Raw genomic sequence first — 72089 nt, forward strand, 5'->3', positions numbered from 1 at the left:
ATGCGAAGGTAATTATTGTCCCAGAGTCGCCGTCTTTTACGGAGAAACCAAGCGAAGACGCACGTTAGTCGACTGAATGACATCCGTGCTGTTGGACGGCAGCACAACATGTCGTTCTATCCGCTGCAGCGATTCACAGATACAAGTATTTGAACTGGGCCTTCAGGGGACATTGTGATGATAATAAAGATAGTGATAAAGAAAGACAGAGTGACAGAACCCCCCACTAAACACATAACACCCATGTGTGCTTAATGCTCTAGCGTGTGTATGTGTGTGTGTGTGTGTGTGTGTGTGTGTGTGTGTTTGAATGCTCCGCAGTAATGGTCCACAGCGTGCGAAAGGATCAAGTGTGTTCATAGCTGGACAAAGCCATTACAGTAATCGGTCTGCACTGAGTGGATTTGAAATACTCAGCTATGCAGGCTTTCACGTGAGTGTTCCACCAGGATTTAGGAGTTGATTGTGTGATTACGTCTGGCCAAATGATGCCTTTTGCACCAGTTATATTTGCCAATTTTATCCATTACTCCCGTTTAAATTTTTCCGACAAATTGTGACGTAAAAAGGACAACAACATTTAGGGGAAACATTAACACCTCACAAAAGCACATTTGGTATCGGCTGGAACATTTCTGCTTCGCAAACAGTCAAAAGAAGATTAATGGGGGAGGGGAATCACGAGTAAACAAAGCCGATGACAGATAATATCAGAGAACTATTAGGATATGGTCACACTGCAGGGGAAAGTGGTCATAATTCAGATCTCAGTGACGAGTCTGACGTCTGTGGGCAACTATGTCCGCAGTCGTATACTGTGACCTCTCCACTTCAGAGTGATGGACAGCGAGGTGTTGGTCTGCCATCATTGTTATAGCGTTTACCAGCAGAACTCAAAAACATGTCATCAGCGTGTGTTTGAAAGAGGAAATAATAATTCCGGCCACAGTAAAATGAAAACTCTATGTTACGAATTTTTCATCGCAGAGTATCAACTTCAACTTTCTCCTATTAATTTGTAGCCTACCATTGTTGTCGCTGACTGCTTTATAGTGGATCAAAGTATTTAGTTTAACTTATGATGTTGGTAATAAATCAGTTATTGCATGCCAGGCCATGGAGACCCAGATGACTCAGTAAACGCCGCCAACACGGTTCCCTCCTCAGTCTTAAAGTTTTGTCTTCCTGCTCCAAAAAACACATCACCATCACTTGTTTGACTTTTTCTGGACAAGTAGGGTCCAGTTTCTTTGGTTCACATTTTTGTTTTTTTCAAAGCGAAAAGAAAAATCACAATTTTAATATTTTCTGTAGCTGTTTCCTCTACGAATTGGTTGTTATTTGTCCAAGTAAAACAATCGCATCGCTTGACAGTGACGCATCTACGTGTAGCCATGCTGGAGACCGGCTGTAGGGGTGTTGCTTGTTCACTTGTCTTTTAATATCAAATGGATTTCCATGACATTTGGTCCAGATATCCATGCTACCCAGAGGATGGAACCTACTGGCTTATTCTTCAAGTTATTCTTCAGCTTGCCAAGGTCAGCGCACACAATATGAGATCAACGACTTAGCCTACTTCAGCCCGTCGGCTTGTTTTTCAAGCTCACTATTTCACATGACTGCATATGACCGCCTTAACACTCTAACATGTATTACATCAACACGTTACTCTATGAGTCACAATGCGAAACACGTTCACACATATGTTCATGTGAACTTGTTACATTTGTGCGCCGTGCTCAGCATATCTCTCGTAAACAGGCGAGGAGGTTCACAGCTTGCAGCAGGATTTAACTGTCGAGAAGGCTCCTTATAACCTCGAGCCGACTCTTAATAAACACATGCGCATCAGCGTCGCATTCTACACACACACACACACACACACGAACATGGCTTTTGCTCAGAAACAGTCTCTTTGTGTGTGTGTGTGTGTGTGTGTGTGTGGCAGCTGGCAACTGAATTTACACTTGACACGTCCCCAGTTGGAGCTCCCGGTATGAATAAGTTCAGCTGTATACAGTCTGTGTTTCGGGTGGCCACGCCTTCTTTTCAATGCGACTTTTATCAATCAATCTGTAATCATTAGCCTGATTGATCAGGAACGACCAGGAACGTATTTAAAATAAGATGGATGTTCAGATGAGTGTGTCTGGAGTTAGATAAAAAGTAGTATAGGATTGCAAACTGGTGTGACTACAATTTTAATTTAGCAAAAATGTCTCTAAGGATACATCTGGAAACCAGCATTTGACAAACAGCTGTCGTCGCTGCCATCCCATAATAATGATTGTAATAAATCACAACGATGTAGCTTCTCCAGAGGAACACTAATGTCCTCCAGAATCATACTTTATTTACTTCTTCAAGTGGGTTACTGCACTGAAGGGGTCCAATCTGACCCAGATACAGCACAGTTAGTTGGTTTATTAGGTTATGTTGAGACATTCAAAGTCTTCCATGACGCTCGGCTTTCTGGTGTTCCGGTTCTGTGTTAAATTATTTGACATGTACATCGGATCAAAAGCCTCAATGCATCTTATCACCCCGTGTGCTATGTGTTTTAATGAAGGAGCGATGCATAATTCAGGAGTTGTGGTCCACGAGAAATGCACCGCAGGAACTAATTCATAGAAAAAGAATATAAAATAAAAATGGACATTATAGTGTTTCTCCCCTCTGTTGATATCCAGAGACGCTCATCACTTGCTCATTAACAAACATCCGCAAACTGAAACCACCCATTTGATTAGTTTGTGAAGCACAGGCGATGCACCCAGCCTGAGTCCACTTCCCTCTCTTGCCGTCAGCCGTTTGTACTTTAATAAGAATACAACTGAATCTCCGCGTATGGTTCCAAACTCAGTTTGTCTTTTCTTGGGGGGGTTGGTTCTGTACAACCGGATTCTGATTACTGACTACAAAGAAAAAGAATGACAGGAACACTCTCTGCAGCTATTGGTCCTCTGCCTTACTTTTTTTAAACAGACCAATTGAAAGATTATTAACAAGGCTTTTGACGCTCTGCGGTTGAGCAGGTGTGATGTTCAAATGTGAACAAATAGGAAAGTCATTTTTGATCATGCTCCTTTAGCTGCGAGCAAGTTAAAGATGGCATTTTGTCGCCGGGACTTTGAGCTGACTTACATATTGTGGCTTGTGCCAAGTTGTGGTTTTGTCAGCCGCGGGCTAAGAAAGGAAGATGAGATTTATTCACCGCCCACACAACACTAACAAGTCTCTTATCTAATCCTCCGGCAATATGAAATCCTTTACTGTCTCAAACTGAGCACATGTTGACCCAAAAGGGCCCAGACTGCGTTCCTTAATGACACCTTAATTGTGTCAAATCAGCATTAATCACACGACATTTAGCTGATGTAAGTGTTGTCATTATCTGAATGACATCATAACTGTGGGAGCATCTTCTTCCCCGTCTGCAGTCGCTGCCACTCACTCACAGCTCGAGTGATGTCATGCATCCCGGTGTCCACTTTATCCCGGGGAGACGTCTCCGAGGCGTCCACCTGATGTCCGACAGTCAGGCTGACTATGAGATCATATCACCGACGCATGTCTCATTAGTTTCTGCCGTGGCTGATCACCTCATATCCCATGACCCATACCAATTGCTGGCTGGCCTTTGAGTTTGTCTGGGCTTGCATCTAAAGCAGTTTACCAGGGATATAAATAGCCCTCTGAAAGGGTTCTCTGTATGCAGAGTCATCCCATTGCATTTACATCCTAGTGGGACAAATTCATTCCGAGCAGAAGACCTAGACCTGGAATATAAGGGGCCTTCTCCTCGGTGTTTCTGTGTCTCGGGGAACTATTATTTCAGATACTGATGCATTTAGATGTATTCTAGATTTGTTCAAAGTGAATGAATAGAAAGTTACAGGATAGGAAGATTTAGTGGAAGAGGCCAACCATATTTGAACCTTTTCCAATAGCAGCTTCTTGAATGCTCTGATGTCTCACTCAAAGGCTTTCTGGTCTCTTTTTTGCTGGTTTGCTTTGGCCTTCAGTAAAAAATTAAGCCGGCCGTTCATTCCATAGCCATTTTAAAAAATGCAGACAAAGAGTGAAGGTTGTTGGAGGAATATGCATTCTAAAATACTGCCACTCTGATTGTGAGTCAAGGTCACGAGTCGCCTTTCTGAGCTGCTTTTCTTTATCTGAAATGATGCTGAAGCAGCTTTCAATTAGGAGGTCGCAGTCAACTCCTCTTCTCTCTCCCCACCCTTAACCCCTTTCTCAGATTAAGTGCTCAACGCCTCATCCTTGAGAGCGTTTGCGTTTGTTGCTCTGAATCGGCCCGGATGGCTGTTTGTCCCTTTGAGAAAAGGGGAGCCGTGACATCGGTTTAACTCCGGATGCGGGTTTCTCTTTAGATGCTTTAACGGCATTTCTTCACAAAACCAGCAAAGAGAAGCCGGTCTTCTGACGGAGCATCTCCACAAACACCTGTCTCAGTTCCCCTTTCTGTGAACCTCGGCGTTGTTCATGATTAATGAAATCTTTATGGCCATCGAGCTACCTTTTTCTCCACCGAGTAGTTACAGCATTAATTCAGTATCGAGCTCCTTGACAACCCCCCCCATCCTGTGCGCCAACGTTTTTTTGTTGTGTGCAGTTCTCCGGCCTTCTGCGGCGGCGTCAGTCGGTTGGAGGTTGATGCAACGCTGAGTGGCTCCGGTCTGTTGTTCCTGGCCTGCACTCACAGCGTGTGTCCGTATTCTATTGATTTACTCCCACCAGGCAATTTCCAGGGTACTTAGCTTAAATATCAGCTCTGATCAAACTGACTGAAAGGGAGTGATCCGCCTTGAGCTCGAGTCTGAGTGTATGTGTGTGAGTGTGCAGCAACACCATGAGCAAAACACCACGCAACAAACATTTAACACTGATCCAAGTGATGTAAACATCCCCAACGTTACTTGTTCCAAAACAGCGCTGTATAGTGATTTTTATGAAAGGGTCAACTGTATATGTCCTCCAAATAGATTTAGCTGCTTGTGTGACACTCAAGGGGGTTCTGACTAGAGTAATCTTTTGTTGTTGTTGAGGTTTTAGCGTTCCATGGAGAAAGCAATTTTAAAACGGAGGAGGGCGTAATCCCCGGCAATACAGGGATTATCTCTTTAAATGACCTTCATCTTGCCAGGAGGCATGGAGTGCTTTTCAACTCCAATATCCCAAGTCTGGTTTGATTACGGCTAAAATGCCCATTTATAATCACCAGGCGACAGACACACCGTGCAGCTGCACGGAGGCGCTGTGCTCCACAGTAGAGCGATCTCAGATATGTAAGAAGTGACAGAAGCGAGAGGATTTAAACAAGGGAAGGCTGAAAAAATAGGGATCAAAGCCGTGTTTTTTTTATGGTATGTGCTTTTATAAAAGCTCAGACTGTGACTGAGGATATTCTGGAAATATGTGCATCTTCCTGCCTTTGAACATGCATGATACATTCAAATGTTTTGTTTGTCACAGTTGTTCACTAATGGTTTCTTTTAGAATTTGGGGACAAACAAATAAGGAAAGTAAAACTTCCTTCTGAACCTCTGAGCTTTTTTTAAATTGAAAGGCTCAATAGCAATGCAGTGCATCAGAGGGGGAGTCGGGCTGTTTGGCTCCCTCCTGAAGATGGATGAGTCGATCAACTTTCTGCCTCATCAAACGTGTTATATTTTACACTCTACACAAAACACTGCTTTGGTTCAGATAATTGGAGCCATGGGACCTGGCACCAATTATCTGAACCAAGTCATGGGAAAGATATTGACTTAAATGTTGACTAAATTTCACAGGCAAACTTTCTTCCATATGACCTGTTTTGTAATTTGGGTTTGAAGTGAAAACTCTCTTCGTTGTTAACTATTGTGTTCTCGTGTTTACTGAGTGGGAGGATTTGTATACATCTTCAATGGAACTCGAACAACACTTACTTCAGTTGTTTAAGTTTTGCATTTCTATTGATTACATTTCCCCTTTCTACATATGAAATACAGTCTGCTGTGATTTTACAAAGTGAAATACATCTCACTGTATCACTTTGGTTTTCAAGAATCTTCTGTTTCTGAAGACTTATTTTTATCCTCAAAGATCCCAGTGGAGAATCTTGAAGTTAAAAAAGAAGCCTCCAGCCCATAAACCATTTCAGACTTTGTAGCTGGCTCCACTGCTGCGTCGTGTTTTATTACATCTATTTAAGTCATATTGTTAAATAGGACAAATCTCATCTTTAATGACATCCTTGATGAATTGTTCAGCTGCATGATTGTGAGGATTGACTGTATGCATTTCAGAGATACGAGAACAAATTTACCTTTGAGAATGTCAAGTTTAATTGTTAAATGTTTGTATTATTACAATATTGCTTTGCGCTTAGTTTGTGAACCTATTTTGATGTATAATTATGCAAATAGCTAAGCACCGAGGAAGGAATTAATTTTCTTAAAAAGTATTCACATTTTATGTTGAGTGGAAGGACATATTAGCATAAAAGAGGGCGCTTTTTAAAGTAGAGAAAAGGAACAGCAAATAGAAACCGATGAATCATTGCACCACATTTAAATAAAAACTAGGAAGGTTTATTGATAATAAATAGCCCCGCTGCCTGATAACTCTAAAGGAATGTGGAGTGATTCATATATGCCATCCAGCAGAATAATGTCACATGATTCAAAAAAGTCCAAAACAAACAGGAGTATGATGAACAGCTTTAGTTTCAAAACTTCATCTTAATACGGCCTTAAGGTGGAAGCTCACCAATTCGAGTCTGGATGAGTCAAATAAATGTTTTCATGATTCCACTCGATATATAAACACACTTTTCCCTTTAACCTCTTTCTAAACAACATATATGTCTTTTCCATAATTCCCCAACCAACCAGGGGCGTATAGTTGGGAGAATGTGATGCTTGAATTGGTTCTTACGTTAATGTTGTTTTTCTTCTATTTTTCATGTTTGATGTAAAAAGCGATCCAACATTTCCAAAATATGTTTGACATAATGATATAAAAAGGTATCAATAGCAAACTTTCACACATTTGTCTAATAACCAAAGTCAGAAACACACATACAATACAGTAATGGACAGTGAAGCATTTATGACTATATTGATCCAACCGTCATCGAACACAGGCTGGAGATGAATTTCTACTTGTGTCATTTCATTCACTTGTTAAGGAAAAACACATTTTGGTGACTGTCAGTAATGTTTGTATTGTGGGAAATAATGTTAATCTTCATCCTTTTGTGAAAGAAGGGAATTGACAAACTCAGCTGAAGATAACAGCCTATGAGGTACAAAAACAACCTTTATTATAATTAATAAAATCTTGAAAAACTCAAATGAAACGGGTCATTCTCTTCCAGTATGTACAAAGACTTACATGTGTTCCCACCGCCGCGCGTGGTGGGGGTGTTCTCTCTTTTCCAGTCCCTGGGCAAAACGTCTGCACATTTGAGTCATTTTAACCCCCCACATTTGTCTATTCACGCTATATGTGATCCCAGGGAAGCTGAATATTAAAAAAGTATCTTGAAAAACATTTGCTGTCGACCGTTCAGACTGCAGCCCGGCTTCATACAGGGACTGGTCTGGGTCCACCGGGCGCGCTAACAGCCTCGGCGAGTGCGTGCGGAATATTCCCCGATAAATGAACCGTCCTCGTTGAATTCTCCTTCGCTGTCGGTGTAGTCGCCCGGGCTGTCTCTGCTGTCTCTGCTGACGCTGTCCCCCAACGCGTCGTCTCCAGCCAGGGACCGCAAGCTGCTGCCCTTTAGTGGCTTCTCTTCACTGTCACCAACAACAACAGCAGAGGAGGAGGAGGAGGAGAATGGTCAGGGTCAGTGGTACAGTGCATATGTTCAGAAGCAACACTAATGGCACCAAGAGGCCCAAAACACACGCACACAGAAACACCAGCACACACAGTACATATAGACTACCGGTAACTAGAATGTGCACTCGGTAGAGCGCATACCTTCGCATATCACAAGATTGGGCATTGAATTATGAACATTTTGGCATTAGTTGCATACCAATTGGATACAAATTTACCGTGCTATGGTAAAAAGAAGATTTTGACCTTTTCATGACCTTGACCTTGACCTTTGACCCGATCAATCCCAAAATCTAATCAAATGGTTCCCGGATAATAACCAATCATCCCACCAAATTTCATGCGATTCGGTTTACAACTTTTTTTGTTACGCGAATAACACGCATACAAATAAATAAATACATAAATACACGGCGATCAAAACATTACCTTCCGCATTTTCAATGCGAAGGTAACAAGTGCTCAGCTGCACTAACACACCAACAGGCTCACAATCACAAAGCCAGAGCTTATGGTTCTTATACGTCACGGCGGAGAGGAAGGCAGGGGAGGAGGCAGCAGCTGCACGTCAGGACGGGGAGCGCGGGGGAGGGGGCTACAATCACTTCACTAATTGCTAATTGCCAAGGCTTCAAGACCAAAGGCAATTTCAAATCTCTTTAGAACCAGCGATGGAAATTGCCCGAGCGCAGTGAGAAAAGAAAGAAGACGAGTGGGGATTGTGTGTGTGTGTGTGTGTGTGTGTCGGGGGAGGTGGGGCGCTGCGATTGAGAAAGGGAAAAGGGGGTAGAGGTGGGGCATATGCAATCCCAGACAAACAGCCTGTCATTCCTGGTATTCCCGAAGGCCCGCACGCAGGCCGAGGAGATTAGATGCCAATTTAAGGGCGGGCAGCGGGCCAACTCGCAGGTGTCCCACGCCGACATGCGGGGTCACCTCCAAACACTGACGATATTTCTCCTCCCTGTCCTCTTTTCTAATTCTCTAAACCCTCCATGTTTGGTAACACCTCTCTCTCCCTCCTCCTCCTCCACCCACCCCGCCCTCCCTTCGGTTTGGTATTCAGAAGGCGTCCAGAGACGACGCTCTGGTGGCTGCCGTCCATACGGTCGTGCCGTCTGAGGCGGACTGTCGTTGACGCCCGTGTCAAATACAACATCGACATTTAGATTTAGAGCAGAGACGTACTCGAGGCTAAGATGACCAATCGTGTCACCTTCACAGGGACTTTTTAATCACCAATGTTATCGGCACTATTCCATGAGACCGTTTACCATGCAGGCCACATTTCAACTCTTATCAAACCCTCTTTCTCCGACGACGACGGAGCGCTGGAGATAAGTGGCTGTTGTCTGAGAGCAGTGGAATGCAATGGCCGCCCACAGTGACTTTGAATGCAGTGATGAAATGGGTCCGAGTGCTTCTGAGCCCCGGCTCCCATTCAGGCAGTCGGTTTGGATCCCGCTCAGCCTCTCAGCTGTTGCTGTGAAAAGGCTTAAGCCTATCAAACAGGTGAGGCGTGGGGGCACATCACCTGGCAGAAGAGAATCAGATTGGTCTCGCCATTGACCCGTGCCGACTTGGTTTGGGGGCAGCGCAGAAACATCAAGGCGGATTCTCTTTTCTCTTTGCACCTGCAGCTGTATTTATTTTTCCGTTGAAAAGTGTCTGAAGGAGAACTTCTCCACTTGTGCCGCTTTCTTCCTAATTTCATATGAAAGGGAAGGTGGGAGCGACGATGAGAAAAAAGGTGCAGGGGGTTAAACACAAAGAGAAAACGGAGAACCTATAGCTGTGGAAAGAATTGCATCACACTGCTGTCTCTCAGCCGGCTGCAGCGATGACACCTGCTGTTCTCGCTGAGGACAGAGGGGCCAGACGGCAGAGGGCCGTCTCCAAACAGGAATTGTCTGAAGCATAATCGCCACTTGCCAGCTCCCCAGACGCGTGGCACACCAGCGGGTGGTCTGTTGCCGTCAGAGATCCAACGCGCACCAGAGAGCCCCGGATCCAGCTCCGACGCCGGGAAAACAACACCGCAGTGAAGCGAAGGGCACTCTGGGGGACAGTCGTCAGAGCCGCCTCACGGAACCAACCGTGAGGCATTCCGAGTTGCAGCCAAACATTTGCATCGACTTCTGCCTCATGAGAGCCAACCTGGCTTCAGAGATAAAAAAACCAGCGGCACACGATTTATTCATTCGGAACGACGGAATTCTGGAACGCAACACAAAATAATCACATCATTATGAAGCCACTTCACGGAGAGTTGATGTGTGATCATATTGAATCATCTTCCAGCACGGCTTGGGAATTAAAACCTCACAGAAAACTAGACTTGAAGTGTGTCTGAAAGCCATCTCAGTATCTGCAGCAATCACCGGGTCAATATTATGGGTTAGCGATAAAGGCATCACTTGAAGCTATGGGAACGTCAGATTAGAGTTATTACATCTTATTGCGATATAATCTATAAACAGGGCTGTGTAGACGGTGCATTGTGTCTTGTTCAACATAATTATTGTCTTGGCAAGAATCACAGGAATGTAATTGGCAACATCCACACGGTTGTGAGTAATCATGTTCTGAATAATATGACGCCGAGCAGACAGAAGAGGCCAGAAGAGGTGATTTCTGTTATGTGTGCACAAACAAACACGCCATCGTCATACAGCTGGGCTGTCAAGCACAATAGGATTCAGTTGATTTCCCTAAACTGTCACTCTGGTGGGTAAACAATGCAGACAATGGACACTCAACAGCTATTATAAAGTACAACAGACGACTGCTTTGGGCTTAAAGGCTCCGCCCCCCTCCCCATTAGTCATGCTTAGTTTATGCCGGTTCCAATAAGTGCAAGATATTTTGCATCAGGGTTGACATCTAGAATCAACCAGCGTGTCTGCAGTGAAAGATTCTGAGAAGATTAAAAGATCTTCCACAGCGTTCACCTTAAGATCACAAGGTGAATCAGGATTTAAAGGATTTAAAGGTAAAACACCCGATAAGCAGAGGCACTCTGCCTCATGTGTGTCACATGTATACAGCTCAATGTATGGGCTTGCTTTGTGTGTATAGATATTCATACACACAGCCACACACAGACATACACACATATACATATACAGGACTGTCTCAGAAAATTAGAATATTGTGATAAAGTTCTTTATTTTCTGTAATGCAATTAAAAAAACAAAAATGTCATGCATTCTGGATTCATTACAAATCAACTGAAATATTGCAAGCCTTTTATTCTTTTAATATTGCTGATTATGGCTTACAGCTTAAGAAAACTCTAAAATCCTATCTCATAAAATTTTAATATTTCCTCAGACCAAGTAAAAAAAAAGATTTATAACAGCTGAGTGTTTGTCAAGGCTCAGGAAACCCTTGCAGGTGTTTCGAGTTAATTAGACAATTCAAGTGATTTGTTTAATACCCTACTAGTATACTTTTTCATGATATTCTAATATTTAGAGATAGGATATTTGAGTTTTCTTAAGCTGTAAGCCATAATCAGCAATAAATCAGAATAAAAGGCTTGCAATATTTCAGTTGATTTGTAATGAATCCAGAATGCATGACATTTTTGTTTTTTTAATTGCATTACAGAAAATAAAGAACTTCATCACAATATTCTAATTTTCTGAGACAGTCCTGTATATATATATACATATAAACACACATATATATACACACATAGATACATATACACACAATATACAGTATATATATACACAAAGAAACACACATATACATATATATATACATATACTCTATGTGTGTATATGTATGTGTGTGTATATATATATATATAAACACACTTACATATATAAATACATACAAACACACACACATATATATAATATATATACACACACACACACATTGTATATACACACATATATACACACATCTACTGCCTACTGGACCAAGCTGAATCACACACTGGGGTCATAATCTGAAAAAGCACATCATTCCAACTAAAGGGTAAAACTCCAGTTGTTGTTCCCCTCTTCGTCCCCGAGCCCGTGCCTTAGGAGAACAATGGCTTCCTGGCTGATCCTGGTAAAGCTCATGAATGCATGGTTTTCTTTCGGGATGGGAGAGAAAACATTACTGTGACACATGACAAATGAGTTTCTCCGCCACATTAACATATGGTTGTTGGGTTAATATTGCTCCAGCACAATGCATTTGAAGCAGATACAAAAACGTAATTTCCTCAGCGCCCTAGCCCCCCCCCCCGCAGAGGCAAGAGTACAGCTCACCTGTATTCACAGAAGGTGTCATCATTCATTCCTTGTGACTCCACATCAGGGTGGAGGTCCTCCTTCTCTTTCACTGCAGGGGGGGGGGGGGAGACAGACATTTCAGGTAAAAAACAGAACTTTTATCCACAGATGCGGTTACATATTACTTGTACTGTTCAAGATTCAAGATTCAAGATGTTTTATTTGTCACATACACACACAGGGTGTGCAGTGAAAAGTAATAATGCTCAGATGTGCTGCAGGCAACAACAACACACACAACATTTACAAAAAAAAAACAACAATAAGTGTGTTGTGTGTGTGTGTGTGTGTGTGTGTGGTGCCTAAGAGGGCAGTTGTGGTGGGGGTCTGGGGGGCTGGTGAGGTCACAATCCTCACATGGCCTGCCTGAAGAAAAGAAACTCTCTCTCTCTCTCTCTGTTCTTGCAGCGTGACTACGGAGGCCGCCCTCTGACCGCCGCAGCAGAAATTTTTGTGTGTTTTCTTTACCTGTGAGGCTACTTGGCTCCTGCTAAGTATCTTCTCCTAACTAGTCTTCTTCTAAGTTTTTGTTGTTTGTAGTTGTTGATGTTTAGTCTGTTTGTTTTTAGTGTTTGTTTTTAGGTCCTGGTTGAGGGAGAGTTGTGTTGTGTTGGTACACTGTCCTGTTGACTGATTGAATCTTGATCTTTTCATCGAGACCTGGTTTGAATATTGTGCCAGAAAAGCCAAAACGCTGGAAGTAATCGCAACGGCGGTGTCAACTGGAACTGCGGTTTAATTCTCCGGTGGGTTTTTTAACTTCAAGGGTTTTTGTACCCAGCAGCGTGACTCAACGGTGGAACATGAAGGAAGACTCGAGGACAGTCTTCCAGAGGAGTCAAGACTAGGAGACTAGAGAGAAGACAGAGTCTGGAGAAGACAGTCAAGAGTAGGAGTCTTACCGGTAGGAGTCTTCCGCTGGAGAGTTATATATGTCTTTTTTTTTTTCCATGTCTTTTCCATACTACTATCCTATCTACTGTCATACTAGCTCTCACTCATGATCTAACTCCTTCTACCTCCTTTCCCTTCCTACCTACTCTCACCAGCACCCTCACGCAGGAGGCCACAGGAGGCCTGTGTCAGTCAGCATTTTCTGCGCATATCTCTTTGATTGCTGGCTTTGCTGCTCTGGACACCTGGCTCTCTGGCTCTGCACTGCCTCAACACACCTAGACACCACGCTGCTCTCTCCTCTGCTCCTTCTCTCCTCTGCCACACACCCAGACCACACCCCCACCTCTGGTACATGTTATCCCTGTGACTTCTCACCCCTCACCCACATGGTGTTTCTGTCCATCCCACTTATCCCACTTGACTTTTGAGTTCATGGTTCACCAGTCTTTCTTGTACTCATTTCTTCTTCTGTTCGGTTTGTTCTCACTGGCTCTTTGGGATCCTTGGGAGATTTCTTGACCTGGCCCGTTAACCCGCATAATCCTTCTGGTGACTTTCTTGGTGACTTAATTCTTTAACTTTTAACATCCAGACAGAGACACAATGCCCTTTCTTACTCCTTCCTTTAACCTCCTCCAACTCACTCTACTCCTCACATGCTTCTCTCCTGTCTCTGACTACTTTTCATCTCTACTCTCTCTCTCTCTCTGACTCTCCTCTCTCCACATCTCTCCTCTCTCTCTCTTTCTCTCTTTCTGCACCTCTCTCTCCTCTCTCTGCTCTCACACCCACCACCATTCGCTCATCTGCCCTGCCTCCCTCCTTCCTCTCTGCATGCTCCCTCTCTCCTCTCTGGCCTCCTCCTCTCCCTCTTTCTCATCCTAAGATGCTTCTCACTCCCAGACACCTCTCCGCTCAGACACCTCTCTCTCCTCTGTCGTCATCTCTCGCATCGTGAGGTTGTCGGAGAAAACCTCCGAGCGGGACCCAAAGTGTAGCCGGCTCTATCAGCGGAGAAACTTAAAGCGCGAAAGAAGAGCATCAAAATCTCCTCCTTCTCTTCTTGCCTTCTCCTTCTCTCAATCTCCTTCTTCCTCCCTCTCTCTCCTCCCCTCTTCCTCCTCTCCAGCTTCCTCCTTTTCCCCAAAACTCTGACCTCTCTAATCCCTCCTTCTCTCTCCAACCTCCCACTCTTCCCTCTCTTTCCCCCCTCCCCCCTCCCCTTCTCTCTTCCCCCTTTTCCTTTTTGCCTCTTTGCCACCCACTTTCATTATCTTCTTCCACCCTCTTTTCACCTCCATCTTTTCCCCTTCCATCCCTCCTTCTTCACACCTTTCTCTCTCTTCTCACTTTCATCCTCTCTGACCCCTCTTTTCTTCAACCTTCTTCATGCACTCTGACTCTCTTCGCATCTCACCCTCCGGGCAACCTTCTCTTCAACCGCCTCTTCTTCTGCCAGCTCCTAGCAAGTCAGCCTCCTTCCTTCCTCTTGTTTCCCTTCTGTCTCCATCTCTCTAGAGTCAACCTCTCTTGAATTCATTTCACTCCCTGAGCTCACTGAGTCAGCTGTTCTGATCTCCTGTCTCCACCTTTCTGAGAAACTCTGGCTGCGGTTCTCTCTGCTATTCTGTCCTCCCTTCTCTCCACAGTAACTCTCTCCTCTCTGGCAGTGGAGTCTGCCCAGGGCCAGACCACTCTCTCCCAGATCCTTCTGATTCTCTCTTCACACTGCCTGATCTTGCTCTCTCTCCTCTCTCTCCTTTCTCTTCTTCTACTTTCTGCTCTCTTTGGGCTGTGAACCACGAGACCTCTCTCTTCTCTCTTCTCGGACACGGGGGACTCTTCTTCTGTCCTTCTTTTCTCTTCTTCTCTCCCTCTTTTAAAGACCGGGTAACTTGGTTATTCCTATTGTCTCCCTGATGTCACCAGTTGTCCTCCTCGCCCTGGGTTCCTCCTCAGTCACGGCTCCTGGGTTCCTCCTCTCGTCACAAATCCTCTCGGCTCTGTCTGTCGCACGGCTTCCTCATTCGCTGGCGCTTCTCTGACTCCCAACTGATGATGACTTCCACACACCGTTCCACCATGACGTGGCTCACCGACACTGTCTGTGTGACATCTCTCACCCTCTGCGTCCTCACCAGGAACCTGGGAGTGACTCCAACATCAACCCTGACTGGCCAGGAAAGGCAGGAAAGGCTCCCCACCCACGACCTGACTACAGCCATCAACAGGCTGTGTTTGACTGCCACCCAGGAACTGGGCATTTCGCCGGCAACGGCAGTGACTCATTCTCCAACGCTCAACGGCGCCAGTTCCTTTCAGCACTCATCATCCATAAACATCAGGAGATGTCCCCTTCTTACTCACTCCACTCCGAGGTTCCAGACTCACACTCTGGTTTCCTCCGCGACTCACTGCACGCTCTCCCTGGCTGGTCTGCGCGGCGCTCTGACACCCCTGCAGCTCCCGAGAATGCAGCAGCTCCACGGTTTCTCTAGCAAACCACCCACACCAACTCTCCCTCCGCCCCGCCTGCCCTGGCGCGCCCGGGCGCTCCGCTTCAAACTGGTGGGTCCCGGCTGCCCGCTTGTGATGGTTCGGGATGGCGTACATCGGATCCTCCCACTTGAGTTGAACCCTGCCACACATCATGTGTGTACAGAGGCAGGGGGGGGGGGCTGACGCCTGGGGGGGGGGGATCCTGTGGGTGTGGGATTTGGATTTGTGTCTGCCACCCTGACACCACTGTGCCTGTGGCAGGGAAGTTGTTGGCACATAATATAGAATATGTAATGCCTCAAATTCAAATAGCTGAAAAGGATTGTGTATTTAACATTTACAAAAAGGAAATAACTCAAACAGCAGCATCTGCCTTTTGTTAGTTTTAATCATCCAGTGGTTTTCTGTCAGACGACTCTGGGAAAGCAGATGTCCAAGAAGAAATGATGTGAACTTTTCCCATCACTTGAGTATATATACACTGTGTATAAAAAGTAGAATTTAAAAGTCAGAACTGTGAGAACAACTAAATCGGACTGTGTAAACATTATACAGAGTCTGCACACTGAAAGCCTCTCTTCTGTTTATCCGCCCCAAAAGGTCGACACAGACGCTCTTTGTGTAAATATGCTTTAAAATAATACGAGTTGCTTTCAAGAGAGACAAAAGAGGGGTTTCATGAGACAAGCTGGACGGGCAAAGGGGGAATCCAAAGGAGCTGATGAAATATTCAGTGTTTCATGTCAAAATCTACTGCAGGCAAAGAGGTGGAGTGCGGGGGGGGGCAAAGCAGGTTGAGAGGAGAGAGAGCGAGCGAGCGAGGAGACACTTCTGCAGGTACCAGAGTGAGTTTGAATTTGGCTCTGATACAAGACGGCACAAAGGTGCAGGGGGGAGAGCCAGGAAGGTCTGCACAGGTGTGTGTGTGAGGGGGGGGGGGGAGGTGTAAAACAAAGCCAGCTGGTTCCCACTCATCTGGCTTGACGAGGTCTGCAATCAGACGCAGCGGGCAGAACTAACGGGGCCACACAAATGATTTCATAACGCAGAAAAGCATCTCGTGGACAGTTCGTTTGAGAGGAATTATATTTGGCACGGCAACAGCAGCAGAGTCGGCCAACATGCATTTCCAAATGTGTGTGTGGGTCAGGGTTGAGACTGATTGCCCATTATCATTCTTTCAGGAGGTCAACCACAATCACGTTGAAGTCAAATGGAAGGGTCACCCTGTAAACATGTTGATTATTTAAAGATTTTAAGTTGCTTATCATCGAGTCCTTTACTGAGCTTAATTTGGGTTCACTTTGTGAAGCAAGACAACCAGGGGGAACCAACTGGCCCAAGGCTAACTGACCTTTTCCCATGAAGAACACGTCTTGTCGCTGGGTTGGCGGCGGCGTACCTGCATACTTGCCACCTCTCTTTCTCTGCACAAAGCAGGCCATGAGCGTGACAAGGGTGAGGAACGCCAGAGCGCACACGGTCCCGATGAACCAGCCCTCGGTCGAGAACTTGCTCCGCTGACTTTTCGCACCTGCGGACAAAACCAGCAAAGAGACACGGAGCTCAGAACTGGACAGTCCTCGGCGGTCCGTTGGGGAAGGACCGTTCCCTGAAGCGCTCCTCACACAAGTTTATCTTTTTTTTTTTAATCAAATCTTTTATTGGTTTTCGAGATATTAACATGCAAAAGAAAAGATGTACACACTGTACGTATACAAAGGTACTCACACAAAAAACATACAAAAAATAAAATACAAAATTAAATAAATAATACATATATAACTAGAATGGGCACTCGGTAGAGCGCATACCTTCGCATATCACAAGATTGGGCATTGAATTATGAACATTTTGGCATTAGTTGCATGCCAATTGGACACAAATGTATCGTGCTATGGTAAAAAAAAGATTTTGATCTTTCCATGACCTTGACCTTTGAGCCGATTGATCCCAAAATCTAATCAAATGGTCCCCGGATAATAACCAATCATCCCACCAAATGTCATGCCATTCAAGAAGATTTGACCTGTTCATGACCTTTGACCTTGACCTTTGACCCGATTGATCCCAAAATCTAATCAACTGGTCCCCGGATAATAACCAATCATCCCACCAAATTCCATGCGATTCGGTTCAATACTTTTTGAGTTCTGCGAATAACACACATACAAATAAATAAATACACGGCGATCAAAACATAACCTTCCGCATTTTCAATGCGAAGGTAAATATGGGTAGATATGAAAAAACCTCAGCACATATTAACATATATATGCACATACCTGCATACCTTAATACATACACACACATAATACTGTTAATTTACCCTCTTCCCACTGATGGCAACGCCCATCAACATAACTTCATCTTTGACGTATTTGACTCGCACTCCCTTCAACTATAAGACTTCATCTCTTATGAAAGAATATTAGAGAGGAAAAACAAAAGCACAGAGAGATGCAAGACAAGTGAATAGTATAGTCACCACAGTCGATATCCATTTGACGATGCTCTGCTAGTTTAGTTCGAGCAGGTTAGAACTCAAATCACTAAACTCTATTGAGTGCTGCTCTGTTTTCCTCCTCTCACCTTTGACTCGGGTCTGGATAACACCTTCAAAAATGCTAGCATTATCGAGCAGCCGCTTGGCCATGAGGCGCACGGTGTACGCGGTCCCCGCTTTGAGCCCATCAATAACGTGGAAACCTCGAGAAGCGTTTACAGCCTCTGATACCAGCCAGTTGCCGTCACCTACACAGCCAAGCACAAGAAGTGCACAAGCAGCAAGTCGGTATGAGCATTCGCACAAAAGAAAATGAAGATTGCAAGAGCTTGGACTTAATATACACTACCGTTCAAAAGTTTGCGGTCACTTAGAAATGTCTTTATTTTTCAAAGAAAAGCACTGTTTTTTCAATAAAGATAACATTAAATTAATCAAAAATACACTCTATACATTGTTAATGTGGTAAATTAATATTCAAGGTGGAAGCGTCTGGTTTCTAATTAAATATCTCCATAGGTGTATAGAGGCCCATTTCCATCAACGATCACTCCAGTGTTCTAATGGTACATTGTGTTTGCTAATCGCCTTAGAAGACTAATGTCTGATTAGAAAACCCTTGTGCAATTATGTTAGCACAGCTGAAAACAGTTATGCTGGTGATATAAGCTATACAACTGGCCTTCCTTTGAGCTTGAAGTTTGTAGAACAAAATTAATACTTCAAATATTAATCATTATTTCTAACCTTGTCAATGTATTGACTATTTTCTATGAAATGTTCAATTCATTTGATAAATAAAAGTGTGAGTTTTCATGGAAGACACGAAATTGTCTGGGTGATCCCTTTTGAATGGTAGTGTAACTCTAAATACATTTTAACACATGTTGAGGCAATCATTGAGAAGATGGAAGTAGCCATGCAGACGCAAGGCTTGAAATATATTTGTGGGTGTTTGTATAAAACCTTTCCAGTTGCACCTACACATGATGCCACCTATAATTTCTATCAATATTTCGCAATGCGGGGATGGGAAAAGTAGCTTACGGTTATTCATATAAGCCACATAAAGCTCCGAGTCCTGCTGCTCTGCTCTGGCAGTCCAGCTGATTTTGGCAAAGGTGTCACTCACATAAGAGCTTATGTTCAACAGCGCTGGCACTGATAAAGAGAGAAGGAAAATAAGGAGGAAAGGAAGACAAGCACAGAGAAAGAGAGGAAAAGAGGATTAGCAGAGGCAAATGGGTTCCCCTGCAGCTTGAGAGCTCTGCAGCGAGAGACAGTTCAAAAGGCAACGCTGGGCCCCAGACTTAATTGAGCGGAGCTCTGGACTCATAAAAGGGTAGATATAGAGATCGTGGGCGGGAGTGACATCTCGTCTTCACTCCTTCTGAAGCAAAACTGGCATTTCCTGACACCTCCCTGCCATGAGTGAATATCAGAATAGATTGAAAAGTCACCCATTGTTAGTTGAAAGTTGAAGATAAATCATGGGGAGATCACAGCGGGATCACTGGCTCTACATGTGTGAGCTCTATGCCTCAAGAAGGATGAGTAGAATTGCCGGGGATAGAGCTGGGAAAGGAGAGAGAAGTTGTGGCCTGAAATGAGAGAGAAGCCTCAGATGTTAGATTGCAGCTGCACTGCTGTCAGATCTCATTCGCTATGTTGTGCAACAAGCCGGCTCTATCGACTACATGAAGGCACGACTGTTGAAGCAACCGGGAGAACTGGATTAATGGAAGCAACCTCAGCGCGCCCGATAGGAAACACACGGCTACCACAGTCGGGTTTGGGTCTGCAGAACAAATCAGAATTGTAAATTCAAAACTACAATTGTCACATTTTTAAGTTTTTCCTTTACTGTAAGTTAGGAATTACCCAAATATTATATCTCGACAAGTAAACAGGAAAAACCTTTCCACAAGCGTGTCTATCTCCACCACTACTTCTACGTCTCGAGCAGCGGCTGCAGGCAGCGATACATACTGCTCTGAACAGGGGCCACAGCTGGTGCCGGGGACAAATCTTTAGAGGGATGAAAAGAAAATGAAATACAGTAGAAGATTATAGACATGTATGGAAAGCCAGCTTTAAGGTTTATAGACCAGGCACAAACAAACACAGACCCACAGATGCATGTCCACCACCCCTCACAGACGCGTGGGCGGGGCATCCTCAGATACAACCACACAGATGGACGGCTGCATGTGTGAGCTGCTTTTTTTTTATACTGGTGCTTTTGGATTTGGTGACTTGTGGAGAGCTGCACCACCAGAGTGTTCTTCGTGCTTCCAATTATTTACCACTGCTATTTCTATTCCGAGCAGGAATTTAACCGTTTAGCTTTTGGCTTCCAAATTCGTAATTGTCAGATTCAAAAATCCACGTCCAATCCATCATTTCTATTTTTATAAACCTGCATCAACTGATTTGTTTCTTTTCCACTGGCATCCAGAGACGGTGTCCGCTCTCTAACTGAAAACAGCTGCCTAGAAAACAGTAAAGGAGTAGAACGGACATTCCCACTCTACGTATCACGATGGTCAGAGCAGTTTGTTTTTCTATGAAAGAACTACAACAGTAAAATTCGACGCCAGACATCTTAATAAATAGCTGATAACGTTTTTTTTAATTGCCCTTCTTGGCCAGATGCATGGTTCATTTTTACTTTATTTTTTATTATTATTATGCATTCTTACTGTTGATGGTTGTATTTCTATAAAATTACCGAAATAAAATATCAAGTATAAAAAATATATGAAGTTGAGCTCCAGATTCAGGTGATATTTTTCTGTAGTGTCATCAGTGAATACTGAATGAAGAGGATCTTATCATTCGTCTGATAAGCTGTGTTGGTCATTACAAACTGCTGTCGACTCTTCTGCTCGGATAGCCCAGTCCTCAAGTTGCTGCAGTGAAGATGAATCAGCTTTTGATCATCATGTTTCTCAACCTTTTCAAACATTAAGTATCAGCATTAAATATATCGGCGATGATAACACGGGTGTCCAAATTCTGTGCCGGGGAGCAGATCTCTGGAGGAGCTGGCTATCTCTTTCTGTCTTCAGAGGACCATTCCTCTCTGAGCTTTTGTCATGTTTGCAGCCCGCTCCAGCTCTGCTGCTCGGTTATCTCATGAGAGCTGATGGAGAAAAATAGATATTTCCCTCTGTCTGCCACACTCTTCTTTGACGGCCATTAGCTGTTCTCTCCCAGTCTTCTCTGCTCCTCTTCCTCACTGATGCCTCACCCTATGCTTCTGTGTGTTGTCTGCCACTCGCCTCAGACACTCTTTTCACAACGAGTCTTTCAAACAAAGACACATGAACACTCATCTGCCGATACCTCTGTGGCTGCTGTCTTTCGTTCTGTTGATGTCAGTCTGTTTGTCCAGACAATTTCTAAGCTACTTTTTATCCCGACTAAATGGGGATAAGCATTAAAAGCTCACTCGGTTACAAAAGGTGAAATATAAATGGAGACTTACAATGCCTGTAGGCTCACTAAATCTCATGCATTCATTTTTTCCACGTCAATCCATTACTCATCAACATCTCTACATTCATGGTGCCCCTGCTCCGTGCTATTGGCATCCATAAATCTGCACTGCTGCATTGGGACTGACGTGCCCTGAGGACAGCGCTGAGAAACAGAACTATTTAATCTCCCCACCGAGCCTCTACTCAGCCATATGTACAAACAATGCATCTAATGGCTCTCAGGCTGGACATCCACCTACAAGAGGAAACGCCTCTCAAAGGAAATATCAAAGAGAGGAATTAATCACTTTTATTAAACCAGCCAGAGATGGTGGAAACATATTTTCTCATGCGCTCATGTCTTTTTGGCTTCACCTGTAATAGTAGGAGGAGTTTTCCGGGAACTTTGAACTGTTTGGAAAACTAATTGTCCCTGTTCACTGTGTATTATGAAGTATCACATGAACAAGTGTTAATGAAAAGCTCATACTCAGTGTGTTTACATGATGGTATCATTCGAATCTTGCTTTAGTCGGACTATGCTCTCTTTTGGGGGATCTGCTGTTATCCCAATATACATGGCAGAGAGTAATTCGAATCATTGGCCGAAAGCATGTCATATCCGATACGATAGGTGGCGCTGTTTTCATTACAACTCGTGGTGATACAGCCATTTCCGCTTGACCTCTTCACCACCACCAACAACAACCAACAACAACCAACAACAACAACAACATTTCGAGAAAGATGGCGAACAGAGAGCAAGGCGAAGCTACATCCCTCTACTATTCTTGCATGATGTTAATAGTGACATTATCGTCTCTTTCGACTTCCGGGTCACGACATGGGAGGGAGGGAGGGAGGGAGGAGGGCGGCGGGATCTCGAGCATGCGCAAAGACGCAAAGTCCAGTTCCTAATCCAATTCACCGTTACATGCCGCGATAGTCGAATTATCAACCGGATCGGATCGAGTTATCCAGGGGTGTTAATCGGATCGTAGTCGGACCGCACATAGTCGAACAAAGGTGTTTACATGAAACGGATCATTCGATTTCAGTCCGACTAAGCCAGTTATTCGAATGCATGTAAACAGTCACTGTCAATCTATTAGTGTTGAGTGTTAGATTAAGTCTTAACAGAGTTTAACAAAAACCGGCATAATCTGCATAACCTTGTTTTATGTCAAATAAAAATGTAAGCCACCACGTGTGTAGAATCTTAAATTGTTTTTACGTTGGCACCCCGTAGAGGCAAAAATGGCTACGCTGAAAGAACTTATCAGCTCATTAATTCCCTCGGTGAGCCTTCGGGTCAAATGGATGACACCCTGAACAACAACCTGGCCAACACTCAAGGGCATTAAAGGATTGTGTGATGGTCACCGTGATTTATCAACTCTATTTGAGTGCATGTCGAGCAACTGACAGGAAATGCACAAGAGCTGAACTGGAGGTCCATGTTTAATTTATAACAAGCCCATAACTACTCACAATCAGAGAAAACGGTGCAAGTGCCACGTATTGTTTTCTATGATGGATCAGCGGGTACAACCCGACCCGACCTCGGACATTCACTTCACTGACTTCACTGAAGACACTGAGGGATTTATGAAATAGTTCAAAGCTATTTTTTGAGTGAACGATGACAATCCCTGCATAGACTTCTTGAAAAGGCCTGAACGCTCTTCTACCAAATGATCATTAACATATTAATGACTCAACTTGTGTTACCTTGAATTCTTGAAGAAGAGTGAGTTGTTCTTGCACACGTCTGTGGTGAACAGAGAACAGATAAATGGAGACATCCTTGATGCATTAAAGTACGTAGGGTCCAGGTTCAACAACCTCTGCAGGTCCGGATGATTTGTAATATACAAATTGACGGTTTGTGGGTGAAGTATTCCTTGATATGTTTTTATTCAGCTACAATAGTGCTTTGAATGCGTCTTTAATGGCGTCATAAACTCATCTTGTGAGATTGAGATCGGGTTGTGGTCCCGTTCGGCTGATGATCCGTTATCTTTCAATCATCTGCTTTCTGACATTAATAAACATTCAGGAGATGTTCCAGTCAGACTTTAAGACAAAGCAAATGCACCAAATGCCAAATTTGACACAACTGGTCACAACAACATTGACATTTTCTTTCTGGTGACATTTTAAATGTCAACAGCTATTTATGTTGTTCAGGGAGTAGATTTAGTAGTATTATAGTCGTATTATTTCAGAAGAGCCACATTAACAAACTGCCTTCATCTCATTCGCATCCCGCCGTTCTACAATCAAAAACTAGATGATGTATATCGAAGGCTCAAAGAAAAAACTAAAAAGCTCCTCATGGCTCAAGATATGCTCTATCTAAGAGTCTTGGTTCTCTGGTTCCCGAGACCACATCAAACGTCATCAGTGTCTTTGAATATGAATTTACCTTTAGATCGCAACAATCAGCAAGGTGGGCAAAATATCATTCTTTCATCTAGTCAAGTTATTGTAAAAGCCAACATCTCAGACAATGTGAGAAATACTGCCGGGGGACAAGCAAGCTGCTAAGCTAACAAGACGCCAATAAGCTGATTCATGTTTCATCTCAAGCAGATCACTGTAACGTATTTATTGAGGTTTTCAAAAGGGTATTTAGTGGTGAGAAATTATTCACAATTCTGCTGCTAAACTTCAAAACAAAACGTTTTAGATGGACTCCACTGGCTCCTGGTATCTTTTAAAAACTGCCTAAAATAAAGTCTTTTAGCTTTCATAGAAAGCTCAAAAAGGCTCAGGACAGCCTAAACTACAGAATCCCTGTTGATGTATGTGACTTAAGGTTCACCGCCGTGGGTTTGTTAGATCTTCTCAACGGCCGTCATAGGAAAACTTCAAATGCACCTTTTTATCTGCAAACACAACATTCACGAGGGAATTAGGGAGGCAATCACAGCGATCCTTTTAAAGCTACAGCTTAAAACTGAATTTACCTGGTTCACTCTTATTTAAGAATAATAATAATCACGGCGGATGTTATGCTGTGCTTTTTCCATTGTTATCTTACTTTGCGCTTGTTTTTCCTCATTTTCAGTTAAGTGAAGGGCACAATTTAAATAGCCTATTATCATTTCAAGAAAACTGTTTTATTCAGCTTTTGCAGGGAAAATCCAAAGAATTACAAGAATGTGTAACTAAGAACTGAAACAAAGACCAACACCTTCTTCTATATATGACTGGACGTAGCTCCAAAAGCACAGGTCCTAAAATTCCAAATTTTGCTGGACCCTCCCCTCCATGCCTTGTAACCCTGAACCCTGATGACATCATCAGGGTTAGAGACATACCCCCACCCACCCACCCACCCACCCACACACACAAGACACAAGCATCTCATCTCAATTACTCTAAATAGCCCCAATATGTATGAATTATTACATTGTACAGACAACTACCATGTCTGGAGTATACTTCAAAAACACCGGTAGGGCACAACCAAATAGAAATGTGATCTTATTAACCAGGACAGGTGTACGGATTTCATCCACTCACGTGCTGGATTGTCGGTGCTGCTCTCCTGGGCCATCGGAGGTCCACAACCTGCTTGAGTGCAGGCTCTGAGAAGGAAGCGGTAGAGGCGGCCCTCCTTTAGACCTTGAAGCTGCCATTGGGTGGTGTCAGGCGTCGTGATGTTCGTCTCCTGGGAATCAACCACCTCCAGTGTGGTCTCATTAACTATAGAAGGAGTAGAAAGATGTCAGGTCAGAGGCATGAGTGAGCCTACGACGGATACACACGCAGTAAAAGTCATTACCGTTGGCTCATGTTGTACACTACCGTTCAAAAGTTTGGGATCACCCAGACAATTTCGTGTTTTCCATGAAAACTCACACTTTTATTTATCAAATGAGTTGCAAAATGTATAGAAAATATAGTCAAGACATTGACAAGGTTAGAAATAATGATTTGTATTTGAAGTATTAATTTTTTTCTTCAAACTTTGCTTTCGTCAAAGAATGCTTCTTTTGCAGCAATTACAGCATTGCAAACCTTTGGCATTCTAGCTGTTAATTTGTTGAGGTAATCTGTTGAAATGTCACCCCACGCTTCCTGAAGCACCTGCCACAAGTTGGATTGGCTTGATGGGCACTTCTTGCGGACCATACGGTCAAGCTGCTCCCACAACAGCTCAATGGGGTTGAGATCTGGTGACTGTGCTGGCCACTCCATTACAGACAGCAGACCAGCTGCCTGCTTCTTCCCTCAATAGTTCTTGCACAATGTGGAGGTGTGCTTTGGGTCATTGTCCTGTTGGAGGAGGAAATTGGCTCCAATCAAGCGCTGCCCACAGGGTATGGCATGGCGTTGCAAAATGGAGTGATAGCCTTCCTTATTTAAAATCCCTTTTACCTGGTACAAATCTCCCACTTTACCAGCACCAAAGCAGCCCCAGACCATCACATTACCTCCACCATGCTTGACAGATGGTGTCAGGCACTCTTCCAGCATCTTTTCACCTGTTCTGCGTCTCACAAATGTTCTTCTGTGTGATCCAAACACCTCAAACTTGGATTCATCTGTCCAGAACACCTTTTTCCAATCTTCCTCTGTCCAATGCCTGTGTTCTTTTGCCCATACCAATCTTTTCTTTGTATTGGCCAGTCTCAGATATGGCTTTTCTTTGCCACTCTGCCTAGAAGGCCAGCATCCCGGAGTCGCCTCTTCACTGTCGACGTTGACACTGGCGTTTTGGGTACCATTTAAAGAAGCTGCCAGTTGAGGACCTGTGAGGCGTCCATTTCTCAAACGAGAGACTCTAATGTACTTGTCTTCTTGCTGAGTTGTGCACCGGGGCCTCCCACTTCTCTTTCTGCTCTGGTTAGAGCCCGTTTGTGCTGTTCTCTGAAGGGAGTAGTACACACCGCTGTAGGAAATTTTCAGTTTCTTTGCAATTTCTCGCATGGAATAGCCTTCATTTCTAAGAACAAGAATAGACTGCCGAGTTTCACATGAAAGTTCTTTTTTTCTGGCCATTTTGAGAGTCTTATCGAACCCACAAATGTGATGCTCCAGATAATCAACTAGCTCAAAGGAAGGCCAGTTGTATAGCTTATATCTCCAGCATAACTGTTTTCAGCTGTGCTAACATAATTGCACAAGGGTTTTCTAATCAGATATTAGTCTTCTAAGGCGATTAGCAAACACAATGTACCATTAGAACACTGGAGTGATCGTTGATGGAAATGGGCCTCTATACACCTCTGGAGATATGTCATTAGAAACCAGACACTTCCACCTAGAATAGTCATTTACCACATTAACAATGTATAGAGTGTATTTCTGATTGATTTAATGTTATCTTCTTTGAAAAATAAGGACATTTCTAAGTGATCCCAAACTTTTGAACGGTAGTGTATGTCACTGTAGCACAACTATAATGAGGGTCAATGGAATGAAGAGATGTCATGCTAGCAGATACATGTCGCGACAGGTGAGCTGAGGAGGAATACATTATGAAGAAAGAAGATGAGAGGAGGAGATGGAGAGCTCACGATGAGCCGGGGAGGGGAGGTGGGTATGAATAAGTATCAATCAGTAAATAGAGGAGGCGGAGAGAGGAGAAAGAAATACAGGAGGAAGAACTGGAGGATATGTGATGAAGGAAAAGCTGAACGAACTTTGTGGAAAGCGAAGAAGAAAAAAATGCCAAGAGGAGGTGGAAACAAACAGAAGCAAGACAAAGAGACTGCAGACACATAAATAAACAGAAGGCCAGACAGTCGAAGGAGGAGCAGAAGTCACAAGCAGCGTAATGTACCACCAATCCATCCATTGACTAATTACAGTGGCTGCAGGACTTAACTGGATGTGCATATACTGGAGGATAACATCCAAGAGTTGACATAAAAACAACATTTTAGATCTGTCTGAATTACACTGAATCAATTCAACGGAAAAAAACCTTCAACACCTACGGATTCTATTGTGTGGGAATATCTGTGTAAAGTCTGACATCTGATATGGCAAAAAAAAAAAGAAGCTGAAAGGAGAGGGGGACCAAGTGTATTGAGGAGCCGGCCAGAGTCCGTGGGTTGTTGGCGGAGGCGGCAAAGGGCTGTCTCTGCTTTCACATTTTACACAAAAGATTTCCGAAATGTCAGCCAACGAGAGTGTAGGCTTTGAAAAACGAGCGAGCGTAATGAAAGCCCCTCACGCACTCGTTCACCCTAAACGGTTCTCAAGCAAGAAAAAGGTGGGATTATGATATTTTCTTGTAATAAATGGCAAATAAATTAGTTTGAGAGGCACAAACAGCACTGACTCAAATGATTCTTTTGGAAGAGAACCTGCGGTCCTTGAGGATAGCAACTAAGAAACACAGAGGAAGGATTCTGAAGTGGCCTTCACAGCCAGACTGCTGCAGACCACGGTGGAGGGCTCCGTGTTAAACAGTGCAGCCTCGTGTCTGGGATGATAACAGAGAGAAGGAAACGGTAGACGGATACGTGTGTGGCTTTATCAAATGAACATTAAACCTATAGACTCATATCCCAGGCCCCCCCCCCCCCTCCTCCACACGACTCACACTGCAGCTACACTCCGGTATACACTTCGCCCACATCGTCCACATGGTCTCACGCAACAGACAAAGCCGCACTGAGCTACAGCAACGAGCCGTCTCTGAATGGAAAACCTCACGTAGGACCAGAGGTCTGCACTGCGTAAATCAATGAGTGGTTCGTCATACAGCATCGTGTGTGTGTACATACTGAGGTGGTGCTGCAGGAGGTAACCAGTGAGGACGCCGTTCTTCTCCAGCGGTGGGCCCCAAACCAGCAAAATGGAGTCTTTCTGCGCGTTGGAGGCAGTCAGGATGTGCACTTGCTCGGGAACTATAAAAATGACGGTAATGTTAATGTTTCTACTGGATAGACATGTTTCTCTAGCACCTTGTTAGTCATGTTGAGGTGGGAAAACATGGCATCGTCTTTCTCTCAAGTGTCTTTTTACACACCCGTTATATTTATTCGGTGTTTTAAGCTTTATTTATATATTTTTTAACTGATGAAAAACACATTGGATGAACATATGACAGTTTAAGTTTAACATTGTATTTTTGATATTTTATTTGAGATATGGTTCGAAACACATAATACAAAATTAAAACACTATAATTTGTGTGAAATTACCTCGTTATATATACATATGTTGTTTCTCTCTCCTACATCACTGAAAAGTATTCTGTTCATCTGAGGTTTTAAGTTGGAAACTGGGCCATTACTATTACATAGTTGTGATTATGCTTGTAGGTAAATTCAGATTTAAGATGAGACATTTTCCTCCTGTGAAAAAACTCAAAATCAGTCTTCTGCACATTTATGATCCTTCAAAGGGAGCTCGAACATTAAGGTCTAGTCACTTCAATGCAGGCGGATTTAATGTAAATGAAATAAGTGCTTTTATTTAAATTCCTTGTCACGATGCCCGAGTCACGTTCAATGTCCACCATGTTATAACTGTATCCTTATGCAAGCTTGGAGTGATTCTGTTGTTGTTTTTGTGTACTAAGTGGCAGTAATGTGTGTTTGAGGAGCACCCGTGAGTTATGCGTGATGTCTGTGTCAGCTCACCTCCCTCTGGAGTGTTGAAGGTCACCGGGTCACTGTTGGGGCCATTGCCCTTCTTGTTGAAAACATTGACGGTGAGTCTGTACTCCGAGAAAGGTATAAGGCCCGGCACCATGGTATGATTCTTCTTCCCAGGAAAAGACAGCGACCGGCGCTCATCTAAAATCTTGTCGGGGTTCAGCCAACTTCGTTTCCTCAACCACAGAACCTGCGAGAGGGAAAAAATTTAAAAATGGGGATGATGGACAAGTTTGAAAAGAGTGCAGAGAGAGGAGGGAGGAATGAGAAAGACGGAGATGGATAGGAAATGTTTAGGGGTGGCAATGAATGCCTGGTTTCCCCTTTAATGAGGCGGATATGTGAAATCAGACATCACATATGAACTGTGAATCTGAGATTTTGCTCCCAGTCACCTCAAAGGAAGGTGTGCGACGGAAGCCACGTCACACAATCAAGTTGTCATTGTCACTCTGTTAACCACTGTAACACCTACACGCATCCTTTTCACAGAATCTGTATCATATAGCCTCATTTAGAAATGCCTTTTAATTGAATTATCGATCAATTATACATTAATGGAACTACTTTTCTCAAAACTGAGATACCTCCGTGAGCACATGCAGAAAGATCATGGTTGAGTTCATCAGGTGGTAGTTTCCTCATGACAGAATCACTGGACTGGAGAAGATGCACCGTTCGATAAAAGGGCCATGAGGGGAGTTTAAGTAAAAACTAATACAGTTGGCTGAAGCTCACACAACATTACATTTTCATGGAATAATCTTTCTCAATGCTCCGTTTAACTATATAATCACTGTGGGACTACTGGGACACAGCACTTAAACAAATGCACGGCTTTAAAATCCCATAATGAACATTTGCTTGCACTTACATTATTGCCGGCAAAGGGAACTTATAGAAAACAAAACAATGGAAATGAGGTGTGTCTTTGGTGGAGAAACACTAAAGACACATGAGAGAAAAGAGGTAATAAAGATATTATCATGAGATCTGGAATAAAGATCTAATTGCACCAGGTAAAGGGCTTTAACTGTAAGTATCCCTTTGTACCTCTCTCATGTCAACACCAAGTAATTACTGTATTGTAAGATACTGTAAAGCGCTACAAAATGTGCTGTTTAGAGTTCCTCCTTTGCCTTCGATCAGTTACACAACGTAGTCTAGAAGAGTTTCAGGACCGTCAACAAACCGTACATCGTAGCCTCCGAGATGACCTCTCACGGTGGCAGGTGGAGCAGGGGTCCAGCTAACTCTCAGGACGGTGGTATTGATCACCTCCACTGCTACGTCCCGTGGTGCTGCAGTCGGGACTAAACCACACAAAGAGGAAGGTCAGGAATACAGAAATACTGCAAATAACAAGTTACCTTTGCCGAAACTTCTTTAACACTACCTTAGAGGAAATACAAAGATAGGAAATAAACGGGATAAATACAAACACAATAAGGGAAACAACTAAACTATCCTGTTTGACAAAAACAGCCTAATTTGATGGTCTGAGCTGGTGTGCTTAAGGAGGAACAGGTCGATTCAGGCTGTGCAGAGATGATTTGTTAGTAAGTAAAAACAGTGACGCTGGTAGATCAGGATACATATGCACAAATACTCAGCTGGACACCAAATGAAGCAGTTTTTTTTAGCTCTTCAGGAAACAAATACAACACCAAACATGGAATAAAAATGCTCTCAATATTTTCAGCTCTACGTGCTACTGGAGTAGAAGTAGGAAAGCACAGCAGACACTAAAGAGAAAAGCAGCCATTGAGCTTCAGTATGTGTACAGCAAGAAGTGTGTCGTGATCTGTCAAATCTCCCGGCTTTTGAGACAGGAGTGAGAATTTGACATCCCTTTGCTCTACAAAAGGTCATCTGCCACCTGCTGGATTCAGTTAAAGATGTTTCTTTTTTTCTTTTTCAAAGGGGAGGAGAAGTCACTACTGCACAGGCACACAGGGTTAAAAACCAGGAGCAAAAAGGGAAAAAGGAAAGAACTTATCCTGACACATTTTCCTGCAGACAATGCCAAAAGACGACTGAAGACAAGGTGGGATACGATAACACAGTAAGTCACGAGCCAAACAGCAGCTACATGTGCTAGTTCAGCCGGAGAAGTTTGAATAAAACAGCAGAACTGAAGTAAATGAACATATATTGAAAATCAAATCTACTAATGACACAAATACATTAAGTACAGCAAGTATGAAGTCTGTAACTCACCGTCTTCTCCAGAGTAACCCGTAACAACCTTAGGCTCTGGTCCCCAGCCGTGGCTGTTCCTGCTCTGAATTTTGATCTCGTAGAGGATAAAAGTGGACGTGTTCGTCGCGACAAAGGATTGCCTTTTGACCAGATGCTCCTTCCAGACATCTTCCACGCCCAGTTTCCTGTAGCTCACCTTGTACTCGAGGCCTGGGGCATTGTGTTCAATGGGCAACAGGGGCTAGAACAGGAGAGTGTACCGATGACTTCAAACATCTTGCTTCCAAACTGAAACGGTTTCCAGAGTACAATCGTATAGATCGGTAAGCTCTGCCTCTTACCTCCCAGCCTATGTCCATTTGATCAGGGCGATGGTCTTGAATTTTGATGTTTTCTGGGTTTCTTTCAGGAGCTTTGAAGAGAAGTTGTATAATCATATATTAATAAATGGGAGAAAAAAATAAAACAAAGGAGTTAATCTTTACTATTTCTGTATATATTTTTGTATATGTATATGTTCTGCTATAATGCAAATACATATCAGCGCTGATCAGCTACAACTAAGAGCTGAGACTCTTTATGAATTGTAGTACAAGTATCCTATGAGAGCAAAGATCAAGCAGGAACATGTGCTGAAGCTAATGCTTCTCAAACCCAAAGATATCTACACCCAACACTGCTCATAGATAACGTGTCCAACGGCTGTCCCCTCCACACAGCAACTCTCCACACATGTCAAAAGAAATGTTAAAACGTTGCATGTTTTCACAATCAACAAGTAACCACTGCAGAAGAATGTTAATTAAAAGGGAGCGAGGCTCACCAGCAGGAGGTGTTCTGTATCTTTCAGAGGGCTCACTTGGGGGTCCAGGTCCAACACCATTAACTGCATACACTCTGAACTGGTAGTTAAGGTGTCCTTGTAGTGCAAGCGTGGCTGTTGCCTGGTTACCGGGGACTTTCTGGAGCTCCTTCCACCGGCCGGGCTCCCATTGGCTCTCCTCATACTCCACTATAAATTCTGTTTGCATGGAAGAGACAAGACAGACACGTTCAGTCACTGCTGAGAAACCATGCATTAGACAACTATTAGTTTCACTTACTGCACAGTCCACTCAACACTACTGATGGATTACCTGCAGGACATGTGAACACTTTCCCTACACCAATACAAGGAATAATTCAACGGTGTAGAAATACATGTTTTGGTTTTCTTTCTGAGCGTAAAAAGAGAAGACTTGTCTGTGTGTTAAGTACAAAAGCTAGAGTCAAGAGTGATTAGGTAGGCTAAGCATTAAGCTTAAGGTGTGTTAGGAGGTAGATGTATTTTACTTTGCAGAGAACCAGACTGGCTGTTTGCTTCCAGCCTTTCTGTTAAGCTAGGCTAATTGCCTGAGCAGGCAGCGTTTTAACTGTCACCTTTAACTGTGTTGAAATGATGATGATTCATTAGTGTTCTAAATGTAAATTAATTGGTACCTAAATGATTTTTTATCATGTAGAAAATAAACGTGATTTGTTAAAAAAGGGCTAAAAAAAATAAAAAATGAATAAAGCCATAGCTTTTGGCAATTTTAATTGCAAATGAATTACATTAAATGAATATTATTACACACATACATCTGGTGCTGAGCTGAACTGATCCACAGATGTCGTTTAGTAAAGATCTGGCCTAACTGCTGAGGTCTGTTGCCGCAAGATGTTTGATTGAACAAAAACAGAACAAAATCATTTTCTTCAGGCACGTCTATTCCAATTTATGATTATAGATAATGCACATCCAAGCTAATAATCGCTACAAGGACATATTTCTCAATTGATCTTCACTTTTATCATGCCCAACTTACAAAAATAAATGAGTCCTTTTTTGAAGCATAAATGAGACACAAGCTTCGCTGCCAGGATCCTCAGGAGCTCACAGCTATTTGCAGCCAGCGCTTGTTAAAGAACTTTAGTTGGAACAGCAGCAGAGTCTGGCAACTCTCAGAGGGGACATGGCAGCTTTTTGTGATGTTCAGTAACTGAATTAGAATTTTCATCAAATAATAATTCTACTTTATTTGAGTACTAATGAGGGGAGAGGGAGAGAGAGAGAGAGAGAGAGAGAGAGATGTATGTCATGCAACAAAGTCCGAAGGTCAGAATTGAACCCGTGACGTTGCGTTTATATAACTACTCGGCTACAGGAGCTCCTTAAAGAGACAATCAAAATCAATTATAGATGATAGTCTCCATACTGAAGGTGATGCAGAGTGTGTGCATGTTATTACTTTGTTTATGTGCTAATATACTCCTATGACGTTTATCGTCTAAAAGCTTCCAGCTGGACAATAAAGCTGGAGTCTCGCCTGTTCTACTTCACTCCTTTACATTCGTTCAGCTCTGCTGTGTCTTGTGAATGGCCAGAGATGGTCTACATGGCTAATTTCCCTACGCTAAATATTTTAAAATTACAACATAATTAAATAGTAATTACATCATCATGTATGTCGTAAACCTAATTGTAACAACTGACAGTCACAACAGCACAGTATGGAAGCAACTGTTGATGATCTCCTCAAAATGTTGTTTATCTGTTACATTATTTATCACCACTTCCACCTCTTTCAGACCTCAGATCTTCTTCTACTTCTTCTACATTGACGTCCTACCTATTACAGAGCTGTTGTGATCACTCCCAGGTATCCAAGCCAGCTGAACATTTCTCGGGATTCCCATTTCAGATATCACTACATTTCTTGGAACATCGGGAACGTCTGAAACACAAAATACATACAACATTAGGTGCTCAGTACAAACTGTCCCTTTAACACCCAAAACATCTGGGTGAGGGAAACATAATAATGACAACCCAATCACAATAAAACGGTTTTAAATTATTCATATTATTGTTCTTTTCGGAGAATTCACAATGAATAATGAATTACACTCTCTACTATATGATGTACTAAACCATCTTACCCAGTACAGTGAGTAGTGCAGTGGCATTGTCCTCATCTAGGCTGGTCCTCGCAATGCATGTGTATATCCCCTGGTCGCTCATGTTCACACTCATGATCTGCAGCATGCCGTCATTCATAAAGTATCTGAACATGGAAGCACATTTGTTAGTATACAGCTGGAATATAAATTCAATCAAGTACTCAGTGGGCATAGAAAGTGCCTCTGCCAAAGCTGCACAATCCTCAACGTTGTTATTGATTTCCATTATAGGAAAAGTTTAGATTTTATTTTTCTTCTACATCTATATCGTGATCGGCATCAAAATGTTCATAGCACTACACTCAAAGAAATGACTCATTGGATGAACTCAATTAAATTGTTGGCAGGTTTTCCATCCAATAATTATATGCAACTCCAACTCAAATTTAGCACATCAGTGCAATACAATGTAATTAAGTTAGTCCAACTCATTTGTATCAAATACATCTAAAATAAAATAACGATATTCATTAAATTAAATTAATTTGTGTTTGTCCAACTCAAAATATAAACTAACTACCTAACTAAGAAAATATGCAAACTCCACACAGAAGGAAAGCCCCGACTGGGAATTGAACCCAAGACCCTTTGGCTTTGAGGCGACAGTGCTAGCCACTACACCACCGTACAGCCCTGAAAGTGTCTTCACCTTGTAAACAACTGATTTTCAGCTGGCGCATGTGCAAAGGGTAGTCCTCAATGAAACACATTTATTTTGAGTTGATATGCACACCATCTAACCTAAATAAATCTAATAAATGAAAGAATTCATACATTTTGTGTTCCACCCATTAAATATAAATATCTATTTTTGTAATTGATTTATTTAAATGTATCAAACAATATTTAAATGTGTCACCTCGAAGAAGGGCTTGAATCGTTTTTGTGAGTGTAACCTAAATAAATCTAATAAATGAAAGTATTCATACATTGTGTTACACCCATTCAAAATAAATATCTTCGTTTTGTAATTGATTTATTTAAATGTATCAAACAATATTTAAATGTGTCACCTCTAAGAAGGGCTTGAATCGTTTTTTTGAGTGTAGACAATCATGGCTGATCCGTGCCAGATGTTTCTTCCATTTAAGTAAGCGCAGTAGTTTGCTATGGCCAAACTTTCCGACAACTGTTCCTAAAAGCTTTGCTCTTTTCAAAGACAGCGAACCAATAATAAGCAAAACTAGAATGGGCACTCGGTAGAGCGCATACCTTCACATATCACAACATTGAGCATTGAATTATGAACATTTTGGCATTAGTTGCATGCCAATTGGATATAAATTGACCGTGCTATGGTAAAAAGAAGATTTTGACCTATCCATGACCTTGACCTTTGACCCGATTGATCCCAAAATCTAATCAAATGGTCCCCGGATAATAACCAATCATCCCACCAAATGTCATGCGATTCAAGAAGATGTTGACCTTTTCTTGACTTTGACCCGATCGATCCCAAAATCTAATCAAATGGTCCCCGGATAATAACCAATGATCCCACCAAATTTCATGCGATTCGGTTTAAAACTTTTTTTGTTATGCGAATAACACGCATACAAATAAATAAATAAATAAATAAATACACGGCGATCAAAACAAAACCTTCCGCGTTTTCATTGCGAAGGTAACAATATAAAACATCCTTGGCAGACATGATCAGTAAATTCATTAAGCAGACAAGCGAAATCCCCTGCCGTTGACCCTCTGCTGAGCAAGATAAGGCACAGGGCTTTGGGGACTTTTCATGCATTTTTTTCTTCCAAGCATTAGCATAGAGATAAAGACACTGAACAAAGTCCTCTAAAGCAAAAACACTATCGAATCACAGCAACCTACCTAGAATGTTCCTCAAGTGGGATCTCCTCCCCATCCTTCTTCCAAGCAAACATAAAGGTTCCCCGCAGGCTTTCGTCAAACTCTGCCTGGCACATCAACTGGGCTGTGGTCCCACTGATGATCTCCATGTCCTGAGGTGGGTATGCTATTTTTGTCGGGTCTAAAGACAAAAAAGCAGACGACACAACAGATAAGATAATGATATGTGTCTTGTTAGGCTGCGGCTAGAAAAAAAATATTATTCATAACTCTTGTAGTGGTAATGTTTTAATTACTCATCACATACAATACAATGAGTAAAACCTGTATAAAATATAGTTGACAACATGACTGAGAAGGTATAGGCAGAAGCACGCTCTGAATCTCTTTGAGTTTTACTTCCATTTTAGTTGTGTTTTTACAAACAAGCCAAAGCCTTCGACTGAAAGATTGAATAAAAAAATGATGTTCTTCCTGCCCTCGTCGAGCGAAGCAGATAGAACGTTTTTAAAACTGTATCATTTGAGCAAACTGGCACTTGCTTTAAGAAAGCCCGAATCATGTTGCTGAGATACCTTTCACATCCAGCACAGCGATGACCGATGACTTTCCCTCCCTGTTAGAGGCAACACACACATAGTTCCCGCTGTCGTTCTTCTCGGCACTTGTGATTTTCAAAGATCCGGTCGGAGACAAAAATTGTTCCCCCTCGATGGGCTCTAGAGTCTCATTTCTGGCCCTAGGAGAGAAAGTTTGGCCAATTAGCCGTGTTAATCAAGCCTGTTTAATTTGTACAATTGTCATTTTAGGGAAATTTGAATTGACTGAAATGTACTTTTTTGCCAACTACTCGGAATATGAAAACAAGTGTGCTAATATTCTGAGGGTCTTTGTAAAGTTAAGAGGGTTTTTTCATTCTGAGATCCTATTTTCCTTTAATAGAACTGGAGCAGAGCTGTAGTGATGGTTTATAGACTTAATTAGCCCTATTCCAAGAAACAGGAGAGGATTGTCTAATTAAAAAGACATAAGTGTCAACATCTATGTTCGACACACACCTGGCCGTGTTGATTAAGAGCATGAATCACTGCTGTGACACCGTAAGGTATGCTCACATCTGTAAACTGCACATAACTAACTGATACAGCGAAGGACGCTGTTGGCTGGAGAATGTATACACTGAATGAAGGGAGTCTTAACACACATGTTATTGTGGTAATGTAGCCCCCGACAGGTGTCACCAAGATTAATATACCTGTTGTTCCTAATAATCACTTACCAGGAGATGGTGGGTGGTGGAGAGCCGAAAACACTGCAGTTCATGACGATGTCCCGTCCTACTACTACACCATACTCTTGAAAGTCCCTTGTCAGTATTCGCGGAGCCTCATCTATGAAGGAAAAATGTCAGCTGTTCAAATGTCAAGTTATTGCTATGAGCATTTTTTTTTCTGCAAGAAAGAGACAAAAGAGCAGAAGACTGAAAACACAGATAGAATTCAGATGCAGGCATCGAACCTCTTGTAACACTTCAAGAGATATAAGATGTGTTAATGAAAGCCCAAGTGCTGAACTGAGAAAACTTCATTCACAAAACCCATTGACATTTTGAGTGTCGAGTGGTCATAGCTATATCATGGCTATTCAGCTGAAATGATCAAACAATAAATCGATTCAAGTCAATAAAACAGAACATTTATTGGATATGAAAGTTGTTCTGAAAAGTTGATATGAAAGTGTTTTTTTGTTGTTGCAAGAATCCAAACAAGCAATCTAAGTCCCTGGGAAATTGCAATGGACCTTTCCTTTTTACCATGTTTTAACACTTTATAGCACAAAAATAAATTCAGGAAAACAATGAAATACTTAATTAATTGTCTGTAATACCAGCAGGAGAGCTGGGTTGAACACTATATTAGTTTAACACTGATTACAACTAAAATGACAGAAACTGCTGCTGGATATCCTGAAAATGGAAGGAACCATCATCTAAAGATTCACCTCACCTCCCTTCAGACTCTCTCTATGCTGCTAAAGGCCGATGTACCTGGCAAACCTGCATTTGACTTCACATCTACACCTCCAAACGGCGACTCACAGATACTGTACTACGACATTTCAAAATGTGAATGAGTGAATCAGAGGCACATTGTAAAACACAACTCCAAAACCACCTCTAAAAATGAGGGGACAGGTGAAATGCTATTGAGCCAGCAACGCGTCACTTCCCACAGCCAGGCGGACCCGATAAAGAAGCCTCTGTGTTCAGGTCCTCGCTGGCTGTGCGAGGTTTATCATGTCTCGCTGTAATACTCACTCATGACCATGATGTTGATGTTAGCCAGGACACTGCCGTGCCTGTTGGAGGCTTCACACTGGTAGACGGCACTGTCCTCTGCTCTGGCGTTATGGAGGACCACGGTGTCATCGAGCACTCGCTTGCTGCTGCTCCTCGGGTCATCTGACAGCAACATACACACACACACACACACACACACACACACACACACACACACACACACACACACACACACACACACACACACACACACACACACACACACACACACACACACACACACACACACACACACACACACACACACACACACACACACACACACACACACAATACGTGTCATCAGAGATGTTTTACAAGGGCTGCACTAAAGCACATCCAGCATGGCTTGTTTTAACGTAACAAGTTTAAATAGATATGACACACATAGAATGAAACAATTAGTTGCTTAATCGGTTAATTCAGACAAAATTGAATAATATTTTAAATATATTTGATAGAAACATTTTCTGACCAGGAATACGGTATTTCTATTTTTTTTAAAGTACACACACACACACTATGCACCTAAAATCTAATCATATGAATCCATAAAAAAGCCTTTAAAACATTTACAGTATGGACCTCACGACGACACCATTCCTGCACCATTGTGTTGCATTTGTTGCTCAGAAATTACCTGCTCATGATTAAAATGAAAGATTATTAACCATATTTGTTAAATGTTCTTACATGTACTTATAATCAGTAAATAAAAGCCTATTACTTTAACTGGTATCAGTGTATTCAGGCTAAATTGTATTTTTTTTTTTAGAGCATTCCCTCTCAAGGAATCAAGACTCTCCTCTGAGCTTTGAAGGACACTTGGCAGAACAACTGCTTGTTAGCTTTCCGTTGAGCGGTTGAAGTTGTGTGCTTGAAGTTGTGGAGTGGTGTAGCCGCTTGCTGCACTGTCCTCCGGCCCTTTGTCAAAGATGCATAAAACCACAGCTCGAATGATCCCCGCTCACCGCTGAACAATTCTCCATTCCTCCTCCATGTGATGTCTGGCGTAGGTTTGCCACTGACTGAGCACTTGATGTGAACATCAGTCCCAATCACGGTCAGCTGGCCTTGAGGAGGCCCTGTCACCCACTTTGGCCGGTCTGAGGGACGTTAAGAAGACTCATGTTGGGTGGAGACCAAAAAATACACAAACGCTCTCTTTGAAGCAAAAGCAAAAGCAGCAACAAATACATGTTCGCTCCTACCTTCCACGATTACATCAATGTAGTGGACAGCCTCTCCTTCAGAGTTGTGGGCTTTACACATGTATTTCCCACTATCCGACTCATCGACAGAAGATATGGATAACAGCTTTCCAAAGTTGTTAAATTGTGTCCGTAGAGGCAGCTTGTCTCCCATTTTTATCCATGACATCGTTGGAGTGGGACTACGAAAATGAAACATGTTATGAAGCAGCGCAATAACAGTTAAATATGACAATCTATTATGTATATGTAGAGATAATGTAATCATGCAGCATGTATACATACTATCCCTGTGATATACACTCGAGCTGCAGATTCTCTCCCATCAACAGCACTTTCTCTGTCTGAACACCAGAGGGCAGCAGCATGCTGGGTATTCTCGCTGGGGGGGCTTCAGCTGTGTTAAACATAGAGCACAGCCTTCCTCGTCAGATGTGCAACTTTAATCAAGGGTTACATAATCAACGGCGCACATATATAGTCACGCTGCTACCAGCAGCTTTCTGCAACATGACAACCAACTCTGCTGCCTGTTCCCATGAGATGCATTTTGATTTAAAATTGCGAAGGCTTTGATGTGTGAATCACTCACTGGAATTGCCGCCGTCATCAGACTCATTGCCATGTTTCACTGGAGGAAAAACAAAATAGTGTGAGAATGATACTGGTCGGGGTAGTTCAAGTTCCTCGATTGCTCAATTCAGTGTCATAACAGTTTTCTTGAGCATGGACATGATAAGGCAAGCCCTGCTGCTTGGTATGCGATGGAGGATGTTAATAACAACATGTTATCTTTTACTTCTATCTCTACTTGATAGCATGATTAACAAGTGGCTAAGGCCACACAGACTACTTTGTAGAGACCTACAGTTGGTGACCATGACAGCCATGGCGGTTTTCTGGACGATGATGCGTATTTTGTTGAAGGCAACAAAGCAACAGTAGTCCTTTCGACTGTCTTTCTGTAAGGCATTAGAGAAGTACAGGTTGCCATCAGCGCCCATGGAAACCCTCTCATCCTGGTCAATGTGCATGAGATCTGTAAAAGAGCATATGCATATCAATGATATGTCATCAATGTAGACGCAGTCTGCTTTTAAGAAAACACAAATTGGACAGAACTTCCTCGATACATCCATCAGGTGCACCAGAGGGTCAAGAGGAAAAGGTCAAAATGATTTTACCGATAAGCTAATAATAATGAGACTCAGGTCTAATGATAGCAGATTGGAGTACAGTGTTGCCTCATGTACACTAGATATTAATGGGAAGGCCCTGAAGGGTTTCCTTGTATATATTAAGTGCACCGTGACAGCAGATGTGGTTTACATAGAGCCATTATTCAAGCCACGGGTCAGTGGCTCTGTGTCACTCCTTGGTCAGCGCGTTCAAAGTACTTAACCGATCCCTTTAAAACATCGCCTTCAGTCGACGCTTTTTTTAGTCAATGTTCAAGGCCAAAATGTTTTTCCCGATTTATTTTCTTGCCACTAATACGAGGTGTGGGATATATTTTCAACTAATGGACGTGGACTGCATGCAGAGAACAGAATGTTCTGCTGCAAGCGAAGATGCACATTTTCTTTGAGATGTTTTGTTTTTTTAGACATCAAAGTGTCTTGTATCATGTGCGTTTCATTTTTGATTGTTGTGACATTCCCTGGCAAAATATAAATGTGTGAAACTAAGACAACATTTTTAAACATCAAGTATTGTGAGGAAGAAGTGTTTTCCTTCAGTCTGCTGCATGCCTCTCGGCCCCATCCACCTCAACATCTAAAAGTCTGTTTTTCTCTATGACATCACTCAGGTTTGTTGGAGGCGCATGAGGACCTCTCCGGGGGTTTGGACAGAAGACTCAGCCCCTATTGACAAAGCTGTTCACACAGAACTAAGGTGACTTTTTACACAGTCAATTATTTTTCATTGGCAGTGGTGAGAAGAAACGAATGGGCCTCAAGTGTACCTTTCCTTGACTGTCCTTCTTATTGTCGCTGCTAACGTCCCTGATGGCCAGTGGAGGGGAACGACAGCCTCTTCCAAAGCACATGGTGTCACCTGCTACTCATTTTTATCTGAGAGAAACTTCAGGAACACGCAAACCTATCCACACTATCTGTAACAGTTTCGCTCCACACCTTCCTTTTTGTATTAGTTGTTTTCATCCTGTCACTAACTATCATGTCGTTCCTGCTTCCCATCTCGTCAATCCAACTCCCCTCACCTGCCTCTGATCACTCCCTCGTTAGTCCCTCATTCCCTTCACCTGGTCCTCACGCCCTTCTCACCTGCAGCCCATCCCCTCATTAGTCCCTCACTATTTAGCTCCCTCACTTCCACTTGTCCTCTGCCAGATTGTCTTGTGTTTTTCCGACCGAGCCCTCGAGCGTTCCATAGTTTGATTATTCTGTCTGTTCCGATCTTGACGACGCATTCAGTAAATTGAATTCTCTGTCTCCTGAGTCGTGCATTTGGGTCCACCCTAATCCCGTCGTGACACTATCCCACACGAGAACCCTGCACGGCTTTCACAGCGACACAAACGTGATCTCTTACCGGTGAAAACTGCAGAGGTTTCTCTCTCCACCCCTGCACCATCAACTTAACGAAAGTACAACACGACTTAAAGTGAAGAAGTGGCTTGAATAAAGACCTATATTTGAAGAGTATTGTCTGTGTTTTTTTTGGGGGGGGGGGGGGGGGGGTTGAATTAGCCAACTAGCTAATCCACCATTGAAATTGCAAGCATAAACAGTTGCCTCACCAAGAGTCATCCAGTAGATCTGACGTGGGGCCACGCCTTCTGGAGGGTTACACTCCAGGGTGATCGGCTCTCCCTCCTTCACAACAATGGGTACATTAACCTCCTTTGGAAACTTGGGGACACCTAATCCCCCAAAAAAACGTGAGGAACAAAAGGAAAAACTTGATCAAGAAAACATGGGAAGAAAATTCCCTTACATGGTTACTTAGAAAAGCAGAAATCAGTAAATGCATGGAATATATTCATTTCTTCTGGAAAGGTTACTCACTGGGGACTCTCAGTTCAATCTCGTCCGTCATGGCAGTTCCCAGCTTGTTGGAAGCGTAGCATCGGTATTTACCCTGAAACGTGACAAGATGCTTGTCGAGAAGCACGAAGGTGCCATCTGTGTGGTCTGTTGTGATGTTGGGAGGGACAAATTCTTCGCCATCTTTTGTCCATCTGTACCTGTAGAGAAATATACAGCAGGTTGTCATCAATCAATTGAATAGAGAGAATGTTATGTGTTTGCCACAGTTCATCTTCAGCTCATAATGTGTTTTACTTACTCTGGTGGTGGGTTGCCTCTGGCTTCACACCTGATAGTAATGGTCTTGTCAAACGGGAGGGCAATAATAGGACCAGATGTGAGAGTTATTATGGCTGGAGGCTGCTCCACTGTAATATGAAGACACATTAAAGTGTCAGATGTTAACATTGGTGACAAAGTTTTGGTTACAAGTTACAAAAAAACGAAATGAAACTGTTTTGGAAACTGTCTTTTCTGTTTCCTATTCTACTCTACCACCCTCATGTGATGCTGAGAAGGCCACGTCGTCTGCCACAGCACTGTAATCTGGACAAATAAGGTGCCTGAACAAAAACAGCACACCTGATTCCAAAGCCTTCATAGCCCTAAGCAAAGACACCTCTGCTGCAACATGTGTGACATAAACAATTTACTCAAAGTTGTTATCTGTTAGTCGCAATTTTAACAAGCTGCTGCCATTCATACTCAAGCAGGTTGGACAGCTTGGGTGGAACACACTTTTGAAAAATGTCAAAACAGAGAGTGGGATGAAATTAAATATCACACATTGCGCAACCAGTTACATTTACAAATATAAGATGCAACCTTTTGCATGTCAATCACACTTCAAAAATCAACGTTATATTGACTGGATTAAGTTAGCATGATCTCAATCGTCATCATGACACTCCTACCTTCCAGAGGGATGTGGAGGCCTGTGGCTGTGGAGGTCAAGGCCACGAGCAGGACAAGCTGCATGCTCCCCACCGACCTCATCGCCCTCCTGAATGGAGACGGTGGAGATCAGAGAACGTCTCGATGCGGATCAACTGGCGTCACTTGAGATTTGTAAGGCACAGAGGACCTGGAAGAGTCAGATGCATATTAAAACAGTCACATGTCGTCAAAGTCAACTTACAAAATAAGAGCGCCTGTTCCAATCAGAGCTGCCGCATGAACATTGCAGAGGGGGGGTTGTTTTGTTCTAAATGTGGTGCGAATAATCACACTCAAGGTGGCATTGTTGAAAACAGGCCACTTTATAATGTGGCTGACATCAAAGTGAAAGAAAAGAAAACCAAAATGAGAATGCATGAACAAAATCTGAAACCTGTCAAACCCATGCACTTTGCAGTGGTTCTCTTGGATAATCCTAATTAAAATACATTGAAGATTGCTTCTGTTCTGTTGGTTTCATTGTCCAATGCTGTGCCTCAGGGTAAGAAAAATGTTCTTCACGATGTTTTGCAAGTAAATGTAGACCACCTAATGGGCTGTAATTGAATGGATATGAAAGGCTTGGCACAGAGAGGCAGAATGGTCTTAGGAGTAATAGAGAGCAATGGATTTAAAAACATCAAATTAAATATCAACTTTTACTTGAATTAGAGAAATAAAAGTTCAGCAGTTTGCACATTAAATATCATATCATCAATGCAAAAAAGAAGAGCGTTAAAGTTCTGTATCACGGCTGATTTCAAGAACCTGCCATATGTATGCAAAATGTCCCACTAGGGACACTATTTAGATTTATTTGTGGCTCATTATTGTGATGTCAGCTCACCACAAGGCACAACACTTGTTGGGAGATTACCCGTTGAACTGTAAAGCCTGGCTAATGGCATCGCATGGCATGCTTACCGTAAACCCGCCTGGCACAAATCGGCCGTCTACTACAATCTCTAGGTCCAAGAGGGCAGACTCTAAATTGGTCTAAGCCCGCCAAACGTGTTCTCCCTCTAACTAATCCTGCTACCAGGAGAATGACGATGGGGAGCTGCGGCAGTCGTACAGGACGCTGCTTAACAAGGACTGAGTGATACTCAGGGTTCGTCCAAGGATGCAAAGCTGCATGTGGCGTCCCTTCTTAGTGAGAAAGGTCAATGTTGTAATTGTTCACGACTAGATGCAGGATTAAGCTGCTTGAATATAGAAGAACAAAGTGAGAGATTGTGTCAGAGTATTATTTTCAATAAGGACTTTTTGTGATTATCTTCCACTGGCTTGAATGGTGAACAAAGCTGGTTAGAGGTTTGTTCCAATGGAGTAAACACACATTGCTGTAATAAAGCTGTAAGCCTCTCTCATTCTCAGTCAGGTGCTATTGTCTTCTACAAATCACACAGAGGCACACACACACACACTGTTACGATCTCAGACACTTAGGAAGTAGGACCCAATTGCACGACCCGGGAGACAGAGATAAAGTATTTGTAAGTACTTTATTTTTCGGTTCTGCAGTGAACAAAATGAAAGCGCTCACGTAGTGAGGGATCAAAAACTTTTCAAGAGCACAACATATCCCGACCTGATCATGGCAAAAGACCAGACGAACTGACAAGGAACACTGGGAGACAGGGGAATTTAAGCACATGGTAACAAGACACAGGTGGGACCAATCAGGGGCAGGGCTGACACTGATGAGCATAGGAGACAGGTGTGATGACAGGTGAAAACAATCAGGAAGCCTGGAATGAGAGAAAGCGAACATAAATGACATGAACCTCTCTAGCATATCTGTCGGTGCACAACAGTACCCCTCTAGGGCCAACTCCTGATGGCCCAGGCTGATTGTGAAAGTCGTGGATAAGAGTCTTGTCTACGATAAATGAAGCAGCTATCCAGCTTCTAGCCTCAGGACCGTAACCCTTCCAGTCTACCAGGAATTGCTTGCCCCTCCCCCTATTACGGACCTCCAGTAGCTTACGGACCTTGTAAACGTCACCCCCTTCAAAGAACTGGGGCGGTGGAGTGTGCTCTCACACACCGGCTTGATTTTACTAACGTGAAACGTTGGGTGCACTCTCAAGGTCCTGGGGAGTTGCAAGCGTACCGACGCCGGGTTGATGACTCTGGACACTGGAAACGGACCCACAAATCTCGGAGCCAGTTTCTTTGAGGCGACATGGAGTGGTAAGTCTTTGGTAGAGAGCCAAACCTTTGGCCTGGACTGTAGGAGGAGCGACCCTGCGATGAACGTCCGCAACAGCCTTCATCCGAGCTGAACTGGAGAAGAGACTGGCGAGCACCAGCCCAAACTCTGCGACAACGTCTGATCATGGCATGTGCCGATGGAACCATCACCTCTTCCTCGTTGTTAGGGAAAAGTGGAGGCTGGAAACCATTGACACAATGGAATGGAGAGAGACCTGTGGCCGCCGTGGGAAGGGTATTGTGGGCAACCTCGACCCATGTGAGGTGGTCACCCAGGTGGTCTGGTTCCGGGAGACGAGACAACGAGCGTAGTCTCTAGTTCTTGGTTCAGACGCCCGACTGTCCATTTGACTGAGGGTGATATCCTGATGACAGGCTGACGGTGGCACCTATGAGTCGACAAAACTCTTTCCAGAAGGCGGAAATGAATTGTGGACCCCTGTCTGTCATTAGGGAATCCATGGATCCTGAATACGTGATTCATCATGACCTCTGCGGTGACTTTGGCAGAGGGAAGCTTGGTCAATGGGATGAAGTGAGCCATCTTTGAAAATCGATCAACCACTGTTAGAACCGTAGTCTTGCCTCTGGATGAGGGAAATCCTGTCACAAAATCCATCGAAATGTGTGACCAAGGACGATGGGGAATCGGCAGCGGCTGGAGCAAGCCCATCTTAACTTGAGATGAGGTCTTATTACACGCACACACCGGACAAGCCGCTACATACTCGGCCACATTTTTCTTCATGGATGGCCACCAGAAACGTTGTTGAATCCTGAACATTGTTCTTGCTACTCCCGGATGGCACGAAAGCACAGATGAGTGAGCCCAGTGGATGACCAAAAATACACAAACGCTCTCTTTGAAGCAAAAGCAAAAGCAGCAACAAATACATGTTCGCTCCTACCTTCCACGATTACATCAATGTAGTGGACAGCCTCTCCTTCAGAGTTGTGGGCTTTACACATGTATTTCCCACTATCCGACTCATCGACAGAAGATATGGATAACAGCTTTCCAAAGTTGTTAAATTGTGTCCGTAGAGGCAGCTTGTCTCCCATTTTTATCCATGACATCGTTGGAGTGGGACTACGAAAATGAAACATGTTATGAAGCAGCGCAATAACAGTTAAATATGACAATCTATTATGTATATGTAGAGATAATGTAATCATGCAGCATGTATACATACTATCCCTGTGATATACACTCGAGCTGCAGATTCTCTCCCATCAACAGCACTTTCTCTGTCTGAACACCAGAGGGCAGCAGCATGCTGGGTATTCTCGCTGGGGGGGCTTCAGCTGTGTTGAACATAGAGCACAGCCTTCCTCGGTCAGATGTGCAACTTTAATCAAGGGTTACATAATCAACGGCGCACATATATAGTCACGCTGCTACCAGCAGCTTTCTGCAACATGACAACCAACTCTGCTGCCTGTTCCCATGAGATGCATTTTGATTTAAAATTGCGAAGGCTTTGATGTGTGAATCACTCACTGGAATTGCCGCCGTCATCAGACTCATTGCCATGTTTCACTGGAGGAAAAACAAAATAGTGTGAGAATGATACTGGTCGGGGTAGTTCAAGTTCCTCGATTGCTCAATTCAGTGTCATAACAGTTTTCTTGAGCATGGACATGATAAGGCAAGCCCTGCTGCTTGGTATGCGATGGAGGGATGTTAATAACAACATGTTATCTTTTACTTCTATCTCTACTTGATAGCATGATTAACAAGTGGCTAAGGCCACAGACTACTTTGTAGAGACCTACAGTTGGTGACCATGACAGCCATGGCGGTTTTCTGGACGATGATGATTTTGTTGAAGGCAACAAAGCAACAGTAGTCCTTTTCGACTGTCTTTCTGTAAGGCATTAGAGAAGTACAGGTTGCCATCAGCGCATGAAACCCTCTCATCCTGGTCAATGTGCATGAGATCTGTAAAAGAGCATATGCATATCAATGATATGTCATCAATGTAGACGCAGTCTGCTTTTAAGAAAACACAAATTGGACAGAACTTCCTCGATACATCCATCAGGTGCACCAGAGGGTCAAGAGGAAAAGGTCAAAATGATTTTACCGATAAGCTAATAATAATGAGACTCAGGTCTAATGATAGCAGATTGGAGTACAGTGTTGCCTCATGTACACTAGATATTAATGGGAAGGCCCTGAAGGGTTTCCTTGTAGGTCTGATCATGACCTGGTCCGGCTGACACCCAGGTATGTTCCTCTGGTGAAGAGGCTGCCGGTGACCACCAGGACTGTGAGGAGGTGGTCTCTGGAGGCTAACGACGCTCTACAGGACTGCTTCGAGTCAACGGACTGGGATGTGCTGTGTGGACCGCACGGGGAGGACATCAACAGTATGACCGACTGCATCACGGAATACATCAAGTTCTGTGAACACACCACCATCCCATCACGGACTGTGCGCTGCTTCCCCAACAACAAGCCCTGGATCACCAGGGACCTGAAGGCGCTTCTTAACATGAAGAAAGCTGCTTTCAGGTCTGGAGACAGGATGAGCTGAGGAAAGCCCAGCGCAACCTAAAAGGTGAAGCTCAGGAGGCAAGGACTCCTACAGGAGGAAGCTGGAGGCCAAACTCCAGCTGAACAACACAAGGGAGGTGTGGTCTGGCATGAAGCAGATAACTGGCTTCAAGGTGGGAGGGAGACAGCCAGGGGGCTCCCTGGAGAGGGCCAACAGGCTGAACTGTTTTTCAATAGGTTCAGTTCACAGCCCTCCCCGTCTCCTCCACACATCACACCTCCCAAACACCTCCTCCCCTCTGTCCCCCTGCTGAGCTGCACATCCACCGAGCCCTCAATAACAATGGGCTCCTCCACCCTCCCTCTCTCTGTGACGACTGACCAGGTGAGAAGACAGCTGGAGAAACTACACCAGCGCAGAGCTGAAGGTCCTGATGGCATCAGCCCCAGGGTCCTAAGACCTGCGCCACCCAGCTGTCTGGTGTCCTGCAGCGCCTCTTCAACCTCAGCCTGAGGCTGGGGAAGTCCAGTGCTGTGGAAGACGTCGTGCCTGGTCCCTGTCCCAAAGAAGTCAGCACCATCTGGCCTCAACGACTACCGACCGGTCGCCTCACCTCCCATGTGATGAAGGTGCTGGAGAGGCTGGTCTTGGCCCACCTCGCCGCAGGTGAAATCATCGTTGGACCCTCTGCAATTTGCTTACCAGCCTCATGTGGGAGTGGGACGACGCCATCATCTACCTGCTGCACGAGCTCAGTCGCACCTGGATGGAACCGATGTCTCTGTGAGAGTCACTTTCTTTGACTTCTCCAGTGCATTTAACACCATCCAGCCACTGCTGCTGAGTGAGAAGATGCGTGGCCGTGTGACGCGTCCACCATCTCCTGGATCACTGACTACCTCACAGGCAGACCACAGTTTGTCAGAATGGGCCGTGTGCTGTCTGGAACGGTGGTCAGTGATGGTGAACTGTTCTGTCTCCCTTCCTCTTCACCCTGTACACCAGTGACTTCCAGTACAACACAGTCATGCCATCTGCAGAAGTACTCTGATGATTCTGCAGTGGCTCAATCCGTTAGGGATGGACGGGAGGAGGAGTACAGGGCAGTGGTGAGTGACTTTGTAAAGTGGGCCGATGAGAACCACCTGCGGCTGAACGTGGCCAAGACCAGAGAGATGGTGGTGGACTTCAGGAGGAAGGCGACAGCTCCTACACCTCTGAGTGTCCTGGGAGTGGACGTGGACATGGTGGAGGAGTACAAGTACCTGGGCGTCTCCATCGACAGCCGACTGAACTGGAAGGCCAACATCAACGCTGTGTACAAGAAGGGGATGAGTCGACTTGTGCCTGAGAGAGCTTCGATCCTACAACGTGTGCAGCAAGATGCTGTAGTTATTCTACCAGTCGGTTGTCGCCAGTGTGCTGCACTTTGCCATTGTCTGCTCGGGCAGCAGCATCGGAGCCGGTGACACCAGCCGTCTTAACAAACTGGCTAGGATGGCTGGCTCCATCATCGGCTGCCAGCTGACGCACCTGGAACAGGTGGTGGAGAGGAGGTCGTTGAAGAAACTGGTGTCCATATTGGACAACCCGGACCACCCTCTCCACCACCTCCTACAGGGACAGAGGAGTACTTTCTCCAGACGTCTCCTCACGCTCCGCTGCCACAAGGAGAGATACAGGAGAACATTCCTGCCGACGGCTATGAGGCTCTACAACAGTTCACCTCTTGCCAGATCACCCTAACCCTTCTTATATTTTGTGTTTTTTTTTTTTATTTTTTTTTTATTCTTGTGTGTTGCTGCTACTGACTCGACAAATTTCCCCTTGGGGATTAATAAAGTATATATCTATCTATCTATCTATCTATTAAGTGCACCGTGACAGCAGATGTGGTTTACATAGAGCCATTATTCAAGCCACGGGTCAGTGGCTCTGTGTCACTCCTTGGTCAGCGCGTTCAAAGTACTTAACCGATCCCTTTAAAACATCGCCTTCAGTCGACGCTTTTTTTAGTCAATGTTCAAGGCCAAAATGTTTTTCCCGATTTATTTTCTTGCCACTAATACGAGGTGTGGGATATATTTTCAACTAATGGACGTGGACTGCATGCAGAGAACAGAATGTTCTGCTGCTTAAGATGCACATTTTCTTTGAGATGTTTTGTTTTTTTAGACATCAAAGTGTCTTGTATCATGTGCGTTTCATTTTTGATTGTTGTGACATTCCCTGGCAAAATATAAATGTGTGAAACTAAGACAACATTTTTAAACATCAAGTATTGTGAGGAAGAAGTGTTTTCCTTCAGTCTGCTGCATGCCTCTCGGCCCCATCCACCTCAACATCTAAAAGTCTGTTTTTCTCTATGACATCACTCAGGTTTGTTGGAGGCGCATGAGGAGCTCTCCGGGGGTTTGGACAGAAGACTCAGCCCCTATTGACAAAGCTGTTCACACAGAACTAAGGTGACTTTTTACACAGTTAATTATTTTTCATTGGCAGTGGTGAGAAGAAACAAATGGGCATCAAGTGTACCTTTCCTTGACTGTCCTTCTTATTGTCGCTGCTAACGTCCCTGATGGCCAGTGGAGGGGAAGGACAGCCTCTTCCAAAGCACATGGTGTCACCTGCTACTCATTTTTATCTGAGAGAAACTTCAGGAACACGCAAACCTATCCACACTATCTGTAACAGTTTAGCTCCACACCTTCCTTTTTGTATTAGTTGTTTTCATCCTGTCACTAACTATCATGTCGTTCCTGCTTCCCATCTCGTCAATCCAACTCCCCTCACCTGCCTCTGATCACTCCCTCGTTAGTCCCTCATTCCCTTCACCTGGTCTTCATGCCCTTCTCACCTGCAGCCCATCCCCTCATTAGTCCCTCACTATTTAGCTCCCTCACTTCCACTTGTCCTCTGCCAGATTGTCTTGTGTTTTTCCGACCAAGCCCTCGAGCGTTCCATAGTTTGATTATTCTGTCTGTTCCGATCTTGACGACGCATTCAGTAAATTGAATTCTCTGTCTCCTGAGTCGTGCATTTGGGTCCACCCTAATCCCGTCGTGACACTATCCCACACGAGAACCCTGCACGGCTTTCACAGCGACACAAACGTGATCTCTTACCGGTGAAAACTGCAGAGGTTTCTCTCTCCACTCCTGCACCATCAACTTAACGAAAGTACAACACGACTTAAAGTGAAGAAGTGGCTTGAATAAAGACCTATATTTGAAGAGCATTGGCTGTTTTTGGGGGGGGGGGGGGGTTGAATTAGCCAACTAGCTAATCCACCATTGAAATTGCAAGCATAAACAGTTGCCTCACCAAGAGTCATCCAGTAGATCTGACGTGGGGCCACGCCTTCTGGAGGGTTACACTCCAGGGTGATCGGCTCTCCCTCCTTCACAACAATGGGTACATTAACCTCCTTTGGAAACTTGGGGACACCTAATCCCCCAAAAAAACGTGAGGAACAAAAGGAAAAACTTGATCAAGAAAACATGGGAAGAAAATTCCCTTACATGGTTACTTAGAAAAGCAGAAATCAGTAAATGCATGGAATATATTCATTTCTTCTGGAAAGGTTACTCACTGGGGACTCTCAGTTCAATCTCCTCCGTCATGGCAGTTCCCAGCTTGTTGGAAGCGTAGCATCGGTATTTACCCTGAAACGTGACAAGATGCTTGTCGAGAAGCACGAAGGTGCCATCTGTGTGGTCTGTTGTGATGTTGGGAGGGACAAATTCTTCGCTATCTTTTGTCCATCTGTACCTGTAGAGAAATATACAGCAGGTTGTCATCAATCAATTGAATAGAGAGAATGTTATGTGTTTGCCACAGTTCATCTTCAGCTCATAATGTGTTTTACTTACTCTGGTGGTGGGTTGCCTCTGGCTTCACACCTGATAGTAATGGTCTTGTCAAACGGGAGGGCAATAATAGGACCAGATGTGAGAGTTATTATGGCTGGAGGCTGCTCCACTGTAATATGAAGACACATTAAAGTGTCAGATGTTAACATTGGTGACAAAGTTTTGGTTACAAGTTACAAAAAAACGAAATGAAACTGTTTTGGAAACTGTCTTTTCTGTTTCCTATTCTACTCTACCACCCTCATGTGATGCTGAGAAGGCCACGTCGTCTGCCACAGCACTGTAATCTGGACAAATAAGGTGCCTGAACAAAAACAGCACACCTGATTCCAAAGCCTTCATAGCCCTAAGCAAAGACACCTCTGCTGCAACATGTGTGACATAAACAATTTACTCAAAGTTGTTATCTGTTAGTCGCAATTTTAACAAGCTGCTGCCATTCATACTCAAGCAGGTTGGACAGCTTGTGGAACACACTTTTGAAAAATGTCAAAACAGAGAGTGGGATGAAATTAAATATCACACATTGCGCAACCAGTTACATTTACAAATATAAGATGCAACCTTTGCATGTCAATCACACTTCAAAAATCAACGTTATATTGACTGGATTAAGTTAGCATGATCTCAATCGTCATCATGACACTCCTACCTTCCAGAGGGATGTGGAGGCCTGTGGCTGTGGAGGTCAAGGCCACGAGCAGGACAAGCTGCATGCTCCCCACCGACCTCATCGCCCTCCTGAATGGAGACGGTGGAGATCAGAGAACGTCTCGATGCGGATCAACTGGCGTCACTTGAGATTTGTAAGGCACAGAGGACCTGGAAGAGTCAGATGCATATTAAAACATGGTCACATGTCGTCGAAGTCAACTTACAAAATAAGAGCGCCTGTTCCAATCAGAGCTGCCGCATGAACATTGCAGAGGGGGGGTTGTTTTGTTCTAAATGTGGTGCGAATAATCACACTCAAGGTGGCATTGTTGAAAACAGGCCACTTTATAATGTGGCTGACATCAAAGTGAAAGAAAAGAAAACCAAAATGAGAATGCATGAACAAAATCTGAAACCTGTCAAACCCATGCACTTTGCAGTGGTTCTCTTGGATAATCCTAATTAAAATACATTGAAGATTGCTTCTGTTCTGTTGGTTTCATTGTCCAATGCTGTGCCTCAGGGTAAGAAAAATGTTCTTCACGATGTTTTGCAAGTAAATGTAGACCACCTAATGGGCTGTAATTGAATGGATATGAAAGGCTTGGCACAGAGAGGCAGAATGGTCTTAGGAGTAATAGAGAGCAATGGATTTAAAAACATCAAATTAAATATCAACTTTTACTTGAATTAGAGAAATAAAAGTTCAGCAGTTTGCACATTAAATATCATATCATCAATGCAAAAAAGAAGAGCGTTAAAGTTCTGTATCACGGCTGATTTCAAGAACCTGCCATATGTATGCAAAATGTCCCACTAGGGACACTATTTAGATTTATTTGTGGCTCATTATTGTGATGTCAGCTCACCACAAGGCACAACACTTGTTGGGAGATTACCCGTTGAACTGTAAAGCCTGGCTAATGGCATCGCATGGCATGCTTACCGTAAACCCGCCTGGCACAAATCGGCCGTCTACTACAATCTCTAGGTCCAAGAGGGCAGACTCTAAATTGGTCTAAGCCCGCCAAACGTGTTCTCCCTCTAACTAATCCTGCTACCAGGAGAATGACGATGGGGAGCTGCGGCAGTCGTACAGGACGCTGCTTAACAAGGACTGAGTGATACTCAGGGTTCGTCCAAGGATGCAAAGCTGCATGTGGCGTCCCTTCTTAGTGAGAAAGGTCAATGTTGTAATTGTTCACGACTAGATGCAGGATTAAGCTGCTTGAATATAGAAGAACAAAGTGAGAGATTGTGGCAGAGTATTATTTTCAATAAGGACTTTTTGTGATTATCTTCCACTGGCTTGAATGGTGAACAAAGCTGGTTAGAGGTTTGTTCCAATGGAGTAAACACACATTGCTGTAATAAAGCTGTAAGCCTCTCTCATTCTCAGTCAGGTGCTATTGTCTTCTACAAATCACACACAGAGGCACACACACACACACACACATATGGACACAGCCTTACATTAGAGGCCACCTACAACACTTGTACAAGCGCACGTAAAAGTGACACTGTTGTGATTTCAATCATAGACAGAAACCAATCCTTGTTAGGGAGGAGGCCCACAGTCCACCAGTGTGTTGATCCTGACAACAACCAAACAGGCAACTTTCATTCATGTGCAGCAAGTCCACTGCCTGATGCTTGCCCAAGGAACCTCGTAGGCGAGGCAGATTACTACATGGTGCACGTGGAGATCTTTAAACCTGACACTTTAATAATAACTCAGCTGACAGAGTCCATTTAAAAGGCAAAATCTTCAGAGCATGAAATGGGTGGATTCCCTATGTAAACAGAAAACAAAACATTTGTTTTGGGAGCCGAGAGATATCTGAACACATGGCAGATCATAGCCACAAATCCACAGGGATTTGGTTTCCTAAGTCAACAGTTGGCCAGGGCACTAAGAGGGTGACTACTACATGATTAGGCCTAATCCTTACCAACACACCCCATCCCTGTCTTTAAACTCAAAATCAGTTCTGCCCCTCTCCGACAAGCGAGCACCCCTACCGGCTGAATCAAAGTGGAGCTGCAAAGTAAAGATAAAGTTATGCAGAAATTATCTGCATCCATGTTTTTCTCCTCAAACACATGGACAGCACAGACTGCAAGGGACTAATGACAGCATACTTTTCAAGTTACCAATACTTACTGGCTTTTGAGTCATTCTACTTCTTAAATCCGCCTCTAGCAGAGGCCCAAGGCTGCTGCCCTACAAGTCCATAAAAGAAGTACAAGACAGGACCATGAAGGGATGATTCCAACAACTCTCTCTGAATCAACATCTCTGACATGTCCTTCCTCCTCAACCTCACGTTGTTCCTCTCATGGTGCACGGACACGCCTCCCTGCCCGCCCCTCCACTCACGCGGCTAAAGGAGCGACAGGAGACTCACTCAAGTGACATATGTCACACGAAAGCCTCTCACTTTAAAAAGAGTCGCTCTAAGCCGGTGACAATGACGGGGGCAGAGCCTGCACTGCAGGGCGACTGAGTGAGCGTTCAAGAATGGGCGGAGAGGAAGTCCATGCATGTCTCTCCCCCTCTTTCTCTCTATCTCCCTATTCCCCAGGAACACTCCATCCTGCCTTCCACAAACTATGCATAACTTGTTGACAGAATGTTTATGATTTGGCTCTTCATTTTCCATGTTCTATCTTTATGCAGATTTGCATTGTGCAAACAGCTTTTTATCTGGAGATATGAACAGTATTTAGTTTGATCTGTGTTCCCCCTGAAGCTATTCAAACAACATACACACTCTCCTTATAGGCAGAGGTCTCTGGATGTTATCCATTTGCAATTCTCTCAATAGGTGCTATTTAAATTCCAAGGAGTAAGGCATGGAATTGCAGTACAGGTGGCTCGAAAAACATTGATTTGAGGTTTAAATACATTTTCAGATCTGCAGTGTATTTAGGAATAATGGAGAATGCATCTACAAGATTATTTTCTCAGCCTATTTGAGACGCAATGACCGTATCAAAAGGGGAAATAGTTTACACTCAAAGCCCAGAATATTAAAATCTGAAATTAGGCAAGAGCTCTGCTTGATGAACTATTCATGAGGAATGGCAACTAGCGTTTGAATGAAAGCTTTGGAGGGAAGACAATCAAAATTGCATTTATCCTGCCCGATAAAGACACTAGAGACGTCTTCCAAAATTCTATCTTGCTTTCGTGTTTTTTTTCTTGTTTTTTTGCAGATTTAAAAAAAAAACTGCCATTAACTAGGAAGTTATACTTTTTACACTGTTCTACTTTGATTCAGGCTTGCCTGCAATTTATTAAAGTAATGTTCAGTGCAGAATGGCCGGACAAAATGACTTGTCAAGTTAAGACAGTTGTCATCTTTTCCATGATCAAGAGATCATGGCTTGTGTAAACATAGAGAAGCAACTCTAAGGGACAAACCTAGACTCACATTTTCACTTAACACTTGAGCTACTGTGTAGACAAGGCAGCATGTGCACAACAGATTCATGTAAATGGTTGTAGCATGGTCAAACATACATGTTGTGCTACAAGTAATTATACACAGTCACTGGTATGTAATTTGGGTCAAAGTTAAAGTAAATACAACAGAACAGAATATTCTATGATGGCTAGGAGTTTTAAAAGTTGATTAATTAAGTGGTTGAAAATTAATCTGCATTTATTTTAATAATTAGTTTATCCTTCTGTTTAATATAATTTTAAATTGAATATTTTGGACACAAAGAAACATTTGAAAATTGCACCTTGAATTCTTACAAATTGGAAAGGTAGTCTCTTTGTACAGCAAATAATTATTAAGGAAAATAATAATTGCTGCCTTATGTATTTTTGACCTGCAATATCAGACTGACGTTTGTCCTTTCTCCTTTAGTCAAATAAGTTTGATGCAGAATATTGGGGATTTTTGAGGACCGATTTGTCCTGTGCTGGTGAAACATGCATTCACGAGGACCTGAACCAAAGAGAGTGAACCGGACTTTGGCAATTGTTGTTTGGGTCTCTCTTAATGACAAGTTTCATTGTGCTTGTTAGAGTACCATGAATATTAAAACAAACAAACAATCATCATTTGTGAATTCCAACTTCACGTCTCCATCGACATTTTAATCCCCTGTGGTGAGCAACTAAGAAAGGTTGCCCGGCCCGGCTCCTTTGTCACCACGCATTTCCTCCCCAAACACATAATTACTAGTCTTTTGTTTCCGTCTCTCAAATACGTCGCTATTTCAAAATACCTTTCAAACTAACTCAAGAAACATTTAGCATATTGCAGTGTGTGTGTGTGTGTGTGTGTGTGTGTGTGTGTAATGAGTATAATCAAAGAGAGAACGGAAGGTGAACAGGACACACCTAAGTATGCGCTGTCAATCTGTTACGACAGCAGCTGAGGTTGTGACCCATTCAGGCTTCTACAACATGCTCAATCATTGTTTGAAATCACAAAAGAAAAGGCTGTTAAGACAATAAAAATACACATCCTGACAAGCGTTGCTGTCAATGCAGACAATAGCATCAATGATGGATGATCTTTTAGACATCAATAAACATCAGCTGAGACTGAGCTAGCATTCCGACATATATATATATATATATATATAAGAACTACTACAGTCGGCTGTGGCTCAGTGGGGGGAGTGATCATTCTGTAACCACAAGGTACCCGGTTCAATCCCCTCTCTCCCCATAATTGCATGTTGAAGTGTCCTTGAGTAAGACACTGAACCCTCACTGCAGCCCACTTCTCATTAATAACTAAGGATGGGTCAAATGCAGAGAAATTTCCCCACGGGGATCAATAAAGGTGAACATTTCATTTCTTGTAATTTAATTAATTAATAATTGAAGAGAAGCAGGAACAAATCCATCCCAGATTACTTTGGTTTACATAGTACACAACTTAAACGGAGTGGGTCGGGCTACTTAAGTTCTCATTCTTAAAAAGCAAGATGTTGCACATATGTGACGGTGAAGAATGTGTAATTAAGCAAATGTAACTGGCTGCCTCAGGAAACCTCTCATCCACACAGCTGAGCGATGCAGCGAACACTATTACATTGATCTGCGGCCGAGCAAAACCACATGCAAAGGAATATTGGTTTTAAAGAACATGTTTGTGAATGTGGGCCTTCTGGCTTTGTTCTGTGTGTATTACTGGTACATCTTTGCTATGTAAGTGATACAAATCGTTAGTTCTCTTTAGATGTTGATTGATTACTTTTGGTGAGGCATCTCTTCATCTCGGCTTACTATCTAGACTGCTTTAGCAATACAATATAATCGCCCTGCTTACTGCAGATGATAATCATATTTACACACACATATTAAAACAAACAGGTGCACTGAACTAAAGCCAACATCAGAACAAGTCCTGTTGTGCTATTCGAATCTATATATGATATCAAATAAATTGTATTTGTACTCATTCAAGACAGAAATCAAATTCCTTAGTTTCTATTTCCATCAACAAGAAAAAAAATCTAAATATGTGTAATACATGCAATATAATCTGTGTAATAGGTGAGCTTGACAGCCAAAAGCAGCGTTACCCTCTCAACACATCAAGGCTTTGAACACAAGGTTCGTAATCTTGCAAAACTAGCATGAGTACATATACAGTATGCTCGATTAAAAAAAAGGATCAAACCTAAAAGACACAGCCCAGTGTTGCGGACGCGCCAAAAGTTGCTAAATCCTTCCAAAGCCACTCTCTCAAAATGAACGTAACCCTCTGAATGTAAACGTACATGACTGCTGTTGTTATGCACAGCTGTTTAGCTAGGAGCTCATGGAAGACAATGAGCAATGAGCGCACAGGAAAATACCTGCAGGCAGGTCGCCACGCAGCCAGCCCAATCATTTCATTTTGGGCCAATTAATTGATTGTCATGATGTAATGATACTTTCAACAAAAAAGTTGTTGAAGGTTACCAACACTGGCTTTAAGCTTGTTAAGGTCTGACCATAAGTCCCCTTACCTCTGAATCCAAGGCGCCGTCGTCATTACTTAATGGAGCAGTATCGTGTCTCTGTTTCGGGCCACTGAGCAACCTAGTAATCATGCAAGCCTGGAATTCACATCAACAACTCTGACACACAAACGCATACACATCAAACCTGTGCATCCAGTATTGTGTTCAGAGCGGGAGCGCTACACACTACACACTACACACGACAGGTTGAAAGCAAAGGTGTGCAGTCGCTCATATTTCACCGTAAAACCATAAACAACAAAAGCATTGTTGCACTTGCCCTGCTATAACTTTCTCTTTCATACTCCACTGGCACTGGGATTTGTTTAAAGCTAAACACACACTGGTTGGAACACTTTGCCTGTGATAAATCTGGTGAGCAATGTAATGTAGGTTTTTGAGGTCATTCGGCTCTCACCAGGTACGTCAGAACGGTGGTTTCGTTCCTCCGTCTTTGAATGTGACTTTTACTTTTTGCAGTGTGGGAGTTCATTGAGGTGTGGCGCTCATTCAAGCGTCACAAACCAATATTTTGTTTCCTCGTCACTACTATAAACAGGACCCAGCCTGGCACGCAAACAGTTGACACGCTAACAAATTCCTGGTACAAAAACACAGCCCATCAGATATATCCTGAACAAAAAGAGTGACTCCGTCCTCTAGCGTTTTTGGAAAGTCCATAAAAAAAGATTTGTTGTAATCTTTCTGTTGAGTGCCACAAGCTAGTAAACAACATTAATCACGATAGAAGAATGTCCCTGTGTGAAGTGAAGAGGGACAAAGAGTGACATTCAGGAGCTTAATCAGTTTTCCACAGCTAGCAGCGCAGCGGGAGACAAACAGTCACACCCAGCTTCCTCCCTTCAAACGCTGAGGCCTTGAAAACTTCTTGACACCTCCACCCTCACAATGTTCATCACTGTTGCAGAGCGGCGGATAAGGGAGCAATGCTGTGCTCTATGGCCTGAACTAAGATGGTAATTACTTTATGGGATAATCTTGGAAGCCTAAAGTGGTATTTAGCTGGGTTAGTGAAGTCGTTATTAAGAACACCACCAAAAAAAAAAAGGGATTTAGCTTGAAACCCAGAAGTATTTGTGTCGGTCCAATCCTTCCTTTAAAGGTTGTCTTCAAACATAAAACGTATTATGGGATTACATCTGTGTTTAAGGAACATAATTGCTATCAATGAAAATTATAATTAAATACAAAATGTCTAATAATCTCAATGTGTGTGCCACTTTATTTTCAATCAGTTGTCAAAATGGGTTCCAGTCCTTCATTAAAATGTTTGCGTGTGGGCGGACTATTTTCTGTTTGCATACAAACAAAGTATGATGTCTTTATTTAGACTAAACAATGATTTATGTGCATTTGGTGGCTCAGAGCAGAAGACCAATATACAGTGCTGGCTGAGTGTGTGCGTCTATTTATGTGCAGGATTAGCTCCAACGGCACGAGACACGAGACGTTGACAATTCAGTTTTTAAACACAATGCATTCCTCCTCGAGAACCTGAATGTGGGGGAACTTGTGTAGTACATTTTGAATTCATTCTTAAGTTATGAATCTTTGTGTTTCATGAATCAAGTGGGTTGGGATGAGAGCGTTAGTGTGAGCGTGGATGTGGGCGTAGTTATAGTTATAGAAAGTATGGATGCAAGACTAGACACAGACAATGGGAGGCAGAGCAGATTATTTCAATAACCCTTCAGTGCCATTTCCTGAAGGACACTTGAACTATGACAAATAATGCTGCTCTTTCACTCTAAATCTGTTTAAATTACACTATGTATATATATATATATATATGACATTTTTTCCTGTCATGACCCGGAGTTTGTGTCTTGTTTTGTGTCTTATTTTGAAGTCCTTGTGTCATCTGTCTCCCTGTGATTGTCTGTTCTGGTCCTGATTGTTTCCTTCTGTGTGATTGCTGGCCCCGCCCTCATTGTGTCCAGCTGTGTCTCGTTCCCCGTTGTCCAATCACCTCCGCCGACCTGTGTATTTAAACACTGTTCATATCATTCCCCAGTGTGGCTTAGTACTGTTTGGTTCGTGTTTGTCGTCCTGTGTTACCTGTAATCCAGAATTAAATATTGGTTTGGAAGTAGTGTCGGCATTTGGGTCCTCTCTCTCGCTACGACAACTTCTTACAGTTTCCTACACTGAGAGAAATATTAAGAAGCTAGATTTCTAAAGAATGTTGTGCTATTGTTAACAGTTTAGCATGTAGGTTGTATAGATATGATTGTGGATAAAAGGCCAAAAAAAGACACACCCACAAAGCATCGTGAAGGAGACAGGCCGGGTGGGCTGCTGACGTCGCTGAGGACATTCTGCCCAGTTGAATGTCACGGCGGTAAGGTGGGGTCCATAGTTCAAATGAGAAAATGGTGGTGAGGTGGAAAAATGCCATTTTTAATCCAAATACAAACAACAAGAATGTTTAGCTCCAAACCAGCTCAAATGTTGAAGTCAATTGAGCGGCTGAACCCCCCCAAATTCTGAAAGTGGGGGTTCAGCAGCATAATTGCTTCATTCCTCAGGCGCCTTTGAGTATATAAAGACTTTCTTATGCATTAATCAAATATACTCACTGCTCTCCAGTTATTGGTTTTGTAATAACAACATCCAACAATCAACAGAACATACCCAATACAAATGGTTGTTTCCATAATGGCTGTACATGTTCTGTCTGAGACAAAAGGACAGTGAATACACCTGTTGACGCACTTTACTCTTTCTCTGGAAAGAAAGATCTCGCAACAGCCACCCAAGAAGCTTCAGAGACGTCAATGAACTTTGTTGTAAATAAATGCCATTTTGTGACATTTAGAAATAACAGCTGTTATGCAATACTGGCGATTATCCTTCATCTCCAAAGAGCTCACACAGAATGTCATGAAGCCTCACCTCAAGGCGAGATCTGCCTGGTCTTGTAGCACACAAAACACACTCTCCCATTCTTCCTTTTAAAAAACCCAAACCATTGTTTGTGGAAGTCATTACTCAAGATGAAGCTCGACTAAAAAGGAAAAAGGAAAAGGGCAATTTTCTTGTCACTTTTATGAAAACACATTTGGGTCTTTCTTCAAGCGCCTTGCACCTGCTGCTTAGATTCTCCTCAAACAAGACGTGAAAGGAGTAATATCTCTACCTTAACATCTGTTTGTCTGAGCCAAACCTCCAATCCCATTAATGTGCATGATATTAATATATAATAATGGGTATCATGCATAATCTGTGAAGATTAATGGGGCAATAATGATACACTATTAAATGCATGAAAGCATTCGACCAAAATTAAACACAAATTCAATAGTGTTGGCAGTTAATTGTTTAATGCTTGACATTAACCGTGTGCTTGTGGGAAGAAAATAAAACAGCATCTGGCATGGTATCCAGTGCATTTAAAGATTTAACACACTTCTGAGAAACCCATCAGGAGTAAATAACGAATTTGCTAACTCATGGCGCACTGGCAATCAATGAGTTATTAGACATCTGCTGCAACATGTCAGACGACTAACTCATGAGGCATCTCACCAAGTTCAGCCAAGCCCTAGCCCCAGGAAAGAACTATATTTGAATAAATTCAAGAAATCTCTTCAGCCATAAGTCTTATGCATACTTCTGGTCTCCTTCGATAGATAAGAGGATAAGGCATATGAGTTATATTGTAAGTACACCCATTTCTATTCCCAATCCAAAGTAAATGAAGATGTTCCTGCTTGCCTAGTATATATTCTAAATGTCAACTTCAATATCACCATTGAATGTCTTCTACTCTTTATTATAACTTTAACTTTGATGAATAGAAACTAAAATACAACATTTATGATACAATTTATGAAGATATGCTCAGGCAATCTACATGTTTTTTTACATAACTTTTTACGTTATGACACCATCTATTTCAGTATAGCCTTGTTACAAATAACATAAATCTCCCCCAAAATGTAAATATTGATTTATATATGACCGAAGAGCTCCGTGCTAAGGCAGATTATTGGAGTATTCAAGTTCCCACCAGAGAGCTAGCTGGACAGGATGGCTGCTGCGATCCAGGATGTTTTTACTTATACTGAGGACATTTATATGTGTATGACTTTATTGTTAAAATAGATAATAAGACATAGTTGAGCCACATACACTTGGCTTACAGATTCTGAAAGCTGAAGCCACGGGGGTGGTCAAGGTACCGGGTCTGTGGGGCTTCATAGGCGAAAGCCATTCATTAAACATTATTACATGTGACGCAAACTCTGACAAAGGCAAACAAAACATTACCAAGAAAACAACCATTTCTGAAATTTGAATGTAATGTAAAGATTTAGATTAACTCAACGAAGTGAGTAGGGTCAACTTAAAATACAATCAGGGTAATTGTAACGTAAGAGTGACTGATGGTGGATAAAATTGTCATGTGTCACGGATGTCGCAGCGAGAGAGGACCCAAATGCCGACATAACTGCAAAACCCAATATTTAATTCCACAAACTAGACAGGACGACAAAACGTGGACCAAACTGTACGAAGCCACACTGGGAATGAGACAAACAGGGTTCACATACACAGGCAGGCGGAGGTGATTGGACAACGGGGAACGAGACACAGGTGGACACAATGAGGGCGGGGCCAGCAATCACACAGAAGGAAACAATCAGGACCAGGGCAGACAATCACAGGGAGACAGACGACACAAGGACTTCAAAATAAGACACAAAACGAGACACAAACTCCAGATCATGACAAAAATGTGCTACTATTACAGCACTAAAGGCAGCTGGCACAAATGATCCATTTCAGCCTGTTTTAAACTAGTTTCCCCCGTAATCTGTGAATCACTACGATGGCTCAGAGCCAATGGCATTTGAGGACACTAATCATCTAAATTACTCTTGGACCAGGAGAGATAGTAGTGTACCGTGCATCCCCCTGAGTGTGAGCACATGGGTACCCCTGTGAAAGTGTTGGGTTTGTGCTTCATTAGCATTTCTGGAACACCATGAATGAAAGTGTTTGTTCCGGTCTGCGCTTCCAATTGAAAGGGTCCATTAAAGAGTGTTTTAGGGGCTCCGCTGTGTGTAGTCGGAAGTTCGGGAGCTGGTGTACACAGGAAGGTGCCAGAGCAGAGAAAACATACTCAGAAGGACATGGTGGCCCCGATCGATCTGTATGCAGATAATGCACTGTTTTTAATAATTCAGCGTTTCAGCAGGTGAGCTACATACGTGACACCATACATTAGGTTAATAAATGTTTCAACATAAGCGTTGAGTTTGTTGGCAGGTTGTGAAAACTCATGGAGGCTGGTCTAACATCCAGAGCCAAGTCTCAACTGAAGCCCATTTATTGTAATTCAGAGATTGCAACATCCCCCGTGGCAACTCTGCTGACTAACAATTAATAAATACCTCATATTCTCACATAAAAGGTTTTGCCAGGATTAAGAAGGGCGTTCAGAGAACACCTGCGGCACAAAGTCCTTTGACTACCAAGTGTGCGAAACAGTCACACCTGATGACCATTTTGTAAAAGCAAGAGCTCACTTGTCATATATTGAGATTAAATCAGATATCCGCTGTGCGTCACGCCAAACAATGCCCTTTAGCGGTAATAAAAACAACATCCTGTCGTGAGCTGCTGCTTTAGTAGATCACGGTTAAGTTACTAAGGAGGACACAGAGGTATGTTACTGTGGGTTACTGTGGGTTACCCTACCGTAAACACAGATTAATGGTGGTATTCAACTATTTTGCCAGAATTAACTTCACAATGTTCTCAAAAACAATTTAAACAGACTCCTATAAAACAATCAAAGTTTTTCTGGATTTCTGCAGATTCCTTCCACAAAAAAGTCACAAATTTAAGAAACATAAAAACAAATGTTCATCTGAGGGAGTTTTCTAATGAGGGAGATTTCAGAAAAGCAAGGCGCTGCATGCTGATTTGCCTGAACTTCTGAGAGACATAATGCAGGATGATGCAGTCATAGCAACAACTGCTTTCAAGGTGGAACTGCATACAAGAGTCTTGTGTCAGGTGACTGTGAGCAAGGTTATGACCCAGCGCATGGATGAAAGTAAGAGAACGAGAGAAAGACAATAAGAGACGGAAAACGAAAGGGGGGAGGCCGGGTTTTGGGGGTGATATCTATGGCACAGGGGAGAAAAATCCATGGGAATTTGTCTCATTAGCATATGAATCAAATTCCAGCAGCGGGAAAAGACAGACATTCAGTTCAGAGCCCGTTGTTAGGAACACCAGCAGCGGATGAGCAAAATCATTGGGATGAGGGCAGGGGTCAAAGTTAATTCTCCAATGGTGCGCTCCAAAAGTAGAACATAGGATTTCAGGGGCCGGGGGAAAATATGATAAAAGATAAGATAAAACAACATATTTCCATGGCACCACTGTTAGAATTCAAGCATGCTAGGACAAGACTTGCACAACATGGCCACCAATAGGGTGAAACTGAGCATAAACAGAGCTGCTGGTTCTAATGGGTATTTTTTTTTTTTAAATAAGATAATATTTTTCAACATGTGCTAATTATAAGCATCACTACACTTTCTGCTTTTTAGTGTTAAAATGGTATGAGTCAGAAATGGCAAATATGTACGTACTCCAGCCTGTAAAACGTCCTCCTTTTCCTTGTAATAATGATAAGAGACTAAATTTAAAAAAAATGGCTTGTTGTTTATTGTTGATTGGTTGAACACTTATTCATTTGTACTCGGATAAAATGTGGAATTCAGGACAATTACTTTTGAGTATTTCTGTTATTAATGGTCTTTCACTTGGATACAGATGAATACTCCTTTAAGAACTGTTCGCTTTATAAGTTACTGAAAACCAAGAAATACACTGGAAATGGTACACGGAAAGAAAAAACCCATCAGTGGTGGCTCATGTGGATCATCCCTGCCTCAAAGCAGCAGAACACGCATGAACATGAAACTGGTGCGTCATAGCCACATCCTTTACTCCTGTCAAACACAGAAGACCCCTTATTGTTATGCTTCCACACACGTGTGGCTGCTGTCAAGTCAGAACTAGTGAGATTGTGAGATTGTCTAGATTCTGAACAAGCTTTTCTAAAGTTCCCTCCTCTCTACAGGTTGCAGGACCAAAACAAAGCAAAGTTTGCAGAGATCCGCTCAGAAGTCGGCAGGAGGTGACCACACACAGAGAGGATGTTTACTTCATAGTCTGGCAACTGGAACATGTGCTGTGGGCATCACAACTTTCTTTCTGTATTTCCATCTCAAAGAGAGCGTTGGTCTTGAAAGAGGGTTCTTAAGAGCGAGGGCATTGTTCAAAAGAAGGAGTTCATATGAATACGGTGAAGAGCATTTCAAGTGCCAGCAAACCATCTTCCTCACTCGCTCGGAGAAATGCAGCCTATTGTCAATTGAACTCATATAAAAGCTCCAGAAAGTGCAGCACGGGGGGGTAGAGGGAGGCTGAGGACGACAGGCGTGACCGCCCTCGAAGACGCATCATCCCGCTTCTGTTGCTCCCATTCACACAGGGTGCAAAGTTATTTGTGCCCCCTGTGTGAGGCGTTGATTTCACCAAACAGTTGTCGGCTGGAGCGGTCACGACCTTTGACCTGGGTTGTAAGGAACTGCAAGAGCTGCGAGGCAGCAAGCCAGACACCATGGAAACAGGGCTGCTGGTATCTCTGCTGGATGACGCGATACAAGCGTCATCCCCTTGGCGGGTGAAAGTTGCTAACAAAATCTGTCAACAAATGAAAAGGTCGACAGGAAAGACAATCTGAAGACACAATCAGAGTCTGACAGTGACCCCTCTATTTTAAACCACGGTGTTAATGGCGGCGAGTTCCTGTGTCAGCGACTCCAGTAAATATTTCACAAGCATTCCGAATGTGTACTCGCCGTCCTCCTCACCGAAGACGCACAGCAGTGCTCCCGACCCGTTTGGTTTGTCTTTCATGGTCGTCTTCTGATCGAGGAAACACAGCGTCATTAAACTGTCCAGTGAGGGGTGCGGAAGAGATTCCAACGCTGTCCAATGTCCTTTTATGGCACAGAAGCAGGGAGTAACTACACAAACTAATACTCACAGCAGGAAAGGCCTTGGGGAGGACACATCAGACCGCCTACCACTCTTTATCACACATTAAAATATCCTTTTAGATGCCTTTTGGGGGTTTAGTATTGGGATCTGGTTGATGACGGATGGCAGTGTGGTCCAGAAGAGCGGAAATAATACGGAACAAATAATATAAGCAACATCAATTAAGCATCCAAAGATCCAGTATGACTGTGTTCTCAAGTATACACGCAGGCTGCTAAATGTATTCATGCATGCAGTATTCTTAGATGATCTTCTTAAGCAGTCCTTAAACAGTTAATCCACTGGAATTACACATTTGACATACCAATGTATGTCAAATGTGTAATTAGTGTTCTCAAAAAAAACGAACAAACACAATCACTTTTTTTGTCCCTCTTCTAATTCATCCTTTGCTGCGTAAATATAAGATCTGTTGGGCTTTGACACCTACTTTAAAGCAGTCTTTGCATTTCGTTTCCCCACGGACAATTTAGTTGACTTGATTATAGACACGATCAATGATTGAAATGAAATAAAAAGCAACGCCGCATTCAGAATATGTTCATTTACACTTAGTTGTTGTTCCTACTGCAATTATAGAGCTTTGCACATTGAACAATTTTGCATTTTATGGCTGTTTAACGACGTTCACATTTTGCAGCGGGGCGAAGCTTTCAATTGCTTTTTACTAAATGATTGTCGTGTGTTTGCCTCCCTTCCCATACTTCCTAATTAAGGAAGTCCCCAGCTGTGTCTCGTCAATAAAGTTCCAACACAGAGATCAATTCCTAGTCGCACAGTTATCACATAACAACAACTAACCATCTGAAATCCCTCTGGAAATTATTTGCTGCGATTTATTTGAGATTAGATTATTTGGTTATGTGATATTCCACCATGCGGCGGCTGCATGTTGATAGCACATGAATATAAGTGACTGGCGTGGAGTTTCTACTTTCCCCAGCGCGTCTCTGATTAAGTGGCTGAAAAGTTTGCCCCCTGCCTGGTGAGGCTCTTACGTTGCACTCGCTGCTCCTTACGGATAACAATGAGCTGCTCCCATGCTGACGGCAGCTAAATATACTCTGTTCTGTCACGACACATTGGGCTGCATCTCAGATCCATTTAATGTATTATACCGCAACAGAATGTTATATAACTGTGCTACATATAAATTAATCAAACGGTAATACAACAAAGAGTTTTTGTCAGTTAGGCTCTTCTGTGAAACCAGGGTGTTACAGTCTAACTGTAGCGCCGACTGAATAGGACTCTTCTGACAGGCTGAAATTATACAATTACAGATGTTGCTGACGGGCAATTATTTCTCCTTTTTTTCTGGAAGTCAGAGTAGAGGGGCGGAGACAGCATGCCGAGCATGTGGCAACACATGTGGGACATACCAGGGTGGCAGTGTGTACAACCTCTGGAAAAGCAGTAGGAGGTGATTTACAGCGTGGGACACTTTGACAATGACGTCCTCTCATTGTTGCCCCCGGTGAGCCATTTGCCTTGGGAAGTTTTGATTTCCATTTCACGGTGTCAAAGCATTATGACATTTCCAGTGTGAATCCACTGTCAGTTTGCATTCAATTGCTTGCTTCGTAAGAAGTGCACTCAGACAAACCACTCACCATCTGACATTTACAATTTATCGTCCTCTCTCTGCCTCGAAACCAGAAAATGCCGGTGAGCCATGGATTTGGAAGGTTCGATTTATATTTGAAGAGAGCCCTTTAGTCTAAACAACGAGCATGATACAGGGTTTCTGAGAGATATAAAAAAAAGCTTAGAATATTCACACTGCAGAACACAGAGACAGAAAAGTGTGTGTTAAGTGGACGGTTTGATCCAACCAGCTGAAATGATGAAACTAATTTAAATGTACAACTTTTTTGCAAAAATCACACATTTACTCATTCCTGTTCATCAAATGTGAGGATTTTACTCTTTTTTAAGAGAAAGAAATTATTGTATATCTTTGGAATGGGTATTTTTCACTGTTTTCTGTGATTGCTTAGAGGGTTACAAATCAATCTATCATTTCCATTCTTGGTTTATCTGCTTTTCCTGATCAATCAGTCAATACACTTTTAGAAAATAGTGAAACTATTCTTCAGATGTCTGTTTTGACAGTAAGAACACACACTTTTATTTTGTAAATACACTTGCTGTTACTGCTGCTGTGGAATGACACATTCCCTTTGGGAATAAAAGTATCCATCACTTAAACTAAAACCATTAAACATCTGATTACCTTTCTATCTTCAACTACTCAATTAATCAGCTACCCGTTTCATCACTTGTGATACATACGGTTAGTATGTTAAAAAGCTAAAGTTAGGGGCTAAAGGCGGCTTTAGCTCAGTGGGGTAAGAGGGCCGTCCTGCAACCGCAGGGTTGTGGGTTCGATCCCCGCTCTCCCCATTAGTTGCAAGTCGAAGTGTCCTTGAGCAAGGCACTGAACCCCCAGTTGCTTCCCGGGCGCTTCACCCGCAGCCCACTGCTCCTTAATAACTAAGGATGGGTTAATCTTAAAGTGCAGCTGAGGCTGATCGGAATTAAATTATTTGTTTTAAAAAGGTATCCTCTCATGAAGTGGAGCATGTGTGTGTGTTTGTGGCACTACGTGACCGACATCCCCATGATTCTCAAAATGTTAGTTAAAAGCTGACCCATTTCTCATGCGACAACTTGTTGTACTGTAAATTCATTCATTGAAAGCTCGGCCCGAGCATCACCACGGGGAGCAAGGAACCCAGGATTCCCCAATTACCACATGTCAGTCAAGTCGGGTCGCACAAAGAGAGAGAGACTTGACCCAAGCCGCGATGACAAAGCTGCCGAGGTTTGAATGGGCTTCACGGGCCCGAGCGTGGCCAATGCTGTGGGTCACTCACCCGCCACCGCCACTCCTCTTCCCTCTCTAAGTGGCCAGACAGAGGAACACAGAGACGGGCTCTCACTGTGAACCGATCTGCATTCAGAAGAGAGTCCTACTTTTGAAATTAGTAGAAGGCAAGCGAGTTTAACATGGAGATGCACAGCAAAAACACCTTTAGGTCAATAGTTTCTATAACAATCTGCTACCAGAGGGGAAAGTGGTACAACCTCTGTAATGTTTCTAATTTTAGAGCCCTTTTCAATCCCTGGGTCACAAAATCCAATACGCTTTGACTGAGGAGTGAAAATGTGAATCGTTTTGTACAACTTTGAAGATCATTTGGTTGTGAAGGAGCTGGAATAGTTATTACATTATGGTGAGTGATGAACACATGGACGATATTCCGGTTCATTATTAAGCAGTGATGTGATCACAAATGTTAATGTGAGAATGCATTGCACAGTTACAACAGGTACTAATGCCAGAATTAAATATCATTTGAATAACGTTGTCCATCAAAAGGCCTCATCTCCAGAGGGAGGGAGAGGCTCACAGTAAAAACACTGAATCTACAGAACAAACCAAAGATACAAACAGAAAAAGAAATCATAACTAGTTGTGTGTGTTTTCTTCTCCCATTCACTGCCAGATGTTATACATTGGCTCCATAAACCTGCATTGGTACTGATTCGTTTCGGATTGTTTTGCCTCCGAGCTCCACGGGGAGCAGACAGCTCGCAGGTAAAGTGTTTACCTGAAACTGCCCCAGATTTACTTTGGTAAACAAGAGTTTCAGCGTGATGGTTTGATGAAGTGCGGCGGCTTTTACAGCACTGACTTTATTCTAACGTTATTACGACGCGGAACGCCTTGTTGCGTCACACACCTGGAGAAAACCCCAGTAAGTTGTCTGGAAGTGAATGAAGTGGCGCAGCTTACCCGACTGAAGTGACGACAGCAAGAATCCTCTCGAGTTCTCGTCTTCACTTCCCTCATGAGCAGCTTGTCGTGTCCAAAGTTTATAAGTGATGACAACTTTTAGTCCGCGACACGACACACATCGCAGCTCCTGCGGGAACACTCTGCGATACGTTGAGAGCTCCGTCAGCAACTGCACCTCCGACTCACGTCTCCTTAAGGTCGGTTCTCTATTTTAAAAAGAGCCACAGAGGTCAAATGACACCAAGTGACTCTGAAGTCGGTGCGCGCGGAGTGACTGCTGTCGTGTACTATAAACCACCGGCACCCACACGCTTTGAGTACAATATGTGTGTAAAACGTGGGAATATTTCCTTGCGCGTGTTTTTGCGCGCGCGCGCGTGACACGTCAATCAAGGGGAATGTGCGAGAGCGGCGTCGCCACGCCCCCCAATTCACAGTTACCTGAGCACAGCGCTACTTCTGATAGGCTATCAAGGAAACACGTGGTCATCCTCCTCCTGAGTCGCTTAGATGTGTTATTACCAGTGAGTTAAAGTGTAAATCATCGCTCATTCATGCACATTAATTGCCATTTTCGAAAAACTAAAGAGGACAAATGTCAAAGGTGATACAGCTGGACGAGTGTAACTTTTCATTTCAGTGGACAAGTGGCACTGTGCAATGTGTTATCTCGCATGCACTCTTTGAAAGAATTGAAGCCAGTGTTTGTACAAAGCAACACACCCATCTGAGTTCACTTCACGCTCCATCTGCAGCAGTCATATCAGCTCCACCAGGGGCCAAACACAATTGACACCAACCAAGAAGGAAAATGCGTTGTGTATTTTACAGTCAGTTGAAACAATCAGGAACAAGTTGCCTGTTCTCGTGTCTGAAGGAGTGTGAGTGCAGGATTGTGGAGAGAGAGCATTCCAAAAGATAAACACAGATTTACACATGTTGCTCGAACACGTGGAAGGAGCAACATACAGGACTGTCTCAGAAAATTAGAATATTGTGATAAAGTTCTTTATTTTCTGTAATGCAATTAAAAAAACAAAAATGTCATGCATTCTGGATTCATTACAAATCAACTGAAATATTGCAAGCCTTTTATTCTTTTAATATTGCTGATTATGGCTTACAGCTTAAGAAAACTCTAAAATCCTATCTCATAAAATTTTAATATTTCCTCAGACCAAGTTAAAAAAAAGATTTATAACAGCTGAGTGTTTGTCAAGGCTCAGGAAACCCTTGCAGGTGTTTCGAGTTAAT

General features: G+C 43.1%; 2 protein-coding genes across 6 annotated transcripts; both read right to left on the reverse strand.

Annotated features, from left to right (window-relative positions):
* Positions 1-6713: 6713 nt before the first annotated feature.
* On the reverse strand, positions 6714-43843 carry LOC130199598 (neural cell adhesion molecule L1-like protein). 5 transcript variants are annotated; one of them, XM_056423259.1, is made up of 28 exons: positions 43674-43843; positions 43019-43127; positions 42739-42917; positions 42471-42593; positions 40575-40745; positions 40299-40337; positions 39992-40103; positions 39707-39888; positions 39467-39601; positions 38475-38618; positions 37437-37548; positions 36733-36896; positions 36179-36338; positions 34322-34446; positions 34012-34116; positions 32184-32381; positions 31702-31772; positions 31379-31601; positions 30356-30471; positions 29144-29348; positions 28283-28405; positions 25065-25247; positions 20041-20079; positions 19099-19212; positions 18138-18299; positions 16948-17079; positions 12126-12198; positions 6714-7808 (listed from the first exon to the last, which is right to left on the reverse strand). In XM_056423259.1, the coding sequence occupies exons 1-28, from the start codon at positions 43753-43755 to the stop codon at positions 7628-7630; spliced, it is 3762 nt and encodes a 1253-aa protein (XP_056279234.1). In that variant the 5' UTR covers positions 43756-43843; the 3' UTR covers positions 6714-7627. The 5 variants fall into 5 exon arrangements, with proteins under 5 accessions (XP_056279234.1, XP_056279232.1, XP_056279233.1 ...); XM_056423257.1 differs by having other exon boundaries at positions 16900-17079; XM_056423258.1 differs by lacking the exon at positions 20041-20079 and having other exon boundaries at positions 16900-17079.
* On the reverse strand, positions 43815-55344 carry LOC130199965 (neural cell adhesion molecule L1-like protein). Its single transcript, XM_056423841.1, has 11 exons — positions 55104-55344; positions 52938-53026; positions 52286-52394; positions 52006-52184; positions 51738-51860; positions 47826-47854; positions 47689-47776; positions 47414-47452; positions 47106-47217; positions 46821-47002; positions 43815-43843 (listed from the first exon to the last, which is right to left on the reverse strand). The coding sequence occupies exons 2-11, from the start codon at positions 53017-53019 to the stop codon at positions 43815-43817; spliced, it is 972 nt and encodes a 323-aa protein (XP_056279816.1). The 5' UTR covers positions 53020-53026; positions 55104-55344.
* Positions 55345-72089: the final 16745 nt, after the last annotated feature.

Source organism: Pseudoliparis swirei, chromosome 9 (genome assembly GCF_029220125.1).
Source record: "Pseudoliparis swirei isolate HS2019 ecotype Mariana Trench chromosome 9, NWPU_hadal_v1, whole genome shotgun sequence".
Taxonomy (NCBI): domain Eukaryota; kingdom Metazoa; phylum Chordata; class Actinopteri; order Perciformes; family Liparidae; genus Pseudoliparis; species Pseudoliparis swirei.

Coding starts and splice junctions, on each gene's coding strand:
- LOC130199598 (XM_056423257.1), bottom strand. CDS start 43,755: ATGAGGTCGGTGGGGAGCATGCAGCTTGTCCTGCTCGTGGCCTTGACC. Junction 39,602..39,706: donor CATTGATGTAATCGTGGAAG/GTAGGAGCGAAC, acceptor AACGTCCCTCAG/ACCGGCCAAAGTGGGTGACA. Junction 7,809..12,125: donor GACACCTTCTGTGAATACAG/GTGAGCTGTACT, acceptor TGTTGGTGACAG/TGAAGAGAAGCCACTAAAGG.
- LOC130199965 (XM_056423841.1), bottom strand. CDS start 53,019: ATGAGGTCGGTGGGGAGCATGCAGCTTGTCCTGCTCGTGGCCTTGACC. Junction 52,185..52,285: donor AGAGGCAACCCACCACCAGA/GTAAGTAAAACA, acceptor ATTTCTCTACAG/GTACAGATGGACAAAAGATA. Junction 47,218..47,413: donor TGATGACGGCGGCAATTCCA/GTGAGTGATTCA, acceptor TGTTCAACACAG/CTGAAGCCCCCCCAGCGAGA.